General features: G+C 50.0%; 11 protein-coding genes across 11 annotated transcripts; 7 read left to right on the top strand and 4 right to left on the bottom strand.

Annotated features, from left to right (window-relative positions):
- Positions 1–5,958: 5,958 nt before the first annotated feature.
- LOC121359103 (feather beta keratin-like) lies at positions 5,959–6,273 on the bottom strand. Its single transcript, XM_041477815.1, has one exon. It carries the CDS (start codon positions 6,271–6,273, stop codon positions 5,959–5,961), a length of 315 nt encoding a protein of 104 aa, XP_041333749.1.
- A 5,090-nt stretch (positions 6,274–11,363) lies between these two features.
- Positions 11,364–11,678, bottom strand: LOC121359097 (feather beta keratin-like). Its single transcript, XM_041477809.1, has one exon. It carries the CDS (start codon positions 11,676–11,678, stop codon positions 11,364–11,366), a length of 315 nt encoding a protein of 104 aa, XP_041333743.1.
- Positions 11,679–14,183: 2,505 nt separating this feature from the next.
- Positions 14,184–14,498, top strand: LOC121359098 (feather beta keratin-like). Its single transcript, XM_041477810.1, has one exon. The coding sequence runs from the start codon at positions 14,184–14,186 to the stop codon at positions 14,496–14,498; it is 315 nt and encodes a 104-aa protein (XP_041333744.1).
- A 2,128-nt stretch (positions 14,499–16,626) lies between these two features.
- On the bottom strand, positions 16,627–16,986 carry LOC121359099 (feather beta keratin-like). Its single transcript, XM_041477811.1, has one exon. It carries the CDS (start codon positions 16,984–16,986, stop codon positions 16,627–16,629), a length of 360 nt encoding a protein of 119 aa, XP_041333745.1.
- A 4,111-nt stretch (positions 16,987–21,097) lies between these two features.
- On the top strand, positions 21,098–21,460 carry LOC121359102 (feather beta keratin-like). The gene has a single exon (XM_041477814.1). The coding sequence runs from the start codon at positions 21,098–21,100 to the stop codon at positions 21,458–21,460; it is 363 nt and encodes a 120-aa protein (XP_041333748.1).
- Positions 21,461–26,797: 5,337 nt separating this feature from the next.
- LOC121359105 (feather beta keratin-like) lies at positions 26,798–27,145 on the top strand. Its single transcript, XM_041477817.1, has one exon. It carries the CDS (start codon positions 26,798–26,800, stop codon positions 27,143–27,145), a length of 348 nt encoding a protein of 115 aa, XP_041333751.1.
- A 4,448-nt stretch (positions 27,146–31,593) lies between these two features.
- On the top strand, positions 31,594–31,941 carry LOC121359104 (feather beta keratin-like). Its single transcript, XM_041477816.1, has one exon. It carries the CDS (start codon positions 31,594–31,596, stop codon positions 31,939–31,941), a length of 348 nt encoding a protein of 115 aa, XP_041333750.1.
- Positions 31,942–35,161: 3,220 nt separating this feature from the next.
- LOC121359096 (feather beta keratin-like) lies at positions 35,162–35,491 on the bottom strand. The gene has a single exon (XM_041477808.1). It carries the CDS (start codon positions 35,489–35,491, stop codon positions 35,162–35,164), a length of 330 nt encoding a protein of 109 aa, XP_041333742.1.
- Positions 35,492–39,309: 3,818 nt separating this feature from the next.
- On the top strand, positions 39,310–39,648 carry LOC121359095 (feather beta keratin-like). Its single transcript, XM_041477807.1, has one exon. It carries the CDS (start codon positions 39,310–39,312, stop codon positions 39,646–39,648), a length of 339 nt encoding a protein of 112 aa, XP_041333741.1.
- A 12,859-nt stretch (positions 39,649–52,507) lies between these two features.
- Positions 52,508–52,825, top strand: LOC121359101 (feather beta keratin-like). The gene has a single exon (XM_041477813.1). It carries the CDS (start codon positions 52,508–52,510, stop codon positions 52,823–52,825), a length of 318 nt encoding a protein of 105 aa, XP_041333747.1.
- A 2,733-nt stretch (positions 52,826–55,558) lies between these two features.
- Positions 55,559–55,870, top strand: LOC121359100 (feather beta keratin-like). The gene has a single exon (XM_041477812.1). The coding sequence runs from the start codon at positions 55,559–55,561 to the stop codon at positions 55,868–55,870; it is 312 nt and encodes a 103-aa protein (XP_041333746.1).
- Positions 55,871–60,208: the final 4,338 nt, after the last annotated feature.

Genomic DNA, 60,208 nt, shown 5'->3' with positions numbered 1-60,208 from the left:
ACTGGATCAAGTTCAGCCTGAACAGACTCTCGTTTACCAGATCCTCTCTCTTGATCCCATTCAAAACACAAGGGCATGAGATCTCTTTCCTCCAAGCACTGAGACTTATAAAAGTTATTGCAGAGTGACCTCCCCAGGACACTCCCTTGTTGTCATCCCCCATGATCAGTGATTTGCAAACACAGATGACACACCTCTGTCCATCCTCATCCCCTGGGAATCTGGCTCTCTCCATTTCTCATCTTGGGATCATCTTTCAGGCCCATTTGTATCTGGGTGGCCCTAGGCTCATGTCCCTGGGGAGCCCAGAGCTGCCCACAGCACCTCACACGGGACCTCAACGGTGCTGAGTAAACACCAGCAGCCACCTCTCACTGCCTCATCCCAACACTTTTCCACATCATTTCTGGAATCTTCGGGTCCTTTTTCCCACAAGGACACAGGGATACTTCCAACTCCTCTTCTTCTCGCCCTCAACTACAAAGGCTATTTGGAAAACACTTGATCCAACTGATACCCACTTATTCCTTCCTGCCAGGGATGACATCCTCGTTCTTGCCAAGAAACAGCCCTTGGCAGATGTCCTTGCTGAGCTCCAGCGGATGTCCAGGACCACTCAGGTTTTCAATGTTGGCCAAAAGGATCCAAGTCCTGGACCACAGCACTGAGAACTTGCTGCCATCACTTTTTGGGACAGCCCTCTGTGTCCAGTTCTTCAGAATCATTCTCTGGGCAAGGACACAACCCAGACTTTCCTGGTGTTGAGAATCAGGCAATGCCCCCCTCCAACAACCCTGAGCAACCTCCAAATCTTCTTTCTGACAATCACAAGTGGCCTCACCCCTTTGCACTCATCCCCAGCAAAGACCCCAAAGGCCCTGGATACCAAAACCTTAAAGGCAAGAGGGGTACCAAGACACCAACAGAGCACAGTCAACAGCAGAGGTCAGGTTTAGAGTCAGGCTTGGACAGACGGGAAATGGAATGTGAGGGAAGGGGCAACACCTCCAGCAGAGCTGCAAATCCCTGAGCAGCCTGAGAGGGCTGGGAGGGAATGGGGCTCCTTCACCCATAAACCACAGCACGCCCGTGCCACAGGGTGACCTTGCCAATAACAACCGCACCTCCCCAAAGTTTTGGTTGTTTATTCAGCCCTCCCTGAGACTCACCTGGAGCTTCACAAGGCACCCACAAACCACAGCAGCCAAGGGCCACAAAGTGACATCACTGATGACATTGCAAATCTCCAGGGCTCTGGTTGTTTATTCATTCCTCCCTGACACACATCTGACAGTGAAATCCTGCCAAACACCAACCCATGAAGACTGCCGCTAAGATCAGATGGATACCGACTGAAGAGTAGGACATGGAATTGCAGAACATCACAGAAGAAAACACTGCCCACCTCATGACCTCATGCAGGATGTGGTGAGGCAAGTACTGCTGCCTCCAAAATGCCCCAAGGCCATGGCACAAGGCTGTCCCACCCATCCAGGACCAGCATAAAAGCCAGCCCAGAGCCTCTCTCCATCACACACTTCTCCTGAAGCCTTCTCCTGCTCCTACTGACTACCAGGTGAGTCTCAATCCCCTGACCCTCCTGCTCCTGCAACCCTGGCCTCTCTCTTCCAGCATACTCAGTCCCAGCCTCAGCAGCCCTCACGCCTCCCCACAGCCCCACAACAGCCTCCTCACTCCCTAATCCTAACCCTTGCTCTCCGGAATAACTGCCTCTCACATCCCCACATTCTGCTAAGGGCCCTCAGCACCACTCCTCCACCCACACCAACCACCCACTCCCTGGAACACATCTCAGGCATTGAGGACACCTTTCTGTGCCAAGGCTCTCAAATGGGATCAGCGATTCCTGTTCCTGTGATGCCTTAAGGCATCATCTGCTGTTGGGGCACCAAGCAAGACAGCAGCCAAGGGACCAGCCTGGGCTGCCTGCAAACATGGCCCATCTGCCTCCTGCTCTTCTCCCACTCCCTTCTCTGCATGGCCCCTTCAGCTCTATCCAGTGCCCTCTGCTGCAAACCCCTTCTCCCAAGCCAGAGACCATTGGGCGCCTCCAGTGTGCTTCTCCCAGTGAAGGGCAGGAATGCCTTGATGCTCTGGCCAAATCTCCAAACAAATCTGCACTGCTGATGGTCAGCCTGGTCACAACCCAGACCAGCTCCCCTCTACTGGCTGTTGCTGAATTTTCACTCTTTGTGCTCAATAAAGTTTTCCTTTGCATCACAATCTCACATGGCTCTTTCTCTTTTCTCCCAGAACTCTTCCAGTCTCACTCAGTGCTAAGGCAAGTTTGTGAAGGCAGTTGGTTTGGAGGAAAAAGTGCACCAAGGCCTGTCTTAGGAAATATTGCTCCAGTTCCCCTACCCTCGGCACACTTTGGTCTTCAATCGCACCACACAAACCTCTCACTTGCTTGAGATCAGGGGAGGATACTCTATTGTAGGTCTTTGCATGCCTTTAACACAAAGCCCTCGTGGTGTCTGTGTTCACTTTTGGTTTGAGGGCCTCATCATCTCTGAGGCTCATCTACAGGTCTGCTTGAGCAGGTCCTTGTCTTCCTTCTCATGGATGGTCCCACCTGGTGTGTCATGAGCTGGGCATTCCTTGTCTTTCCCCACATCCACAGTACCTTGTCCTTCTCTTGGGGTTGTGTCCATCTCACCTTGGCGGCAGATTTTAAGTGCAAGTTTTAGAAAACGTATTCTGGTATTTATGGCTTGTGTCATGGTGGGCTTGAGACGTGACCAAGGCTTTGGAGAGGTGGGGTGTAATCACTGAGGTCACCCCATGGTACTTGTGTGCTGTGGCTTGTGGCTGTGTGGGGAAGAGTTGCCCCCACTCTCTGGCAGCCCTGTCAGGCTGGTGTGCATTTTGCAGCTGTGGCAAGTAGGAGGTGTTGTACCTTCAATCACATACCCTCCCTCCATGCTTTTCTCCCAGCTGGCAATGGCTGACATTGGGCCATCTTTTTTCCTGCTGGTTGTGCTTTGTGTGTGTCTTGATGCCCCTCTTGCTTTTACAGTTTTGATATCCAGCGTCTTTTGGGTCATATTTTGGGCTAAGGACTGAGGTCAGTCACTCCTCTGGGCAATGTCTGGTTGTCAGAAAGTGGATTGGGCAGTTGCCCTGGGTTATTGGAGGAGAGCATTACATAATCCTTGACAATACCCCAGGCATGTCCAGGTTGTGTCAGTGGTGGCTGGAGAAGGCTCTGAAGGGCTGGGTCCAGAGGCTTGTGGTCAGTGTTCCAAAGTCCAGATGGCAGCAAATCCACAGTGCTGTAACCCAGGAGTTGGATCCTTTTGGCCAACACAGAAAACCTGAGTAGTCCTGAACATCTGCTGGAGCTCAGCAAGGGCATCTGCCACGGGCTGTTTTTGGTGGGAGTCATCCCAGGTAGGAAGTAAAGTCTCAGAGTAGCTTGGAACAATGGTTTTCTTCTCTGAAAAAACTTTTGTGGTTGTGGTTGAGAAGAAATTGACCAGGAGGTGTCCCTGGGTGGGAAAAGGGACCCCAAGGTTTGAGGGAAGAAGTGGGAAAAGTGTTGTGATGAGACAGGGGGAGGTGACTCTTGCTGTCTCCTGAAAGCTGGTGACATCGCAGGTGAGGTGCTATGACCAGTCCTCCTGGGCATGAGAATGCAATCCAGTTAATGAATCTTGACCATTCCAGGCCAGCAATGATCTGAAGTGTGAAAATGAAATCCATGTAATGAATCCAGACCATTCCAGGAGCGGCAATGTTCTAAAGGGGCTGGAGGAACTTTTCTAGAGAAGAGGATGGCAGAGCTGAGGCGCCCAGGGGACAAGGATGGACAGGGTTGTGCCATCAGTGTTTGCAAATCCCTGATGGTGGGGGAATGGGCCAACACAAGCCCGGCTGTTCTCAGCAGTGCACACCTGTGGGGCAAGACAGCAAGGGCACAAGTGAAAAGAGATGGAATTCCATGGGCAAAGAAGCCAAGAATCTTTCTTCGTGAGGGTTGCCACAGAGTGGAAGAGGTTGTAGAGTGGAAGAGGTGGTGGAATCTCAATCCTTGGGCTGAATAAACAACCAAAACTTTGGGGAGGTGCGGTTGTCATCGGCAAGGTCACCCTGTGGGATGGTGTGCTGTGGTTTGTGGGTGTGTTGTGAAGAGGAGCCCCATTCCCTCCCAGCCCTCTCAGGCTGCTCAGGGATTTGCAGCTCTGCTGGAGGTGTTGCCCCTTCCCTCATATTCCATGATTTCCCACCTGGAGACCACCTGTCCAAGCCTGACTCTAAACCTGACCTTTCCTGTTGACTGTGCTCTGTGGGTGTCTTGGTGCCCCTCTTGCCTTTAAGGTTTTGGTATCCAGGGCCTTTGGGGTCTTTGCTGGGGATGACTGCAAAGGGGTGAGGCCACTTGTGATTGTCAGAAAGAAGATTTGGAGGTTGCTCAGGGTTGTTGGAGGGGGGCATTGCCTGATTCTCAACACCAGGAAAGTCTGGGTTGTGTCCTTGCCCAGAGAATGATTCTGAAGAACTGGACACAGAGGGCTGTCCCAAAAAGTGATGGCAGCAAGTTCTCAGTGCTGAGGCCCAGGAGTTGGATCCTTTTGGCCAACACAGAAAACCTGAGTAGTCCTGAACATCTGCTGGAGCTCAGCAAGGGCATCTGCCACGGGCTGTTTTTGGTGGGAGTCATCCCAGGTAGGAAGTAAAGTCTCAGAGTAGCTTGGAACAATGGTTTTCTTCTCTGAAAAAACTTTTGTGGTTGTGGTTGAGAAGAAATTGACCAGGAGGTGTCCCTGGGTGGGAAAAGGGACCCCAAGGTTTGAGGGAAGAAGTGGGAAAAGTGTTGTGATGAGACAGGGGGAGGTGACTCTTGCTGTCTCCTGAAAGCTGGTGACATCGCAGGTGAGGTGCTATGACCAGTCCTCCTGGGCATGAGAATGCAATCCAGTTAATGAATCTTGACCATTCCAGGCCAGCAATGATCTGAAGTGTGAAAATGAAATCCATGTAATGAATCCAGACCATTCCAGGAGCGGCAATGTTCTAAAGGGGCTGGAGGAACTTTTCTAGAGAAGAGGATGGCAGAGCTGAGGCGCCCAGGGGACAAGGATGGACAGGGTTGTGCCATCAGTGTTTGCAAATCCCTGATGGTGGGGGAATGAAGACAAGGGAGCCCGGCTGTTCTCAGCAGTGCACACCTGTGGGGCAAGAGAGCAAGGGCACAAGTGAAAAGAGATGGAATTCCATGGGCAAAGAAGCCAAGAATCTTTCTTCGTGAGAGTTGCCACAGAGTGGAAGAGGTTGTAGAGTGGAAGAGGTGGTGGAATCTCAATCCTTGGAGATCCAAATCTGACCTGTCCATGGTGCTGGAAATGTTCTCTCTTTGGTCTTGCTTGAGCAGGGCAGTTGAAGCACCTGCGCTCCACAGCTCCAGTCCAAGAGGTGGATGTTGTTTCTCTCTTTGCTGGAGGGTTTCAAGAGTGCTGGCCAGGAAGAGACTTTGCCAAGTGTGCATGGTCATGGAGTGACTTTTCCATTTTTGTGCCAAGGTGAGAATTGATGTGTCAAAGACTTTGGTGGAGCAGTTTGCAAGGTCTGTGACATGTTCTGCAAGATGTTCCTTACTGTGTTTCCTATGCCATAATTTGCTATTAGTTGTTTTGACATATATGTAAGGAAAAGTGTTGTTGCCCTCTTCCACATGCTCCCAGTGGCTTGTTCAGTCCTAGAATGAGGTGGCTGCAGAGGTGAGATCATTTTAACACTAAAAAATAAGGAGGCATTCCAGGTTTAAAGCAGGAAAACTTTATTGATATGAAAGAATGCAGAGGCAGGAATAAGAAGTGGAAATAATCTGTTATGAGGTGAGACCATCGTGACCAACAGCTGATTTGATGTGCTTTGATTGCAGGAGCTGTTGCCAGAGGCCAGAGCTGGTGGTGTCAAGGGTGGTGCTGAGGGCCCTTAGCAGATGGAGCCATAGCCCCTTCTGCCAGAGCAGCCCAGGCCTGCCAGGCCGTAGCCAAAACCGCCAAAGCCAAATCCACCAGAGATGGGCTGTCCCTGGGCACTGAGCTCAGTGCCCAGAGCAGCGGAGGAGGTGGATCCGACGGCGGTGCTCTGGGGGAAGGAGGTCATGATGGGTCCTGGCAGGGTGACCAGCACAGGGGCAGGGTCGATGATGACGCGGGAATCCTGGCATTGCAGGGCACAGGGCTTGTTGCAGCTGTTGGCCAGCGGGGTGGGTCCGCAGGGTCGGCAGATGTTGTTGCAGGCCATGGCTGTGGTGTGGAGGGTACTGGAAGAGAGAGAGTTGAGGAAGGGTGGGGGGTGTTGAGGGGTGATGATGCAGGAGAGTGAGGGAGTGTGGAGGTTGTTGTGGAGCTGTGAGGAGGAGTGAGGGCTGCTGAGGCTGGGGCTCAGTGTGCTGAAAGAGAGGGGCCAGAGGTGGAGGAGGAGAAGGGTCAGGGGCTTGAGGCTCACCTGGTAGTCTGCAGGAGGAGAAGGCTTCAGGAGAGGTGTGTGAGGGAGAGAGGCTCTAGTCTGGCTTTTATGCTGGTCCTGGATGGGTGGGACTGCTTTGTCCCATGGCCTTGGTGCGTTCTGAGGCAGCAGCTCTTGCCTTGCTCAGCCTGGTGAGTCATGAGCTGGGGAGTGTTTTTCTTCATACAATCTTGCAATTTCACGTCCTGCTCTTCAGTCTGTGTCCATCTGACCTTGGCAGCAGCTTTAGGGTGAGACTTGGTATTTGCGTGGTTTTGATTGTTTCATGCAAGCTGAGGAGGGAAGAATAAACAACCACAACTCTGGAGATTTACAATGTCATCATTGAGGTCATTTTGTGGTTTTCATGTGCTGTGGTTTGTGGGTGCCTTGTGATGTCTGGGGCTCTGTTCTGTGTCACTGGATTTGCTTCAGTCATTGTGTTGCACCCAGGAATGCTGAGGGAGCTGGTGATGTCCTGGGAAGTTTACTGTGCAATAACTTGGCTGGATTCTGGTGCCTTGGACTGCTTCCTAATGAATGAAGGAGAGCTCCTGGCCTTGTGTCTTGAATGGGATCAAGGGAGAGGATCTGGCAAAGCAGAGGCTGTTCTGGCTGAACTTGTTCCATTTGTCAGGTCCATTTGGATTTCTGCAACGTACGCAACAGCATACATTGTCATTTAAAGCATATTCCTTGACCTCATTCATGAATCTTATAAACAAACAACGAGCCCATGTTTGCCCAGGCTGGTCTGTGATGTCAGTTCTCTTATTCCGCATTCAAGCCTCAAGGTTTCATAATTTAAAACCTCCAAGTCTTAATTTTTTTTTCCTGTTAGCAAAAGCTAATTGTTACTAATGGATGATGAGTGAGCTCCTCCTCCCCCCTATGTCAGGGTGCTGGCATTCCTATGTGGAATTCTGTGATTCCAAGCCATTTTCCAGAGGTCTTGTCCATCGGATTTGATGGCAATATTTAAATGCAGGTATTAGAGGTCAAATGCTGGTGTTGATGGCCTTGTCGGGGCAAGGTGAAGACGTGACTAAAGCCAGCTCATCAGTGATGTGGCCCCAGGGCACTCATGTTCTGTGGTTTGTTGGTAGATTGTGAAGATGGGCCCCAGACCATCAGGGCTCTGTCAGGCTGGTCTGGGCTTTGCAGGAGCACTGCTTGTGAGGGTCTGCTCCTCTCATACCATTGTTTCCATCCCCACCATGTTGCCATCTCTCCAGGTGTTTTTGTATCCCAGACCTTTCCCATTACTGATGGGAAACCAATCCTGTTGTTTAGGGAGGACTGCATGCTGCCCTAAGTCTTCTATTGGTCCATCCATAGTGCTTTTCTCTTCAAGGTCACACTGTGGGGTCAGAGTTCTGGGCTCTGCCTGACACATGGAAAGGAAAAGTGGTGAAGGATGAGGAGAACAAGACATGTGAGGAGAACAATTCCTCAACCATTGATTAATCCACCCTTTGGCCAAGTACCCTTTGCTGCAAAAAACTCCAGCAGTTCCCAAGACAGGATTAGGAAAAGAAGCAAAAGCACATTGAGGGCAGTGCCCATCCTTTCAGCCACCACTGGTTGGACTCCACAGTGAATACAGACATGGACATGGTTGACCAAGAGCAACTCAGGGAGATCAAGGCAATGATGGAACTGGAGCACCCTTAAAATGAGATTAAACAAGGGACCTGGAATTTCAGGCAGGAGACAAAATGCAAATGAGAGATGTCAATATGCCATGGCATGACCTAGAGTTAAATCCCCAGTTCTCCAAAGCTTCTGTTGAATCCTCTGCATGTCCTGACACTTGCTATCAACAACAAGATATTGGCCATTACTTCTCTCATCTAACTTATGCCAAGGTCAGATGGACACAGCCTCAAGTGAAAGAACGCGGAATTGCAGAGTTGCAGGAAAGAAAACACTCCCCTACTCATGACTCACCAGGCTGAGCCAGCTTGGAGCTGCTGCCTCCAAAATGCTCCAAGGCCATGGGACAAGGCTGTCCTGCCCATCCAGGACCAGTATAAAAGCCAGCCCAGAGCCTCTCTCCCTCACACACTTCTCCTGACTCCTTCTCCTCCTGCAGACTACCAGGTGAGTCTCAAGCCCCTGACCCTCCTGCTTCTGCACCCCGGCCCCTCTCTTCCAGCACGATCAGCCCCAGCCCCAGCAACCCTCAACAACTGCTAAGGACCCTCAACACCGCTCCTGACACCAACCACCCACTCCCTGGAACACACCCCAGGCGCTGAGGATGCATCTCTGGCCCAAGGAACCCTCCTCTCAAATGGGCTCAGCGCTTCCAGCTCCTGCTCTCAGGGCACCAACCAAGGCAGTGGCCAAGGGGCCAAGCCAGGCTGCCCGCAAACACGGCCCATCTGCATCCTGCTCTTCTCATCTTCCTCCTCCCTGCTCTCTACTTTGGCTCTGTCCAATCCCCTCTGCTGCAAACCCCTTCTTCCAGGTCAGAAACCATTGGGCAGCTCTGCCTGGCTGCTCCCACTCTGGGGCAGGAAGTCCTTGATGCTCTGGCCAAATGTACTGCAAGCAAAGGACCTCAGCTGTTGGTCACCCTGATTGCACCTCAGCCTTCCACTGGCTGCTCCTGCTTTTTCACTGTTTTATCTCAATAAAATTTTTCTTGCATCACAATTTCAGATGTCTGTTTTCTGAATGGATTCATAATAAACTGGATGTGAAACCTGTTTCCCTTGTGCTGCACCACAGGAGAGCAGGAATCTGGAGTCCATGTGTCTTCAGGAGAAGTTTAGTTTGGCTATTAAGGAATCTTCCTTCATGGAGAGTGTTGTCGTTGGTGTCACAGACAGTGTATCTGTGGAGTCATCATCCCTGCAGGGATTTAATATCCCTGGAGATGTCTCTTGGGGACAGACGTTAATGGAGGCCTTGGTAGTGCAGAGGGAATGGTTATACTTTGTACTTAAAATCTAGATCTTCTACAACAAAATTTAGATCTTCTGCAATGTTTTTAAGATGTGATCATTTAGTGTCCAACTTTGTAGCCCTGCGTTAACAATTTTACTCAATGTCAAGAGGCTTTTCCATCAGAACTGACTCCATGTGTGCTGGGGGCAGCAGCTGTGCAAGGAAGCAGAGGCTAAAGGGGAGCAGCAGCACGGGAGGGGTGGGCCAGGCCTTTGGGGCCTTGAGTTGTGGAAAGTGCTGAGGGGTGAGGACAGTTCTGTTGGAGGATTTCCCTTGAGGAAATGATGCTTGGTCGAGCTGTGTGTCTGCCCTGTGCCAGTGACTCAGCCTGGGCATGAGGAGAGAGCAGTGGCTGCTGTTGGACACAACCCTTTTGTGAAGCCTTTGAGGCTCCTTCCCCTTCCATGCTCCCAGAGCATCCAATCAAATCCAGGTTGCCTGAGAGTGCAGTGAGTGTCCTGAGAGTGGCTGTGGGGAGTGTCCTCAGAGGCTGGGGATTAGTGGCCCAAAATTCAAAATGAGGCAAGTCTCAAGGGAAGTAGATCAAGAGTTGTATCCAAGGGGCCAATCCTGTTCAACATCCTTAAAAATAGGATGGGCAGTGGGACTGTTGTCCCCTCAGCAAGCTGGCAGCTGATGGAGTGGCTGAGGCACCATTTGGTTGTGCCACCAGTCAGAGGAACCTGGTGAGGGGTTGAAGGCATCTCCTGAAGTTCAGGAGAGGAAAATGTGAAGTTGTGCATGTGGGCAGGAATGGCAATGGGCCCCAGGTCATGCTGGGGTCTGAGAGGCTGGGTAGGAGCTTTTCAGAGCAGAACCCTGTGGTGCTGGTGGAGAACAAAGGGACTGGAAAATATCAATGCTTTCCTTCATGGAAAAGGCATCACCAGAATCCGAGATAGATTTCTGGCAATTCTTGCCATCAAGTTGGGAGAAGTGGCCTTTCCTCTCTTTAGAGCACTGGTGGGGTCCTGTGTGGGGTGGTGTGGGCAGATCAAGGCCGTCCAGGGAAAGAAGCACAAGCGCTTAGTGAAACAAGACCAGATCAGGGCAACAAAGATACTGACTGAAAGCGCAGGAGAATCATTCCTAGAGGGCAGGAAGAGCAGGGACTTCAAGCGGAAAAGGTAGTCCCTGACAGTAGGAAATGAAGTTGAGGGAGACTGGCTGTTTTCAATAGTGCACACAGGAGAAGGAAAGGGGGGAAGGGAAGAAGGGAAAACAGATGGAATTCCTTGGGGAAAGAAGGCAAGAATTTTTGAATGTGAGAGTGGTCTCAGAGTGGAAAAGCTGGTGGAGTCTCTGCTGTGAGAACCAAAACTGAGCTGGCCATGATCCATGGAAATGTTACCATTGCTGACTTTCCTTGAGGAGAGGCAAACGAAGCACTTGTATTCCAGAGTTCATGCCCAAATGGATGATGTTCCTCCTGTTTGCTAGGTGGATTCAAGAGTCCTGATGGGGAAGAGAGTATTTCAAGTGTGTGCTGGCACAGTGAGTCTCTACCAGAGCCATGAGCAGGAGAGCATGGATGTGTCAAAACCTTTGGGGCAGTGGGCCTTAAGTCTGTGTCATGTTCTGGAAGGTGTGTCCTTGTCCTCTCCTTCCAGTGCCTGTCTTAGTTATTTCTGCTGGTGATATCTTACCTAACAGAGGTGTTCTGCTTCTTTTCCATCCACACCAATGGCCTATCTGGCATTTTACTAGGTGAGGAGGTGAAGCCGTTGGAATTCAAAAAGATGTGGAGGCATCTCAGACTTTGATGCGGGTAAACTTTATTGAGGGGAAAAAAATAAAGACAGGAGCAAGAACTAGAAGGAATCCAGTGTGAGAAGCAAGTAGGGCGACAATCAGCTGAAGCAATTTGCTTGCAGGAGCTGATGCCAGAGCTGAAAGCACATTATTAATGACAGGGGTGGTGCTGAGGGTCCTCAGCAGTTGTAGCCATAGCCCCTTCTGCCATAGCAGCCCAGGCCTGCCAGGCCGTAGCCAAAACCGCCAAAGCCAAATCCACCAGAGATGGGCTGTCCCTGAGCACTGAGCTCAGTGCCCAGAGCAGCCGAGGAGGTGGATCCGACGGCGGTGCTCTGGGGGAAGGAGGTCATGATGGGTCCTGGCAGGGTGACCAGCACAGGGGAAGGGTTGATGATGACACGGGAATCCTGGCATTGCAGGGCACAGGGCTCGTTGCAGCTGTTGGCCAGCGGGGTGGGTCCGCAGGGTCGGCAGATGTTGTTGCAGGCCATGGGTGTGGTGTGGAGGGTGCCTGGAAGAGAGAGGGGTGAGGCAGGGCAGGGGAATGGGGCAGCAAGGGGCAGTGAAGGAGTGTGGAGGCTGTTGTGGGGCTGTGTGGAGGCGTGAGGTCTGCTGGGGCTGGGGCTGATCATGCTGGAAGAGAGGGGCCGGGGTGCAGAAGCAGGAGGGTCAGGGGCTTGAGTCTCACCTGGTAGTCTGCAGGAGGAGAAGGCTTCAGAAGAAGTGTGTGAGGGAGAGAGGCTCTGGGCTGGCTTTTATACTGGTCCTGGATGGGCAGGACAGCCTTGTCCCATGGCCTTGGAGCATTTTGGAGGCAGCAGCTCCAAGCTGGCTCAGCCTGGTGAGTCATGAGTAGGGGAGTGTTTTCTTTCCTGCAACTCTGCAATTCCGCGTTCTTTCACTTGAGGCTGTGTCCATCTGACCTTGGCATAAGTTAGATGAGAGAAGTAATGGCCAATATCTTGTTGTTGATAGCAAGTGTCAGGACATGCAGAGGATTCAACAGAAGCTTTGGAGAACTGGGGATTTAACTCTAGGTCATGCCATGGCATATTGACATCTCTCATTTGCATTTTGTCTCCTGCCTGAAATTCCAGGTCCCTTGTTTAATCTCATTTTAAGGGTGCTCCAGTTCCATCATTGCCTTGATCTCCCTGAGTTGCTCTTGGTCAACCATGTCCATGTCTGTATTCACTGTGGAGTCCAACCAGTGGTGGCTGAAAGGATGGGCACTGCCCTCAATGTGCTTTTGCTTCTTTTCCTAATCCTGTCTTGGGAACTGCTGGAGTTTTTTGCAGCAAAGGGTACTTGGCCAAAGGGTGGATTAATCAATGGTTGAGGAATTGTTCTCCTCACATGTCTTGTTCTCCTCATCCTTCACCACTTTTCCTTTCCATGTGTCAGGCAGAGCCCAGAACTCTGACCCCACAGTGTGACCTTGAAGAGAAAAGCACTATGGATGGACCAATAGAAGACTTAGGGCAGCATGCAGTCCTCCCTAAACAACAGGATTGGTTTCCCATCAGTAATGGGAAAGGTCTGGGATACAAAAACACCTGGAGAGATGGCAACATGGTGGGGATGGAAACAATGGTATGAGAGGAGCAGACCCTCACAAGCAGTGCTCCTGCAAAGCCCAGACCAGCGTGACAGAGCCCTGATGGTCTGGGGCCCATCTTCACAATCTACCAACAAACCACAGAACATGAGTGCCCTGGGGCCACATCACTGATGAGCTGGCTTTAGTCACGTCTTCACCTTGCCCCGACAAGGCCATCAACACCAGCATTTGACCTCTAATACCTGCATTTAAATATTGCCATCAAATCCGATGGACAAGACCTCTGGAAAATGGCTTGGAATCACAGAATTCCACATAGGAATGCCAGCACCCTGACATAGGGGGGAGGAGGAGCTCACTCATCATCCATTAGTAACAATTAGCTTTTGCTAACAGGAAAAAAAAAATTAAGACTTGGAGGTTTTAAATTATGAAACCTTGAGGCTTGAATGCGGAATAAGAGAACTGACATCACAGACCAGCCTGGGCAAACATGGGCTCGTTGTTTGTTTATAAGATTCATGAATGAGGTCAAGGAATATGCTTTAAATGACAATGTATGCTGTTGCGTACGTTGCAGAAATCCAAATGGACCTGACAAATGGAACAAGTTCAGCCAGAACAGCCTCTGCTTTGCCAGATCCTCTCCCTTGATCCCATTCAAGACACAAGGCCAGGAGCTCTCCTTCATTCATTAGGAAGCAGTCCAAGGCACCAGAATCCAGCCAAGTTATTGCACAGTAAACTTCCCAGGACATCACCAGCTCCCTCAGCATTCCTGGGTGCAACACAATGACTGATGGAAATCCAGTGACACAGAACAGAGCCCCAGACATCACAAGGCACCCACAAACCACAGCACATGAAAACCACAAAATGACCTCAATGATGACATTGTAAATCTCCAGAGTTGTGGTTGTTTATTCCTCCCTCCTCAGCTTGCATGAAACAATCAAAACCACGCAAATACCAAGTCTCACCCTAAAGCTGCTGCCAAGGTCAGATGGACACAGACTGAAGAGCAGGACGTGAAATTGCAAGATTGTATGAAGAAAAACACTCCCCAGCTCATGACTCACCAGGCTGAGCAAGGCAAGAGCTGCTGCCTCAGAACGCACCAAGGCCATGGGACAAAGCAGTCCCACCCATCCAGGACCAGCATAAAAGCCAGACTAGAGCCTCTCTCCCTCACACACCTCTCCTGAAGCCTTCTCCTCCTGCAGACTACCAGGTGAGCCTCAAGCCCCTGACCCTTCTCCTCCTCCACCTCTGGCCCCTCTCTTTCAGCACACTGAGCCCCAGCCTCAGCAGCCCTCACTCCTCCTCACAGCTCCACAACAACCTCCACACTCCCTCACTCTCCTGCATCATCACCCCTCAACACCCCCCACCCTTCCTCAACTCTCTCTCTTCCAGTACCCTCCACACCACAGCCATGGCCTGCAACAACATCTGCCGACCCTGCGGACCCACCCCGCTGGCCAACAGCTGCAACGAGCCCTGTGCCCTGCAATGCCAGGATTCCCGCGTCATCATCAACCCTGCCCCTGTGCTGGTCACCCTGCCAGGACCCATCATGACCTCCTTCCCCCAGAGCACCGCCGTCGGATCCACCTCCTCCGCTGCTCTGGGCACTGAGCTCAGTGCCCAGGGACAGCCCATCTCTGGTGGATTTGGCTTTGGCGGTTTTGGCTACGGCCTGGCAGGCCTGGGCTGCTCTGGCAGAAGGGGCTATGGCTCCATCTGCTAAGGGCCCTCAGCACCACCCTTGACACCACCAGCTCTGGCCTCTGGCAACAGCTCCTGCAATCAAAGCACATCAAATCAGCTGTTGGTCACGATGGTCTCACCTCATAACAGATTATTTCCACTTCTTATTCCTGCCTCTGCATTCTTTCATATCAATAAAGTTTTCCTGCTTTAAACCTGGAATGCCTCCTTATTTTTTAGTGTTAAAATGATCTCCCCTCTGCAGCCACCTCATTCTAGGACTGAACAAGCCACTGGGAGCATGTGGAAGAGGGCAACAACATTCTGCTACAGCTTGGCAAGATCCCAAAGCCTGGGATCTGTTCCTGATGGATGAAAGAGAGCTCTTGGCCTTGTGTCTGGAATGGGATCGAGAGAGCACATTTAAAATATGAGGAAATTCAGGCTGAACCTAATCTAGTATTACGGTGCATTTGGATTTCTCAAATTTCCAGGACAATGTACTCTGCCATTTAAACTGTATTCCTTGATATTGTTAAGCAATGCAGTAAAGGAACAACAAAGTGGGCTTGATCCCTTTTTTCCCAGGCTGTCTCTGACATCAATTAGCTTATTCCACATTGAAGCCACAAGTGTCATAACTCATAACCTGTAATTGTTAACATTGTGTTCCTGTAAGCAAATACTTACTAATGGAGCATCAGTGAGCTCTTCTGTTCTTCCCGGACAAGGTCAGATTTTGTCACTGTGGAATTGTGGAATTCCATATCCTGCTCCTGAGGCCCTGTCCACCTGTGGTGGAAACATTTAGTTGCAAATACTAAGAGGTCAAATTTTTCTGATGAAGTTTGTGTCAGAGAGGGCTGAAGATGTGACCCAAGATTTGGAGAGGTGGAGCATCATCACTGTGGTCACTTTATGGCCCTCGTGTGCTGTGGTTTGTGGGTGCCTCCTGAAAAATTACCCCCAATTTCTCAGAGTTCTGATAGGCTGGCCTGGGATTGGCAGCTGTCACCAAGGAGGAGGTGTTGCACATTCCATAGCCTTCCATCCCTCCACGCATTTATCCCAGTTGGCAAAGTCTGATCTCAGACCTCACATTCAATATGGACATTCTCAATGCATGTTGAGGGAGATGATGTGATGCGGAGACTCTTGGTGTCTTCTGAGAACTGGTGAGGTACCATGTGAGGTGTTGTGTATAATTCTAGACTCCCCAATGTGAAAAAGAAGTAATTTTAGTGAATTAGTGAATAATGATGAGTTCAGAACCACCAAGATTACGTAAAGGCTGGGTAATCATTCCTGGATGAGAAACTGTGAGAGTTGGGACTCCCAGGGGCCAAGGGTGGACAAGGGGGTATCATCAATGTGCGCAAATCCCTGCTGGCAGGGAATGAAGGTGAACGAGCCTGGCTGTTCTCAGCAGTGCACATGTGCAGGACAAGAGGTTAAGGGCAAAGGGAAAACAGACGGCATTCCATGTGCAAAGAATTCAAGTATTCCTCATTTTGAGCATGGTCACTGAGTGGAAAAGGTGTTGGACTGTTGGCCCTGGGAGAGCCAATACTGAACTGTCCCTTGTGCTGGGAATCCTGCTCATGTTGGTCTTGCTGCAGCAGGGAGCTGAAGCACTTGCGCTCCAGATTTCCTGCCCTAGTGGAGGATTTTGTGATTCTTATTGCTGGAGGGGTTCAAGAGTCCTGGTGGGGAAGAGTTTGTCAAGTGTGTTCTGACATGGAGTGACTTGACCAGAGCGGTACCCAGGGGAGCATGGCTGTGTCCAAGGCTTTGGTCTATCAGGTGATGGGTTTGTGTCATGCTCTGGAAGGAGTCCTCTCCTTGGTTTCCTATGCCAGATGTTTTTATTAGTTGTTTTGGCATATTTGTGAGGGAAGGTGTTGTTGCACATAGCCCAAGGGCCGGTAGAGGTGTGGAATGTGCTTGGTAAGGATGAGAAACCACTGGAATGACAGAAGAACAGGAGGCGTATCAGGCTTTGATGCAGGACAACTTTATTGAGGCACAAGAATGAAGAGACAGGAGAAAAGAGAAGATGGGATCTGGTGTGAGGTGCAAGTAGGGCAACCACCAGCAAATGTGCTTTTCTTGCAGTAGCTGTTGCCAGATTCCTGAGCTGGTGGTGTCAGGAGTGGTGCTGAGATCCCTCAGCAGTTGTAGCCATAGCCCCTTCTGCCATAGCAGCCCAGGCCGTAGCCATAGCCCTGCCCATAGCCAAAATCACAGCCATAGCCGAATCCACGGCCATAGCCAAGGCCAAAGCCGCCAAATCCACCAGAGATGGGCTGTCCCTGGGCACTGAGCTCAGTGCCCAGAGCAGCCGAGGAGGTGGATCCGACGGCGGTGCTCTGGGGGAAGGAGGTCATGATGGGTCCTGGCAGGGTGACCAGCACAGGGGAAGGGTTGATGATGACGCGGGAATCCTGGCATTGCAGGGCACAGGGCTCGTTGCAGCTGTTGGCCAGCGGGGTGGGTCCGCAGGGTCGGCAGATGTTGTAGCAGGCCATGGGTATGGAGTAGATGGTCCTGGAAGAGAGAGGGGTGAGGCAGGGAATGGGTATGGGGATGTGAGTGGTTGTGATTCAGGAGGGTAAGGGAGTGTGTAGGCTGTTTGAAGGCTGTGGGGAGGCATGAGGGCTGCTGGGGCTGGGGCTGAGCATGCTGGAAGAGAGTGTCCAGGGTTGCAGAGGCAGGAGGGTCAGGGGCATAAGGCTCACCTGGTAGTCTGCAGGAGGAGTAGATGTCAGGAGAAGTGTATGAGGGAGAAGAGCTCTGGGTCGGCTTTTATGCTGGTTGTGGATGAGTGGGACAGCCTTGTCCCATGGCCTTGGGGCATTTTTGAGGCAGCATCTCTTGGCTGGCCCAGATTGGTGAGTCATGAATTGGGGAGTATTTTACATTATGCATTTCTGCAATTCTGTGTTCTTCCCTTGAGGCTGTGTCCATCTGACCTTGGCAGCACATCTTAATTGCTAGAACTGATGACTATTATGTCATTGTATATGGTGTGTTAGGACATGTGAAATACTCAGCCGAATCTTAGGGTAATTGGGGTGTTTTCTTTAAGGTCATACCATCGGATATTGATGACATCTCCTATTTGATTCTTGTTTCTTGCTTGAAAGAACTCCCAGTTTTCTTTCCTTGTCCTCATTTTGAGGTTACCCCAGTCCAGTCAATGTCATGGTGCCTCTGTAGTGCTCTTGGTCAACCATTTCCATGTCCTTGTTCTCCAGGGATCCCTACCAGTGGTGGGGACCAGGACGGTCCACTCCCTCAACATTTCTAATGCTCAGGCACGTGGGTTTCAAGGGTGTATTAATCAAACAATGGGGAACTGTGCTCCTCATGTGTCTTGTTCTCCTTATCCTTCAGCATTTTTCCTTTCTGTGGGTCAGTCACAGTCTAGCAGTGGAACCCCGCAGTGTTACCTTGCTGGTCACAGCTGAGACCAGCGCTACGGATGAACCAACTCAAGACTTTGGTGAGCATGGGAGGCCATCCTAAATCACAGGGTTTGATTTCCCATCTCCAGCAGGAAAGGCTGGGAATATAGACAGGCTCTGAATGTTGGCAACGTGGTGGGGATGGAGAGAATGCGATGGAAAGGGCACTTCCTCAGAAGCAGTTCTCCTGCAAAGCCAGACAATCCTGACAGAGCTGTGATGGTCCGGGGCCCCACTTCACAATGCACCCAAAACCAGGACACAGCGGTGCTGTGGGGTGACCTCACTGATGACACCTCAGCTCTCCAAGGCTTTGGATATGTCTTCAGCCCACCATGACACATGGCATCAACACCTGCCCTCAACCCCTAAGACACTTAAAACCTGCTGCCAAGGTCAGATGTCCTTCAAAAGAAGGACATGGAGCTGCAGAATTCCTCAAAGGAATGCCCATACCATGACACAGGAGGGAAAACAACTGTGCTAACCAACCATTAGTAATTACTGGGTTTTTCTAGCAGGAAGAGATTATTAAGGCTAAAAGGATATGAGATATGAAAATTTATGGGATGAATGTGGATTAAAGGCAAGGACATCACAAGCCAGTCTGGGAAAAAAAAATCAAGCTGGGTTGTTTAATGGATTCCTTAATGAGGTCAAGGAATATGCTTTAAATGACAGAGTACAATGTCAAGATGAGAACTCCAAATTGACCATGACAGCAGAACAAGTTCAACCAGAACAGCCTCTACTTTTCCAGATGTTCACTCTTGATTCAGTTCAAGACACAAGCCATGAGATCTCTTTAATCAGTAGGAACAGTCCTACACACAATAAAATTTCCATGTTATTGCAGTGTGACCTCCCCAGGACATCAGCAGTTCCCTCTCTGCATTCCTGGGAGAAGCACAGTGACTGATGGACATCCAGCGACAGAGAAGAGAATCCCAGTCTTCACAAAGCACCCAAAAACCACAGGACGTGTTCCACAAGATGACCTCACTGATGATATCGCAAGTCTGCTGGGCTCTGGTTGTTTATTCAGCCCTCTTGACACGCATCAAACAATCAAAACTTCCCATATACCAACTCTCACTCTAAAGCTGCCGCCAAGGTCAGATGGACACAGACTCAGGAACCAATCATGACACTGCAGAATTGCATAAAGGAAAATACTCCCCACCTCATGACTCAGTAGGCTGGGCCAGCCAAGAGATGCTGTCTGCAAAATGCCCCAAGGCCATGGGACAAGGCTGTCCCACCCATCCACAACCAGTATAAAAGCCGGCCCAGAGCCTCTCTCCCTCACACACCTCCTCACGCCTTCTCCTGCTGACTACCAGGTGAGCTCCAAAAACCTGACCCTCCTGCTCCTGCACCTCTCACCCCTCTCTTCCAGCACTCTCAGGATCCCTACCAGTGGTGGGGACCAGGACGGTCCACTCCCTCAACATTTCTAATGCTCAGGCACGTGGGTTTCAAGGGTGTATTAATCAAACAATGGGGAACTGTGCTCCTCATGTGTCTTGTTCTCCTTATCCTTCAGCATTTTTCCTTTCTGTGGGTCAGTCACAGTCTAGCAGTGGAACCCCGCAGTGTTACCTTGCTGGTCACAGCTGAGACCAGCGCTACGGATGAACCAACTCAAGACTTTGGTGAGCATGGGAGGCCATCCTAAATCACAGGGTTTGATTTCCCATCTCCAGCAGGAAAGGCTGGGAATATAGACAGGCTCTGAATGTTGGCAACGTGGTGGGGATGGAGAGAATGCGATGGAAAGGGCACTTCCTCAGAAGCAGTTCTCCTGCAAAGCCAGACAATCCTGACAGAGCTGTGATGGTCCGGGGCCCCACTTCACAATGCACCCAAAACCAGGACACAGCGGTGCTGTGGGGTGACCTCACTGATGACACCTCAGCTCTCCAAGGCTTTGGATATGTCTTCAGCCCACCATGACACATGGCATCAACACCTGCCCTCAACCCCTAAGACACTTAAAACCTGCTGCCAAGGTCAGATGTCCTTCAAAAGAAGGACATGGAGCTGCAGAATTCCTCAAAGGAATGCCCATACCATGACACAGGAGGGAAAACAACTGTGCTAACCAACCATTAGTAATTACTGGGTTTTTCTAGCAGGAAGAGATTATTAAGGCTAAAAGGATATGAGATATGAAAATTTATGGGATGAATGTGGATTAAAGGCAAGGACATCACAAGCCAGTCTGGGAAAAAAAAATCAAGCTGGGTTGTTTAATGGATTCCTTAATGAGGTCAAGGAATATGCTTTAAATGACAGAGTACAATGTCAAGATGAGAACTCCAAATTGACCATGACAGCAGAACAAGTTCAACCAGAACAGCCTCTACTTTTCCAGATGTTCACTCTTGATTCAGTTCAAGACACAAGCCATGAGATCTCTTTAATCAGTAGGAACAGTCCTACACACAATAAAATTTCCATGTTATTGCAGTGTGACCTCCCCAGGACATCAGCAGTTCCCTCTCTGCATTCCTGGGAGAAGCACAGTGACTGATGGACATCCAGCGACAGAGAAGAGAATCCCAGTCTTCACAAAGCACCCAAAAACCACAGGACGTGTTCCACAAGATGACCTCACTGATGATATCGCAAGTCTGCTGGGCTCTGGTTGTTTATTCAGCCCTCTTGACACGCATCAAACAATCAAAACTTCCCATATACCAACTCTCACTCTAAAGCTGCCGCCAAGGTCAGATGGACACAGACTCAGGAACCAATCATGACACTGCAGAATTGCATAAAGGAAAATACTCCCCACCTCATGACTCAGTAGGCTGGGCCAGCCAAGAGATGCTGTCTGCAAAATGCCCCAAGGCCATGGGACAAGGCTGTCCCACCCATCCACAACCAGTATAAAAGCCGGCCCAGAGCCTCTCTCCCTCACACACCTCCTCACGCCTTCTCCTGCTGACTACCAGGTGAGCTCCAAAAACCTGACCCTCCTGCTCCTGCACCTCTCACCCCTCTCTTCCAGCACTCTCAGCCCCAGCCTCAGCAGCCCTCACGCCTCCACACAGCCCCACAACAGCCTCCACACTCCCTCACCCAGCTGACACTTCGCTCCTTGCATCCCCATGCCCATTTCCTGACTCACCCTTTTTCTCTTCTAGGCACCCTCCACACCACACCCATGGCCTGCAACAACATCTGCCGACCCTGCGGACCCACCCCGCTGGCCAACAGCTGCAACGAGCCCTGTGCCCTGCAATGCCAGGATTCCCGCGTCATCATTGACCCTGCCTCTGTGCTGGTCACCCTGCCAGGACCCATCATGACCTCCTTCCCCCAGAGCACCGCTGTCGGATCCACCTCCTCAGCTGCCGTGGGCACTGAGCTCAGTGCCCAGGGACAGCCAATCTCTGGTGGATTTGGTGGCTTTGGCCTTGGCTATGGCCATGGATTTGGCTATGGGCTGGGCTATGGTTGTGGATTTGGCTATGGGCTGGGAGGCCTGGGCTGCTATGGCAGAAGGGGCTATGGCTACAACTGCTGAGGGCCTTCAGTACCTCTCCTGACACCAACCACCCACTCTCTGGAACACACCCCAGGTGTTGCAGATGCCTCTCTGGGTCAAAGCTGTCAACGGGCTCAGCACTTCCAACTCCTGCTCTCAGAGCACCAAGCAGGGCAGTAGCCAAGGGGCCAGGCCGGGCTACCTGCAAACATGGCCCATCTGCCTCCTGCTCTTCTCCTACACCCTTTCAGCTCTATCCAGTCTCCTCTGCTGCAAATCCCTTGTCCCAAGCCAGAGACCATTGGGAATCTTCACCATCAGGTTGCTTCTACTGCGAAGCAGGATGGCCTTGATGCTCTGACTGAACCACCGGCAAGCAAAGGAGCTCGGCTGATGGTCACCCTACTTCCACCTCAGACCAGCTCCCTTTTCTCTTGCCACTGATGACCTCTTACTCTTCTTTTGCCTCAATAAAATTCTCTTGCATTGTAGCATTGTTATGTCTCCTATTCCTTCACGGGCACACACTGGCACAGTTTGCTCTTCAGGTGCATACCACAAACCCTTCACCTGTGTGATCCTACGCCTGGATAAACTCGATAAACTAAGGTAGATCTATCCCTGCCTCTGACACAACCCCCTCCTGGGCCATGTTTTTCCATTGGCTACAGAGCAGTTGTTTCAGTCTCTCACTATCTCTTTAGCCCTTCTACAAATCCACGTGAGCAGGTTCTTACCCTTGAGGCCCCAGAGCTGAGCACAGAACTCCAGTCTCACCAGAGCAGAGCAGAGGCCCAGAATTCCCTCCTCACCCGCTGCCCACACTGTGGCAATGAGCCCATGGTATGGGCAGTTTCTGTTTGGCGTGTTCACATGGCCAGGGCATGTCCAATTCTTCATCCATCAACACCCCAAGTCCTTCTCCTTGAGGATGCTCTTAATTGACTCATTAGCCATCCAATATCCATTACTGAGATTGTTCCAATTCAGATTTAGGAAGTTGCACTTTGTCCTGTTGACCTTCATGACAATCACACCACCCCAGCCTGTCAAGAGCTCTCTGGATGCCATCCCTTCCCTCCAGACAATCAACCACACTGCTCACCTTGATGTCATTCCCATTCTTGCTAAGGGGACACTCAATCCACTATCCTTGTACCTGACAAAATGGGAAACAATAATGGCCCCGATATGAGCCTCTGTAGGTCACCACGCATCCCTGTTCCCCTCACAGACATGGAGCCACTGACCACAACTCTGAGTGAGACCATCCTGTCCATTTTCCACCCCACAACTGATGTTCCAGCTATCAACTCCGCATCTCTCCAGGTCAGAGATAAGGATGTTTTCTGCCACAGGAAGAAATGCTTTGCACAAGTTTATGTACACAATATCAATTGCTCTTCTGTCGTTCACCAGTGTTGGAACCCCATCAAACTTTTCAGGAAGAATTTGCTCTTCATGAAAATGGGAGTGGCAACAGGAGAGGGGTGAGACAGGCCTTTGGGGCCTTGAGATGTGGCAAGTGGCCAGAGCTGAGGCCACTTATCTTGGAAGATTTCCCTTGAGGAAATGGTGCTTGGCTGAGCTGTGTGTCTGCCCTGTGCAAGTGACTCAGCCTGGGCATGAAGAGAGAGCTGGTGCTGCTGTTGGACACACCCCTTTTGTGAAGCCTTCAAGAATCCTTCCCATTCTACACTATCGGAGCAGCTAAGCAGGTCCAGGTTGCCTGAGAATGGAGTGAGTGGCTGAGAGTCTGAAGGGCTGAGGCCAGAGGCTGAGGATCAGTGGCCCAAAGTGCAAATGGAGGTGAATCCCCAGTACTGCAGCCCAGGAGTCAGATCCCTGGGCCCAACTCTGTTCAACATCCTAAATAATGAGCCGGGCAGTGTTGTCCCCTCAGACACATAACAATCTCAGTAATGGATAACAGATTGGTAATGAGTTGATTGAGAGCATGCCCAAGGAGAACTTGAGGTGCTGATGGATGAAGAATTGGACATCCCCTGCCCATGAAAACTCACAGAACAAAACCCCTCGGTGTCCTGGGCTCATCACCACAGCATAGGCAGCAGGTGAGCGGGCAATTCTGGCTCTCTGCTCAGCTTTTCAGAGTCTGGAGATGTGTGTTCAACTCTGGGCACCTGAGGATATGGAAGATATGGACCTGCTGAAGCAGAGCTGTAGATGACCCTGGAAGATGATGAGGGTCTGGAGCAACTGGTGTCCAGCCAAATTGAAAAGAAGACTCATACATGGCTTCTATTAGAGGCAGGGATAGACCTGCATTCCTGTATCCAGGCCTGGGATCCAGCAAGGGATCCAGTGGAGGGTGCCTGGAAGAGAGAGGGGTGAGGCAGGGTGGGGGTGGGGGGGTGTGAGGGACAGAGATGCAGGAGGGTGAGTGTGGAGGTTGTTGTGGGGCTGTGGGGAGGCGTGAGGGCTGCTGAGGCTGGGGCTGAGCGTGCTGGAAGAAAGGGGCCAGGGGCTTGAGTCTCACCTGGTTGTCAGCAGGAGCAGGTGGAGAAGGCTTCAGGAGAAGTGTGGGATTGAGAGAGGCTCTGGGCTGGCTTTTATGCTGATCCTGGAGGGGTGGGACAGCCTTGTCCCATGGCCTTGGGGCATTTATTACACAGCATCTCTTGGCTGGCCCAGCCTGGTGAGTCATGAGGTGGGGAGTGTTTTCTTTCCTGCGACTCTTCAACTCCATGTCCTCCACTTGAGGCTGTTTCCATTTGACCTTGGAGGCAGCTTTAGAGTGAGAATTGATCTTGGTTGTTAGATACATAAACGTGAAGGTTGAATAAACAAGCAGAGACCAGCAGAGGTGCAATGTCATCAGTGTGTCTTGTGTGATGTGGTTTGTGGGTGCCTTGTGAAGACTGGGACTCTGTTTTGTGCTGCTGGATGTCCATCAGTCATTGTGTTTCTCACAGGAATGCTGAAGGAGCTGCTGATGTCCTGGCAATGTCACTCTGCAACAGCTTGGCAAGGTCCCAGTGCCTAGGAGTGTTTCCTGATGGATGAAACTGGGCTCTTGCTCTTGTTTCTTGAATGGGATTGAGAGAGGATCTTGGATAGCAGAGGCTGTTCAGACTGCACTTGTTCCAATGTTATAGCCTGTTTAGATTTCTAATATTTACCCAACAAGCCACTCTATCATTGAAAGCGTATTTCTTGATCTCATTTAGAAATCCAATAGTCAACAACAAATCCGGGCCCATCCTTTTTTTCCCAGCTTGGTTTGCCACGTCAATTTATTTATTCTGCATCAAGCCAAAGAGTTTCATAACTTTTATCCCGGAAATGTAACATTGTGTTCCTATTAGCAAAAATGAGTAATTACTAATGGACAGTTAGTGAGTTGTTCCTTCCTTCTCTGTCATGGTGCTGGCGTTCCTTTGTGCGATTCTGCAATTCCACATCCTTCTCTTGAGGCTGTGTCTGTCCGACCTTGGTGGTAGATTTTACATGTGATTGTTAGAGGTTAAATGTTGATGGTTTATGTCAGGATAGGTTGAAGATGTTACCAAAGTTTTGTGGAGATGGTGCGTCATCAGTGAGGTCACCCCACGTCACTGGTGTGCTGTGCTTTGTGTGTGTGTGGTGAAGAGGGACCCCATTTCCTCAGAGAGCTTTTCACAGAATTCACAGAATTCACAGAATCCACGGGTTGGAAGAGACCTTCAAGATCATCAAGTCCAAACCATACCCTAACACCTCAACTAAACCCTGGCACTGAGTGCCACATCCAGTCTTGTTTTAAACACATCCAGGGATGGTGACTCCACCACCTCCCCAGGCAGACCATTCCAGTACTTTATCACTCTTTCAGTGAAAAACCTTCTCCTAATATCCAACCTATATTTTCCTTGATGCAGCTTGAGACTGTGTCCTCTCATTCTGTCAGAACCTGGGGAAAGAGACCAACCCCCACCTGACTACAACAACCTTTCAGGAAGTTGTAAAGTGATAAGGTCACCTCTGAGTCTCCTTTTCTCCAGGCTAAACAACCTCAGCTCCCTTTTTTAGGCTGCTCTAAGCTTTGCAGCTGTTCTGGGGTGAACATCTGCACCTTTGATCACATTCTCTTCCTTCCTACCTTGGCTGCATCTCTCCAGGCTTGTCTATATTCTTGGCCTTTGCCATTGGAGATGGGAAAGCAATCCATATGACTTAGGGAGGTGTCCTGTGCTCCTCACAGTCTTGTATGGGTCCATCCCTGGTGCTCTGGGCCAAGAAAGGTCACAATGTGGGGTCCCATTGTTGGGCTGTGACTGACACATGGAAAGGAAACCTTGTGGAGGATAAGGAGAAGAAACAGCATGAGGGGAACAATTACTCATCCATTGGTTAGTCAACCCTTCAAACCCAAGTGTCTGCAGTTTAAACATAAGGATGTCCTTATCTTTAAACTGGTTTAAGGCCCTGATAGAATTCCAGGAACATGACTCTGGTTGCCATTCCCTTGTCAAAAAAAGCATTCCACCTTGTGATCCTGATGGAGCATAAATGGATCATGAGATGGCCATGGACCCTCTGATGTAAAAAGTTCCAGCAATCACCAGGAGGGAGTTAGGAAATACATAATAACAAAAGTAATAGGAGGAAGATGAGGAAGTCGACTGTCTTGTCTTGCACCACTGGTGGGGCTGCAGAGTGCAACAAGGACATCGACATGGTTGACAAAGAGCAGTTCCAGGAGACTGATGGGACTGGATACCCTTAACACAAAGAGAAGTTGACAGAGATAAGGACTCTTTCAAGCAGAAGGAAATAAGGCAAATGGGACATGATGTCAGTATTCCATGGCGTGTCCTCATTGATGACACATCAGTTGTCCTCAGGGTTGTCTGAATCTTCTACATGTCCTGAAAGGCACCAGCAACAAGAAAATGGTCAATAATTCTTGCAATTAAAAGCTGCCGCCAAGGTCAGATGGACACAGCCTCAGGGTCAGGACAGGGAATTGCAGAATTGCATAAAGGAAAACACTCCCCGCCTCATGACTCACCAGGCTGGGCCAGCCGAGAGCTGCTGCCTCCAAAATGCCCCAAGGCCATGGGACAAGACTGTCCCACCCATCCAGAACCAGCATAAAAGCCAGACCAGAGCCTTTCTCCCCGACACACTTCTCCTGACACCTTCTGCTCCTGCCCAAACCAGGTGAGCCTCAAGACCCTGACAATCCTGCTCCTGCACCCCTGGCCCCTCTCCTCCAGCATGCTCAGCCCCAGCCTCAGCAGCACTCATGCCTCCCCAAAGCCCCACAACAGCCTCCACACTCCCTCACCCTCCTGCATCTCTGTCCCTCACACCCCTACAGCCCTGCCCTGCCTCACGCCTCTCTCTTCCAGGACCCTCCACACCACACCCATGGCCTGCAACAACATCTGCCTACCCTGCGGACCCACCCCGCTGGCCAACAGCTGCAACGAGCCCTGTGCCCTGCAATGCCAAGATTCCCGCGTCATCATTGACCCTGCCCCTGTGCTGGTCACCCTGCCAGGACCCATCATGACCTCCTTCCCCCAGAGCACCGCTGTCGGATCCACCTCCTCGGCTGCTCTGGGCACTGAGCTTCGTGCCCAGGGACAGCCCATCTCTGGTGGATTTGGTGGCTTTGGCTACGGCTTTGGCTATGGCTGTGGTTTCGGCTACGGGCAGGGCTATGGCAATGGGCTGGGCTGCTATGGCAGAAGGGGCTATGGCTACAACTGCTAAGGACCCTCAGCACCACTCCTGACACCAACCACCCACTCCCTGGAACTCATCTCAGGCACTGAGGACTCCTCTCAAATGTGCTCAGCACTTCCAGCTCCTGCTCTCAGAGCACAAAGGAAGGAGCCAGCCTTGGCTGCCTGCAAACATGGCCCATCTGCCTCCTGCTCTTCTCCTGCTCCCTGCTCTGCATTTCCCCTTTGACTCTGTCCAGTCCCCGCTGGACAAACCCGTTCTCCCAAGCCAGAGAGCGTCGGGCACCTCCTCCATTGGGCTGCTCCCACTGTGGGGCAGGAAATCCTTGATGCTCTGGCCAAACCGCCTGCAAGCCAAGGGCCTTGGTTGGTGGTTGCTCTCCTTGTGCCTCAGCCGGGTCTCTTCCACTTACTGCTCATGACTCTCACTGTTCTTTATGCCTCAATAAAATTCTTTTGCATTGTACATTGTGAAGTGTCCTCTTCCTTCATGGGCACACAGTGGCACACTTTGCTCTTCCCTTGGATCCCACAAACCCTTCACTTGCTTGATCCCAGGCCTGGATACAGGAATGCAGATCTATCCCTGGCTCTGATAGACTCTGTGTATGGGTCTTGTTTTCACTTTGACTGGACAACAGTTGCTCCAGACCCTCATCATCTACACCTCTGCTCGAGCATGTCCATGTCTTCCGAGTACACATCTCCAGTCTCAGAAGAGCAGAGCAGAGGGACAGAATTCCCCTCTCTGCTGCACATGCAGTAGGGATGAGCCCAGGATATGGGAACTTTGTGGTCTGTGAGTGTTCATGGCCAGGGCATGTTCAATTCTTCATCCACCAACATCCCAGGTCCTTCTCCTCTGGGCTGCTCTCAACCCCTGCATTGTCCAGTCTACAGCCATGTTTGGCATTGCTCTAAACCAAGTGAAGGAGCTTGCATTTGGCCACGTTCAGCTTCATGAAAATGACAACATCCCACTGCCCCAACCTGTTCCAGCCCCTTTGAATACCATCCTTTCCCTCCAGATAACTAACTACACTACTCAGCTTATTCTGGTCTGTGATTTTGCTGAACATCCCGCTCAATCCCACCATCCATGTCCCTGACAAAGATGGGAAATAATACTGGTCCCAATAGGAGTTTCTGCCTGTCCCCAGTTATCCTTTTTCTCCACATACATGGAGCCACAACAGCTTGACTTAAACTGTCCTCTTTGAATTAGACCATCCCATCCATTCCTTATCCACCACATGGTCCAACCACAGCTCCACATTTTTCCAGAGTGAATACGCAGATGCTTTCTGGTACAGGAACAAATGCTATGTACAAGTCCAGGTACATGATTTTGTTCCCTATTCCCTCATCCAACAAGGCTGGAACCAATACCAGGCTCATTAAAAGATGCCACCTTTTAATGGACTGCCAATGGAGAGCTTTTAATCTGCCTGCCAAGGTCAGACAGACACAACCCCAATAGCTGGACATGACACAGGAAAGCTGAGGGAAACAAAACACTCCCCACTTTATGATTTGACAGAGAAGCTGTCTGGAAAAATGCCCAATGTCATGGCCAATGGCTGTCCCAAGCCTTCAGCCCCAGATCATCCTCAAGGTCATGCTCTGCCTGTTATCCAGCAGAGTCTTGTCTTCCTGACTCCCAGTAAACCAGAGATAAACACAGTTCACTAATGTGAGGAGAGAAGAGCAGAGGGGCAGAATCTCCCTTACCTGGAATGGAGCTGATGCCTCAGGTTTTAGCTTTTATATTTTTTAGATTCTGTACTGCTTTAGTGTGTACTTTGGAGCTTCATACTGAGGGATAGTAAGCTCTCTTCACAGAGTAGGGAGACAAAACAATTCCTTCTCTCACTGGGGACCAAGGACAACCAATCCAAATCTCAGGTCCAAGAGCATAAACAACAGTGGACTGAAGAGAGAAAAACAAGAAGGATGGGACTTCATAAGCTAAAGCTGTAATTGGACAATTAACTCCAATATGCAAATGGACCAGAACTTATAAAAGTGCAAGACGCTGTGACCGGTCATGCATTTTGTGACCATTTTGGGTTCATCTTGGATGTAGCCCTGGCCGGGCTTTTGTGCTGCCCAAGGTGTATCCATTAAAGCCTTCTAATAAATCCCTACTTTATTCTTTAACTCTGTTTAGTCCCTGATCTAGGTCAGCCTTCACAAGGCATCAATCCCAAACATGCATGATAGAGGAAGGGTGATGAGGGGATTGAGAGCAGCCCCAAGGAGGAGGATTTCAGGTGTTGGATGAAGAATTGGATGTGCCCCAGCCATGTGCACTCATCGACCAGAAATTCCTCCTGTGTTCTTGGCTCATTCCCACAGTGTGGGCAGCACAAGAAAGTGGGGCGATCTCACCCTCTGCTCTCCTGTACTAAACTCAGAGTTCTGTGTTGAACTCTGAGCTCACAAAGACAATGAAGATGTGGACCTGCTTAGAGATGAAATTTTGGTGTTGTGGGTGCAGGATGAAGACGTGACCAGAGCTTTGGAGAACTGAGGTGTCACTACTGAGGCACCATGCAGCACTGGCTTGCTGGTCTTTGGGTGTGTTTTGAAGGTTACCCTCGGCCTCTTTCAGCCCTGACAAGCTGGTCTGGGCTTTGCAGCTCTTCCAAGTACCTGCTGTTGCCCCTTCCAGCCCATTCCCTCTCTCCACGCAATTTCCCCAGCTGTCAAAGCCTGACTGGAGACACCACCTTTACCATCAGTCATACTCTGAGGGTGTCTTGCTGTCCCCCTTGTCTGGAACTTTTACAGTGATGGAAGGATTTGATATTCAAGGTTTTTGTGATCTTTACTCGGGCTGAGCGTGAGGAGTGAGATCACTTCTCTGGGCAATTTATGATTGTCAGAAAGAGGGTTTGGATGTTGTCCAGGGTTTTTGCAGGCGAGTGTTGCACAATCCTCTACAACCCAGGCAAGCCCAGGTGTCCAGCGTGGTGGCCTGAGTAGGACCCAGAAGTTTTTGTCTCAACTGTCCTTAAAACAGGCAGAAGCTGAGAGAGCTGGGAGTTCTTTCAGGCAGGAGGCAAGAATGCAAATGGGGCATGTTGTCAATGTGCCATGGAATGACTTCAGTGATGCCACTCCAAATCTTCTAAGCTGTGGTTGAATCTTCTATGTGTTGTGACACTCACAATCAACAACAACACCTTGGTCTCTAATTCTTGCAACTTAAACCTACCACCAAGGTCAGATGGAGATGGCCTCAGGAGCAGAACACAAAATTGCACAATTCCACACAGGAACAACTGCTCAATGACACAAAAGGAAAGAGGAGCTTACTGGCTGTCCGTTAGTAATTATTGGGTTTTGCTCATAGGAACAACACATTAAGACTTACTAATTATAAGTTATGAAAACTTGTGGCTTGAATGCGGAAAAAAGGAATTGATGTCACAGACCAGCCTGGGAAAAAAGGGATTGGGCCCCGTTTGTTGTTTATTGGATTCCTGAATGAGGTCAAAGAATACACTTTAAATGACAGAGTATATTGTTGTGTAAATTGTGTAAATTTCAAAATACAAGTAGACTGGAACAAGTTCAGCCCTGAACTGCCTCTTGTTTCCCAGATCTTCTTTCATGATATCATTAAAAAAACAAAAGGGAGATGCTCTCTTTCCTCCATCATGAAGGGCTCTCAGGCACTGTGACCTTTCAAAGATATTGCAGAGTGACCTACTCAGGACATCAGCAGCTTCCTCAACATTCCTGGATGCAACACAATGACTGATGGACATCCAGTGCCACAGAAGAGAGTCCCAGTCTTCACAAGGCACCTGCAAACCACAGAACAAGAGGGCCACAAAATGACCACACTGATGACATTGCACCTTTCCTGGGTGCTGGCTGTTAATCCACCCCTCCCCGACACACACAGAACAGTCAAATACTCCCAAATACCAACTCCCAGATAGAAGCTGCCTCCAAGGTCAGATGGACGCAGCCTCAAGAGCCGGATATGGAATTGCAGAAATGGATGAAGGAGAATAATCTACAACTCATGACTCACCAGGCTGGGCCAGACAAGAGCTGCAGGCTAAAAAATGCCCCAAGGCCATGGGATGAGGTTGTCCCGCCCCTCCAGGATGAGCATAAAAGGTGGTCCAGCACCTCTCTCCCTCACACACTTCTCCTCACGCCTTCTCCTGCTGCTCCAGCTGACAACCAGGTGAGCCTCAAGCCCATGACCCTCCTGATCCTGCACCCCTGGCAGGTGCTCCTGCACCTCTCCTCCAGCACACTCAGCCCCAGCCTCAGCAGCCCTCACGCCTCCCCACAGCCCCACAACAGCCTCCACGCTCCCTCACCATCCTACATCACTGCCTCTCACACTCTCACACCCCCACCCTGCCTCACACCTCTCTTCCAGGGAACCTCCACCCCACACCCCTGCCCTGCATCACCCCCTCTCTTCCAGGGACCATCCACTCCCCACCCATGGCCTGCAACAACCTCTGCCGACCCTGCGGACCCACCCCGCTGGCCAACAGCTGCAACGAGCCCTGTGCCCTGCAATGCCAAGATTCCCGCGTCATCATTGACCCTGCCCCTGTGCTGGTCACCCTGCCAGGACCCATCATGACCTCCTTCCCCCAGAGCACCGCCGTCGGATCCACCTCCTTGGCTGCTCTGGGCACTGAGCTCAGTGCCCAGGGACAGCCCATCTCTGGTGGATTTGGTGGCTTTGGCTACGGCTTTGGCTATGGCTGTGGTTTCGGCTACGGGCAGGGCTATGGCAATGGGCTGGGCTGCTATGGCAGACGGGGCTATGGCTACAACTGCTAAGGACCCTCAGCACCACTCCTGACACCAACCACCCACTCCCTGGAACTCATCTCAGGCACTGAGGACTCCTCTCAAATGTGCTCAGCACTTCCAGCTCCTGCTCTCAGAGCACAAAGGAAGGAGCCAGCCTTGGCTGCCTGCAAACATGGCCCATCTGCCTCCTGCTCTTCTCCTGCTCCCTGCTCTGCATTTCCCCTTTGACTCTGTCCAGTCCCCGCTGGACAAACCCGTTCTCCCAAGCCAGAGAGCGTCGGGCACCTCCACCATTGGGCTGCTCCCACTGTGGGGCAGGAAATCCTTGATGCTCTGGCCAAACCGCCTGCAAGCCAAGGGCCTTGGTTGGTGGTTGCTCTCCTTGTGCCTCAGCCGGGTCTCTTCCACTTACTGCTCATGACTCTCACTGTTCTTTATGCCTCAATAAAATTCTTTTGCATTGTACATTGTGAAGTGTCCTCTTCCTTCATGGGCACACAGTGGCACACTTTGCTCTTCCCTTGGATCCCACAAACCCTTCACTTGCTTGATCCCAGGCCTGGATACAGGAATGCAGATCTATCCCTGGCTCTGATAGACTCTGTGTATGGGTCTTGTTTTCACTTTGACTGGACAACAGTTGCTCCAGACCCTCATCATCTACACCTCTGCTCGAGCATGTCCATGTCTTCCGAGTACACATCTCCAGTCTCAGAAGAGCAGAGCAGAGGGACAGAATTCCCCTCTCTGCTGCACATGCAGTAGGGATGAGCCCAGGATATGGGAACTTTGTGGTCTGTGAGTGTTCATGGCCAGGGCATGTTCAATTCTTCATCCACCAACATCCCAGGTCCTTCTCCTCTGGGCTGCTCTCAACCCCTGCATTGTCCAGTCTACAGCCATGTTTGGCATTGCTCTAAACCAAGTGAAGGAGCTTGCATTTGGCCACGTTCAGCTTCATGAAAATGACAACATCCCACTGCCCCAACCTGTTCCAGCCCCTTTGAATACCATCCTTTCCCTCCAGATAACTAACTACACTACTCAGCTTATTCTGGTCTGTGATTTTGCTGAACATCCCGCTCAATCCCACCATCCATGTCCCTGACAAAGATGGGAAATAATACTGGTCCCAATAGGAGTTTCTGCCTGTCCCCAGTTATCCTTTTTCTCCACATACATGGAGCCACAACAGCTTGACTTAAACTGTCCTCTTTGAATTAGACCATCCCATCCATTCCTTATCCACCACATGGTCCAACCACAGCTCCACATTTTTCCAGAGTGAATACGCAGATGCTTTCTGGTACAGGAACAAATGCTATGTACAAGTCCAGGTACATGATTTTGTTCCCTATTCCCTCATCCAACAAGGCTGGAACCAATACCAGGCTCATTAAAAGATGCCACCTTTTAATGGACTGCCAATGGAGAGCTTTTAATCTGCCTGCCAAGGTCAGACAGACACAACCCCAATAGCTGGACGTGACACAGGAAAGCTGAGGGAAACAAAACACTCCCCACTTTATGATTTGACAGAGAAGCTGTCTGGAAAAATGCCCAATGTCATGGCCAATGGCTGTCCCAAGCCTTCAGCCCCAGATCATCCTCAAGGTCATGCTCTGCCTGTTATCCAGCAGAGTCTTGTCTTCCTGACTCCCAGTAAACCAGAGATAAACACAGTTCACTAATGTGAGGAGAGAAGAGCAGAGGGGCAGAATCTCCCTTACCTGGAATGGAGCTGATGCCTCAGGTTTTAGCTTTTATATTTTTTAGATTCTGTACTGCTTTAGTGTGTACTTTGGAGCTTCATACTGAGGGATAGTAAGCTCTCTTCACAGAGTAGGGAGACAAAACAATTCCTTCTCTCATTGGGGACCAAGGACAACCAATCCAAATCTCAGGTCCAAGAGCATAAACAACAGTGGACTGAAGAGAGAAAAACAAGAAGGATGGGACTTCATAAGCTAAAGCTGTAATTGGACAATTAACTCCAATATGCAAATGGACCAGAACTTATAAAAGTGCAAGACGCTGTGACCGGTCATGCATTTTGTGACCATTTTGGGTTCATCTTGGATGTAGCCCTGGCCGGGCTTTTGTGCTGCCCAAGGTGTATCCATTAAAGCCTTCTAATAAATCCCTACTTTATTCTTTAACTCTGTTTAGTCCCTGATCTAGGTCAGCCTTCACAAGGCATCAATCCCAAACATGCATGATAGAGGAAGGGTGATGAGGGGATTGAGAGCAGCCCCAAGGAGGAGGACTTCAGATGTTGGATGAAGAATTGGATGTGCCCCAGCCATGTGCACTCATTGACCAGAAATTCTTCCTGTGTCCTTGGCTCATTCCCACAGAGTGGGCAGCACAAGAGAGTGGGGCGATCTCACCCTCTGCTCTCCTGTACTAAACTCAGAGCTCTGTGTTGAACTCTGAGCTCACAAAGACAATGAAGATGTGGACCTGCTTGAGCGGATGGAGGCCTGAAAGATGATGAGGGTCAGTCAGGTTGGTGTACAGACAAATGGAACACACATCCTGGAGGGTGATGAGGGGCTTGTGTCAGAGGCAGGGATAGATCTCCATTAGTGTATCCAAGCCTGTGATTCACTAGCTGAAGGTTTGATGGAATCCACTGGAAGTGCAAGTCCACCAGCGGGTCGTGGAACTGGGGAAGTAACATGTGAAAGAGGTCTTGGAGCACTTTTTCAACCACCCTGTGGTCTCTACAACCCTGGTACAGTACTGAGAAGGGATTGGAAGTGTCTTGGGAGAAGAAAGAAGAAGGACTCCTCTGAAGCTATGATGCAGGAAAATTTTATTGAGGTAGAACAGTGAAAACTCGGGAGCAGCCAGTGGAAGGGAGATGGTCCAAGGTGCAAGCAGGACGACCATCAGCCAATCTGCTTTGCTTGCCGGAGGTTGTGCCAGAATTTCTGCCTTGCAGAGGGAGCAGCCCAGTGGTGGTGTCTCATGGTTTCTGGCTTGGGAGAAGGGGTGTGCAGCAGAAGACAGTGCACTTAGACAAAGGGGTGATGCAGAGCAAGGAATGGAGGAAGAGGAAGAGAGAGACAGGTGATGTTTGCAGGCAGCCCAGGCTGGCCCCTTGGCTACTGCCCTGCTTGGTGCTCTGAGAGCAGGAGCTGGGAGAGCTGAGCCCCTTTGAGAGCCTTGACCAGAGAGGCGTCTTCAATGCCTGAGATGTGTTCCTGAAAGGAGTGGCCATCAGGAGTGGTGCTGAGGGCCCTCAGCAGTTGTAGCCATAGCCCCTTCTGCCATAGCAGCTCAGGCCTCCCAGCCCATAGCCAAATCCATGGCCATAGCCAAAGCCGTAGCCAAATCCACCAGAGATGGGCTGTCCCTGGGCACTGAGCTCAGTGCCCAGAGCAGCCGAGGAGGTGGATCCGACGGCGGTGCTCTGGGGGAAGGAGGTCATGATGGGTCCTGGCAGGGTGACCAGCACAGGGGAAGGGTCGATGATGACGCGGGAATCCTGGCATTGCAGGGCACAGGGCTCGTTGCAGCTGTTGGCCAGCGGGGTGGGTCCGCAGGGTCGGCAGATGTTGTTGCAGGCCATGGGTGTGGTGTGGAGGGTCCCTGGAAGAGAGGGAGATGAGGAAGGGTAGAGGTGTAGGGCTGTGAGGGGCTGGGAGGCGAGGGAGTGTGGAGGGGGCCAGGGGTGCAGGAGCAGGAGGGTTGGGGGCTTGAGTCTCACCTGGTTGTCAGCAGGAACAGGAGGAGAAGGAGTCAGGAGGAGATTGTGAGTATGAGAGGTTCTGGGCCGCCTTTTATGCTGGTCCTGGAGGGGTGGGACAGCCTTGTCCCATGGCCTTGGGGCATTCACTAGCCAACAGGTCTTTTCTGGCCTGGTGAGTCATGAGGTGGGAAGTTTTTTCCTTCCCAGAACTCTGCAGTGTCATATCCAGCTCTTGAGGCCATGTCCATCTGACCTTGGCGGCAGCTTTCAGAGATGGTATTTGGGCGGATTTGATTGTGAGATGTGTGTCAGGGAAGGCTGAATAAACAACCAGAACCCAGCAGAAATGCAATGTCATCAGCTTGGTCATTTTGTGGGCCTCGTGTTCTGTGGTTTGTGGGTGCCCTGTGAAGACTGGTTTCCTCTTCTGTGCCACTGGATGTCCATCAGTCATTGTGTTGCATCCAGAAGTGTTGAGGAAGCTTCTGATGTCCTGGGGAGGTCACTGAGACATATCTTGGAAAGGTTCCAAAGCAGGTGGGAGCTGCTCCTGATTTCTGAAATAGAGTTTATTCTCTTGTGTCTTCTATGTGAGAAAGAGGAAGAATCTGGAAAATGAGAGGCTATTTAGGCTGAACATGTTCCATTTCTGAAATTTACACAACCATGTACTTTGTCAATTAAAGTATATTCCTTGGCTTCATTCAGAAATCCTATAAATAACAATAAACCAGGCTTGATCCCTGTTTTCCCAAACTGATCTGTGACATCAATTCACTTATTCCGCATTCAAGCCACAAGGTGTCATAACTTATAATCATAAGTCTTATTGTTTTGTTCCTGTAAGCAAAACCCAATAATTAGTAAGGGACATCTAGCAAGCTCCTCTTTCCTTCTTTGCATGGTTTGGTTGTTCCTTTGTGGAATTGTGCAATTTCATGTTCTGCTCCTGAGGCCATCTCCACCCAACCTTGGTGATACTTTTTAGCTGCGAGAATTAGAGACCAAGTTGTTGCTGTTGATGGTGCTTGCCAGGACATGTAGAAGATACAAGCAAAGCTTACAAGCATTGGGGTGTCATCAGTGAGGTCATTCCATGGCATATTGACAATGTGTCCCATTTGCATTCTTGCCTCCTGCCTGGAGGAACTCCCAGCTTCTCAGCTTCTTCTCATCTTAGGGATCCTCCACTCCCATCAGTGTCATGGTGGCCCTGCACTACTCTTGGTCAACCATGTTCATGTCCATGTAGCCTCACCTGTGGTGGGGAACAAGAGGGTCAACTCCCTCAACCTGCTTTATTTCTGTTCCTAATCCTGTCCTGATAACTGCTGGAGTTTTTTTTTAAATGGATCTTGATGACCTCGAGATCCATTTATGCTCCACCAGGAACAGAAGGTCCTTCCCTCTTAGAATGATTTGGCAGCCGAGGGAAGGGCAACTGCTGTCATCCTGATCTTCTGTCAGGCCTTTTACACAGTCACACATAACATCTTTATCTCTGAACTGCAGACACGTGGGCTTCAAAGAGGTCTAATGAATGGATGAGGAACAGAGAGTGATGGTCAATGGCTCTCTGTACAGGTAGAGGCCAGTGACGAGGCCTCCAGGCCTCTGCCTTGGACTGCTGCTCTTGAATACCTTTATCAAGGAGATGAGCAGTGAGACTGAGACTACCCTCAGCATGTTTGCAGTTGCCACAAAAATGAGGCAGCTGACACAAGAACATGGAGGGTTCCCATCAGGAGGGACACTGGGAATGTTGAGAACATAAGAACCTCTTGTGGTTCAACAAGTCCAAATTCAAGGTTCTGCACATGGGTTGGGACAATCCCAGACACGAGCACAGCTTTGGAGAGGGAATCCTTAAGAGCACTTCCACCAGAGAATGACCTGAGGGTTCTGGTGGACCAAAATCTTAAAAGGAAACAGCAACGTGAATTTTCAGTCCAGGCCACCAGCCATTTCCTGGGCTGCATAGAAAGAAGTGTGGCCAGCAGGACTAGCTGGTGGTTAATTTGAGATGTGAGAATGTCATTATTGTCACAAATAGGTGACAAAATAGGGACCAAAATAGGGACACCTATAGAGACCAAAAGGTTCAAGAGACGGCCATGAATCCTTGCAGCAAAAGAATTCTGGAAAAGGGTTTCTAGTTTCTAGCACATTGATACTTTCTGTCTCCTCAGAGATAGGTATATCTGATTTAGGGTGATGTCCTGGGCTTCACAGTGGAAAACAGACATGGACTTAGTGAATAAGAACAGTGCAGGAGCAGCAAGAGGTTGAGGGGACCAAAGGATCCTTGTGATTAGAAACGGGAGACGTGCAAGGTTTATTTTCACGAGAAGGGAAGAATGGACAAAGGAGAAGTTGTGAGTGTTCCATGGCATGACCTCACTCATAACACCCCAATTCTTGTAGGCTTTGTTGTCGTCTTCTACGCGCCTGACACAAACCAATAATACCATATACCAATACCAATACTTTGGCCTCTACTCCTCAAATTAAAAACTGCTGCCAAGGTCAGATGGACACAGCCTGTAGAGAAGGACACAAAATCACAGAATTCCACAAAGACATGCCAGCACCATGACCGAGGAGGAAACAGGATCACAATTACCATCCAGTAGCAATTAGTGGTTTTTTCTTCCTAACTGGAACAAAATATTACAACTGACAGGATATAAGTTATGAACCCATAGGGCTTGGATGCAGAATAAGTAAAGTCACACCACAGATCAGCCTGGGAAAAACCTGATCAATATCATTGGTTACCTGTTTATTTGATTTCTTAAAGAGGTAAAGAAATACACTTTAAATGACAGAGTACGTTTCCATGTAAAGTTGAGAAATCCAAATGGACCACAGCATTGGAATAAGTTCAACCTATCAAGGCTTTAATTTCCAGATCCTCTCTCTTGATCTTACACAAGAAACAACTGCATGGGGTCCCTTTCATCCATCAGGAAGAGCTCCCAGGCACCAGAACCTTTCCAAGTTCTTGCAGAGTAACCTCCCCAGGACATCAGCATCTCCCTCAGCATTGCTGGGTGCAACACAATGACTGAAGGACATCCAGTGGAACAGAAGAGTCCCAGTCTTCGGAAGGCACTCAAAAACCAGAGGACGTGTGCCACAAAATGACCTCATTGATGACATCGCATTTCTGATGGGCTCTGGTTGTTTATTCAGCCCTCCCTGACTCACATGTAACAATCAAATCTGCCCAAATACAAATGCAATGAAGTTACTGCCAAGGTCAGATGGAAATGGCTTCAAGAGCAGGACATGGAATTGCAGAATGGCATGAAGGAAAACACACCCCACCTCATGACTCTCCAAACTGGTCCAGGTGAGAGATGCTGCAGGCTAAAAAATGCCCCAAGGCCATGGCACAAGGCTGTCCCACCCATACAGAACCAGCATAAAAGCCAGACCAAAGCCTCTCTCCATCACACACTTCTCCTCACGCCTTCTCCTCCTGCTCCTGCTGACAACCAGGTGAGCCTCAAGCCCCTGACCCTCCCGATCCTGCACCCCTGGCCCCTCTCTGCTAGCATGCTCAGCCCCAGCCTCAGCAGCCCTCACCACTCCCCACAGCCCCACAACAGCCTCCTCATTCCCTTGCTTCCCAGCTCCCACACCCCTGCCCTGCCTTACCCCCTCTCTCTTCCAGGACCCTCCACTCCACACCCATGGCCTGCAACAACATCTGCCGACCCTGCGGACCCACCCCGCTGGCCAACAGCTGCAACGAGCCCTGTGCCCTGCAATGCCAGGATTCCCGCGTCATCATCAACCCTTCCCCTGTGCTGGTCACCCTGCCAGGACCCATCATGACCTCCTTCCCCCAGAGCACCGCCGTCGGATCCACCTCCTCGGCTGCTCTGGGCACTGAGCTCAGTGCTCAGGGACAGCCCATCTCTGGTGGATTTGGTGGCTTTGCCTATGGCCTTGGCTATGGCCGTGGATTTGGCTATGGGCTGGGAGGCCTGGGCTGCTATGGCAGACGGGGCTATGGCTACAACTGCTAAGGGGCCAGCCCTGGGCTGCCTGCAAACATGGCCCATCTGCCTCCTGCTCTCCCTCTCCCTGCTCTGCAGGCCCCTTTGGCTCTGTTCAGTCTCTGCTGCAAATGCCATCTCACTGGCCAGAAATCACTGGGGACGTCCACCATCAGGCTGCTCCCACCGTGACGTAGGAAGACCTTGATGCTCTGGAAAAACTGCCTGCAATCCAAGAACCTTGGCTGATGGTCACCCTACTTTCAGCTCAGCCTGCTCCTTTCGACTGGATGCTCATGGCCTTTTATTCTTCATCCTCAATAAAGTTTTCCTGCATCATAACCTCATATGACTCATTCTTTCTTTTCCCATCTCACTCAGCACTAAGCCAGTGTTGTAGAGATCACTGGGATTAAAAATGTACCAAGACCTCTTTGGGGATTTATTTCCCCAGTTCCAGCAGCCACTGGCAGGCTTTGGTCTTCCAGTTCATCCCACAAACCTTTCTGTTTCTAGAACACAGTCCTGGATACACTAATGCAGGTCTATCCCTGCTGCTGGCACAAGCCCCTCTGCGTGGTGTGTTCACCTTGGGTGGACGCCAGTTCCTCCAGCCCCTCATTATCTCCTCAGCCCACTAAGAGATCTGCTTAAGCAGGTCCATGTCTTTCTTATCATAGGGGTCCTACAGTTGAACACACAATTCCAGTCTCTGTTTTTCAATTCCAGCGCCAGAGATGAGTGAAGGTTGTGAATCCTCTGCTCACCTCCCAACTACACTGTGAGCATGAGCACAGGACACAGGAGGTTTCTGGTCTGCGAGTGCACATGGTCAGGGCACATCCAATTTTTCATTCACTCACACCTCAAACCCTTCATTTTGGGACTGCTCTCAATCCCCTCATGACCCAGCCTTTATCCTACATGTTTGAGATTGTTCCAATTCAGGTGCAGCAGATTCTGCCCCTCTGCTCCTATTGGAGAACACTTCATCTATAGGTTACTGGAAATAAGGAAGACAAGACTCAGGTTTAGAAGATCCAGGGCACAGACTTGAGGATGATCTATGGCTGGAGGTTTGGGACAGCCCTGGCCAGTTATCCCAGGGTATTTTTTCCTTCCCACAGTTCTGCATTGTCATGTTCTGCTCTTGAGGCTGTGTCCCATCTGACCTTGGCAGCAGATTTGATGAGTTGGTATTGGTCCCAGCATTGCCGGATGAGGGAAGAGGGACCAATAACATGTACCTGGACCTGTGCACAGTATTACTTCCTTTGCCAGGGAAGATCCTTTTCTCTAAGCTGGAGAGATGTGGGTGTTGGTTGGACCATTTGGTTAAGAAGAAAATGGGTGGGATGGTCACAGTGAAAGAGTTTTGAAAGAGTCAATGGTTCCACGTGTGTGGGGAGAGCAGGGATGAGTCCTGACCCTCACAGGCTCGTGTTCAACCATTATCACTACACATTGTTGTGAGGGACATGGAGAGTGCAATTGTGTGTCCTATCAGCAAAAATGTGAATAACAGAGAAGTGAGTTGTGTAAGTGGGATTGTCTGGAAGGAGGGGATGGCCATGGAAGAGGACAAGGGAGTGTGGAGTTTGTTGTGGGGCTGTGGGGAGGCATGAGGGCTATTGATGCTGGGGCTGAGTGTGCTGGAGGAGAGGGGCCGGAGTGCAGGAGCAGGATTGTCAGGGGCTTGAGGTTCACCTGGTTGTTGGCAGGAGCAGAAGGCTTGAGGAGAAGTGTGTGAGGGAGAGAGGCTCTGGGCTGGCTTTTATGCTGGTTCTGGAGGGGCGGGACAGCCTTGTCCCTAGCCTTGGGGCATTTTTTAGGCAGCAGCTCTTGATCTGCTCAGCCTGGTCATTTATAAGGTGGGTCATGTTTTCCTTCCTGATATTCTGTCATTCCATGCCCTCCCCTTGAGGCTGTGTCCATCTGACCTTGGCAGCAGCTTTTAATTGGGAGCAATACAGGTCAAGGTTTTGGTCTTGTTTTTTTCTCAGGAGTGTAAAAGATGCAAACAAAGCCAACAAGAATTTGGCTGTTTTCTCCTGTCTTCAACTGACTCCCAGCCATTCCTGCTGGCCACACCTGTTTCTATTCAGCCCAGGATATGGTTGTTTTTCTGGGCTAGAAATTCACATTGCTGTGTCATTTTGGTCCACCACAACCTTCAGTTCTTCTCTGTGTAAGTGATCTCAAGGAGTTTTCTCCAAAGCTGTGCTCATGTCTGGTACTGTCCCAACCCAGGTGCAGGACCTTGAACTTGGACTTGTTGAACCACAAGAGGTTCTTATGTTCTCAACATTCCCAGTGTACCTCCTGATGGGATCCCTCATTGTCTTGTGTCAGCTGCAACACTCAGCTTCCTGGCACTGCAAACATGCTGGGTGGTCTTGATCTCACTGCTCATCTCCTTGATAAAGGCATTCAGAATCACTCGGCAGAGGTTGTTGCAGGCCATGGGTGTGGAGTGGATGGTCCCTGGAAGAGAGGGGGTGATGCAGGGCAGGGGTGTGGGGTGGAGGTTCCCTGGAAGAAAGGTGTGAGGCAGGGTGGGGGTGTGAGGGTGTGAGAGGCAGTGATGTAGGATGGTGAGGGAGCGTGGAGGCTGTTGTGGGGCTGTGGGGAGGCGTGAGGGCTGCTGAGGCTAGGGCTGAGTGTGCTGGAGGAGAGGTGCAGGAGCACCTGCCAGGGGTGCAGGAGCAGGAGGGTCATGGGCTTGAGGCTCACCTGGTTGTCAGCTGGAGCAGCAGGAGAAGGCGTGAGGAGAAGTGTGTGAGGGAGAGAGGTGCTGGACCACCTTTTATGCTCATCCTGGAGGGGCGGGACAACCTCATCCCATGGCCTTGGGGCATTTTTTAGCCTGCAGCTCTTGTCTGGCCCAGCCTGGTGAGTCATGAGTTGTAGATTATTCTCCTTCATCCATTTCTGCAATTCCATATCCTGCTCTTGAGGCTGCGTCCATCTGACCTTGGAGGCAGCTTCTATCTGGGAGTTGGTATTTGGGAGTATTTGACTGTTCTGTGTGTGTCGGGGAGGGGTGGATTAACAGCCAGCACCCAGGAAAGGTGCAATGTCATCAGTGTGGTCATTTTGTGGCCCTCTTGTTCTGTGGTTTGCAGGTGCCTTGTGAAGACTGGGACTCTCTTCTGTGGCACTGGATGTCCATCAGTCATTGTGTTGCATCCAGGAATGTTGAGGAAGCTGCTGATGTCCTGAGTAGGTCACTCTGCAATATCTTTGAAAGGTCACAGTGCCTGAGAGCCCTTCATGATGGAGGAAAGAGAGCATCTCCCTTTTGTTTTTTTAATGATATCATGAAAGAAGATCTGGGAAACAAGAGGCAGTTCAGGGCTGAACTTGTTCCAGTCTACTTGTATTTTGAAATTTACACAATTTACACAACAATATACTCTGTCATTTAAAGTGTATTCTTTGACCTCATTCAGGAATCCAATAAACAACAAACGGGGCCCAATCCCTTTTTTCCCAGGCTGGTCTGTGACATCAATTCCTTTTTTCCGCATTCAAGCCACAAGTTTTCATAACTTATAATTAGTAAGTCTTAATGTGTTGTTCCTATGAGCAAAACCCAATAATTACTAACGGACAGCCAGTAAGCTCCTCTTTCCTTTTGTGTCATTGAGCAGTTGTTCCTGTGTGGAATTGTGCAATTTTGTGTTCTGCTCCTGAGGCCATCTCCATCTGACCTTGGTGGTAGGTTTAAGTTGCAAGAATTAGAGACCAAGGTGTTGTTGTTGATTGTGAGTGTCACAACACATAGAAGATTCAACCACAGCTTAGAAGATTTGGAGTGGCATCACTGAAGTCATTCCATGGCACATTGACAACATGCCCCATTTGCATTCTTGCCTCCTGCCTGCAAGAAATTCCAGCTCTCTCAGCTTCTCATCTTAAAGGGGCGGGACAACCTCATCCCATGGCCTTGGGGCATTTTTTAGCCTGCAGCTCTTGTCTGGCCCAGCCTGGTGAGTCATGAGTTGTAGATTATTCTCCTTCATCCATTTCTGCAATTCCATATCCTGCTCTTGAGGCTGCGTCCATCTGACCTTGGAGGCAGCTTCTATCTGGGAGTTGGTATTTGGGAGTATTTGACTGTTCTGTGTGTGTCGGGGAGGGGTGGATTAACAGCCAGCACCCAGGAAAGGTGCAATGTCATCAGTGTGGTCATTTTGTGGCCCTCTTGTTCTGTGGTTTGCAGGTGCCTTGTGAAGACTGGGACTCTCTTCTGTGGCACTGGATGTCCATCAGTCATTGTGTTGCATCCAGGAATGTTGAGGAAGCTGCTGATGTCCTGAGTAGGTCACTCTGCAATATCTTTGAAAGGTCACAGTGCCTGAGAGCCCTTCATGATGGAGGAAAGAGAGCATCTCCCTTTTGTTTTTTCAATGATATCATGACAGAAGATCTGGGAAACAAGAGGCAGTTCAGGGCTGAACTTGTTCCAGTCTACTTGTATTTTGAAATTTACACAATTTACACAACAATATACTCTGTCATTTAAAGTGTATTCTTTGACCTCATTCAGGAATCCAATAAACAACAAACGGGGCCCAATCCCTTTTTTCCCAGGCTGGTCTGTGACATCAATTCCTTTTTTCCGCATTCAAGCCACAAGTTTTCATAACTTATAATTAGTAAGTCTTAATGTGTTGTTCCTATGAGCAAAACCCAATAATTACTAACGGACAGCCAGTAAGCTCCTCTTTCCTTTTGTGTCATTGAGCAGTTGTTCCTGTGTGGAATTGTGCAATTTTGTGTTCTGCTCCTGAGGCCATCTCCATCTGACCTTGGTGGTAGGTTTAAGTTGCAAGAATTAGAGACCAAGGTGTTGTTGTTGATTGTGAGTGTCACAACACATAGAAGATTCAACCACAGCTTAGAAGATTTGGAGTGGCATCACTGAAGTCATTCCATGGCACACTGACAACATGCCCCATTTGCATTCTTGCCTCCTGCCTGCAAGAAATTCCAGCTCTCTCAGCTTCTCATCTTAAGGATCCTCCACTCCCATCAGTGTCATGGTCTTTTGGCCAACCATGTCTGTTGGGGAAGATGAAACAGGAAAGCCTTACAAATATGATTGCCTGGCAAAAGATTTTGAGAATACAGAAACTATAAGCAAGATTGAAATGAAAGCAAGATTTGAAGTACCTTAATTACTGAACAACTGGAAAACAATGGTATGGCTGGCTGAAGGTAATCCCCTTTTGATGAAACAATACCCTCTGCTTGCAGACAGGTCCAAGGGTCAGAGCAGACCCTACTAGCTTGGCACAGGGGGTCCAAAGAGTAGTTTTTTAGAGTTTAAAATGTAACACAGTATGGTAATGTAATGATTCTTATAGGCTATGTATGTAAATATTATAGGATTTGCATCTTGTAATAGATTGGTTAGTAAGAATTAGAATATTCAACACAGAAGAAGATTTATTGCATTGTAATGGGAACCATTGGTTCATTCTCTCTTTACCAAACTCTTGCATTCATTCTCTTTACTCTTCCTCGCACTGTCATTCTCTCTCTCTACCACTCTCTTTACCTCTCTTTCTTTTGGGCCTGCTCCAAGCTGCAGCAAGCAGCTCCAAGCAGGGCCCCTGCACCCACGCCCTTTGCAATAAACTGCAAGTTCCAAGACCTGGCTTCAGAGATCTCCCATCTCCATCTGTCCTGACCGTCCTGCCTCCTGCCGCTCCTACACATGTCCATGGCCTTGTTCCACTGAGGAGCCCCAACACTGGTATGGAACAGGATGTTCAATTCCCTTAAACTGTTTGTATTTCTTTTCCTAATCGTATCCAAGTAACTGCTGGAGCTTTTCACAGGCAAGGGTGCATGGCCACCTCATGATCCATTTATGAAATTCCAGTCCAGAGTAGCAACCATATTTCAGGCTGCAGAGAAGTAGGTTTGGACAGAAGGAATGGCTGGGGGTTAGCTGAAGACATGAAACAACACCCAAATTCCTGTAGGCTTTGTTTGCCTCTTCAACATCCAAAACAAAACAAGTACCAATCCATTGGCCTCTATTTCCCCCAACTGAAATATGCAGTCAAGGTCAAATGGACACTGACTCAAGGGAAGAAGAAAGAATTGCAGAAAATCAGAAAGGAAAACACTCCCCACCTCATGACTCAGTAGGCTGGGCCAGCCAAGAGATGCTGCCTAATAAATGCCCCAAGGCCATGGGACAAGGCTGTCCCGCCCCTCCAGAACCAGCATAAAAGCCAGCCCAGAGCTTCTCTCCCTCACACACTTCTCCTGAAGTCTTCTCCTCCTGCTCCTGCAGACAGCAAGGTGAGCCTCAAGCCCCTCACCCTCCTGGTCCTGGTTCTCCCTGCACCCCAGCCCCTCTCTTCCAGCACGCTCAGCCTGAGCCTCAGCAGTGCTCATACCTCCCCACAGCCCCACAGCAGCCTCCACACTCCCTCACCATCCTGCATCACCTCCTCTCTCACCCCCACACCCCTGCCCTGACTTGCCCTTCTCTCTTCCAGGGACCCTTCACACCACACCCATGGCCTGCTACAACCGCTGCCAGCCCTGCGGACCCACCCCGCTGGCCAACAGCTGCAACGAGCCCTGTGCCCTGCAATGCCAGGATTCCCGCGTCATCATCGACCCTGCCCCTGTGCTGCAACATCCAAAACAAAACAAGTACCAATCCATTGGCCTCTATTTCCCCCAACTGAAATATGCAGTCAAGGTCAAATGGACACTGACTCAAGGGAAGAAGAAAGAATTGCAGAAAATCAGAAAGGAAAACACTCCCCACCTCATGACTCAGTAGGCTGGGCCAGCCAAGAGATGCTGCCTAATAAATGCCCCAAGGCCATGGGACAAGGCTGTCCCGCCCCTCCAGAACCAGCATAAAAGCCAGCCCAGAGCTTCTCTCCCTCACACACTTCTCCTGAAGTCTTCTCCTCCTGCTCCTGCAGACAGCAAGGTGAGCCTCAAGCCCCTCACCCTCCTGGTCCTGGTTCTCCCTGCACCCCAGCCCCTCTCTTCCAGCACGCTCAGCCTGAGCCTCAGCAGTGCTCATACCTCCCCACAGCCCCACAGCAGCCTCCACACTCCCTCACCATCCTGCATCACCTCCTCTCTCACCCCCACACCCCTGCGGATCCACCTCCTCGGCTGCTCTGGGCACTGAGCTCAGTGTGCAGGGACAGCCCATCTCTGGTGGATTTGGTGGCTTTGGCTATGGCCATGGATTTGGCTATGGGCTGGGAGGCCTGGGCTGCTATGGCAGAAGGGGTGGCTTCAACTGCTAAAGGGCCTCAGCACCACTCCTGACACCACCAGCTCGGGACTCTGCAAAAACTCCTGCAAGCCAATCTCCTTGGCTGATGGTCTCTGTACTTGCACCTTATACTGGAACCCTTTCCCTTTTTTCTCCTGCCTCTTCATTCCTTTACCTCAATAAACTTTTTCTGCATCAAAACCCGAGATGCCTCCTCATATTTTTAAATTCTGATGGTCTCACATCCTCACTGAGTACATTCCACAGCTCAACAGGACATTGGGGTACACGGAATAGACCAAAAATTCCTTCCTTCACAAATATATCAAAATAAGCAATAACAGAGTCTGGCATGGGAAGCAGAGGTGAGAACACCTTCCAGAATCTGTCACACATGCCTCAGATGATACGCTAAAACTTGGACATGTCAATGCTCTGCTGGGTAGACCTCTGGTAAAGTCTTGCCATGCCAGTGAACACTTGACAAACTCTCTTACCTGCAGGTCTCTTGAACCTTCCAGCAAACTGGGGAAGTACATCAACCACTCTGGCAGGAAATCTGGAGTGCAAGTGTTTCACATCCCCTGCTCAAGCAGAGTCAGCAAGAGCAGGATTCCCAGCACCAGGGACAGTTCAGTGTTTGCCCTCTCAGGACAGATGCTACAACACCTCTGCCTCTCTGTGGCCACCCTCATAAGGAAAGATTCTTGTATTCTTTTCTGTGGGAATTCCATTTTTTTTTTCCACTTGTGCCCTTGCCCTCTTGCCCTGCACGTGAGCACTGCTGTGAACAGCTGGGCTCCTTCACTTCATTCCTGCCATCAGGGATTTGCACACACTGATGACATCCCCCATCCATCCTTGTCCACTGTGAGTCACAGCTGTCTCAGACTATCCTCTAGGAATGATTCTCCAACCCCCTTGGAGTCTTTTCATCCTCAAATGATCTGGATTCACTAAATTACTTCATTTTCACACTTGGGAGCCCAGGACTGCCCACAACACCTCACGTGGGACCTCACCAGTGCTGAGCAGACAGATCACTTCTCCCTGCTTGGTCATACACTTTTCCCAATCCTATCCTAGACACTTGGGTTCCCTTTTTCCACACAGGGACACCTGCTGCTCCATTTCTTTGCAACCACAACCACAAAACAAAGGCTTTTTCATAGAAGAAGACAGTCCATCTGACACCCAGGCATTCCTTCTTACCTGGGATGACTCCTCCCAACAAACAGCCCTTGCCAGAACCCCATTCTGCTCTGACAGAACCCCAGCAGATGTCCAGCACCTGTCAGGTTTTCTCTGTTGGCCCAATGGATCCAGTTCCTGGGCTACAGCACTGGGGGCTTGCTGCCATCTGGATTTTTGGACACTGACCACAAGATTCCAGGTCCAGCCCTTCAGACCTTTCTCAGACGTCCACACTGAGCACTGACACAACCTGGGCTTGCCTGGGTTGTTTTTAAGGATCATGCAATGCTTGCCTTCAACAATCCTCGGTGGCCTCCAAATCCTTCTTCTGACAATCACAAATGGCCTCAAGTTTTGGCACACAGCCCATGTAAAAATCCAAAAGGCCCCAGATATCAAAATCTTAATAACAAGAGGAGCACCAAGACACCCACAGAGCACAGTCAACAGGAAAGGTCAGGTCTAGTGTCAGGCTTAGCCAGGTGGGATCAATGTGGGGAAGGATGAAATGTGAGGGAAGGGGCAACACCTCCAGCAGAGCTGCAAATCCCAGAGCAGCCTGAGAGAGCTGGGAGGGAATGGGGCCCCTCTTCAAAACACATCTACAAACTATAGCACATGAATGTCACATAGTGACCTCACTGATGGCACTCCACTGCTCCAATGCTTTGGTCGTTTACTCTGTCCTCCCTGCCATGAACATTCCACGCACATCCTCCCAAATACCCACTCACACTTAAAAGCAGCTGCCAAGGTGAGAAGGAAAAGGAGGCAAGAGCAGGACATGGAATCATAGAATTCCATAAAGAAATACCCAAATCATGACCGAAAAGGAAAAATTAGTTTGCTCAGAATCAGTTAGCAATTATTGTTTTTTTCTTACAGGAATGCAATATAAAGACTTACAAGTTATACCTCATGCCTTGAATGTGGAATAAGTCAAGTCATGTCACAAAACAATCTAGGGGAAAAGTGATCAGGCCAGGTTTACTGATTGGATTTTTTTATTTCTGAACGAGGTCAAGAAATAGACTTTAATTGTCTGAGTACGTTGTCATGTAAATTTGAGAATTACAAATGGACCTGAAAAATGGAACAAGTTCAGCCTGAACAGCCTCATGTTTTCCAGATGCTGTCACTTCATCCCACTGAAGACATGAGGGGCTGAGCTCCCTTTCATCCATCAGAAACTGCTCCTAGGTAAGACAACCTTGCCAAGCTCTTGCAGAGTGACCTTCCCAGGACATCAGCAGCTCCCTCAGCATTCCTGGGTGCGACATCATGACTGATGGATATCCAGTGGTACAGAATAGGGGCCCAGTCATCAGAAGGAACCCACAAACCACTGCACATCAGAGCCTCAAAATTACCTTACCTGATGACATTGCAGTTCTCTGGGGTTCTGGTTGTTTATTCATTTTTCTCTGACACACACTGAACAATCAAATCCTCCCAAATACCAACTCTCCCTTTAAGCTACCACCAAGGTCAGATGAACACAGCCTCAAGGGAAGGACACAGAATTGCAGAATTGCATAAAGGAAAACACTCCCCACTTCAGGACTCAACAGGAAAGAGCTGCTGCCTGCAAAATGCCCCAAGGCCGTGGGACAAGGCTGTCCCACCCACCCAAGACCAGCATAAAAGACAGTCCAGATCCTCTCTCCTTCACACACATCTCAAGCCTTCTCCTGCTGCTCCTGCTGACAACCAGGTGAGTCTCAAGCCCCTGACCCTCCTGCTCCTACACTCGTGGATTTGGCTACGGCTTTGGCTATGGCCGTGGATTTGGCTACGGGCTGGGAGGCCTGGGCTGCTATGGCAGAAGAGGCTATGGCTACAACTGTTGAGGACTGGTGCACCATCTTGGGGCTCTGGCAACAGTTCCTGCCAGCAAAGCACCTTGGCTGATGGTCGCCCTACTTGCAACTTGCACCAGATGCCTCCCATCTTTTTCTCCTTTGTCTTGAGTCTTTTCCCTCAATAAACTTTTCCTGCATTAAATCCTCAGATGTCTCCTCTTCTTTTTGTTTCAAATTGTCTCACATCCTCACCCAGCACAGTGCGAGGTCTTAAGAGGCCTTTGGCACAAGGGAAAAGGGCTGGAACACCTTTCTTAGGATATATGTCCCCACCAGTAATCACAAGAATTCCATAGGAAGCAGGGTTGAAATGTGACCTTCCAGAATGTGTCACAAGCCCATCACCTGCCACACCAAAGGCTTTGACACATTCATGCTCTCCTGCTCGTGGCTCTGAAGAATCTACTACATGCCAGTAGATACTTGGCAAGCTCTCTTCCCCAGCTGGATCCTCAAACCCTTCCTGTAAACAGTCATAAAATCATACATTTTGGGAGGAACACTGGAGAGCAAGAGCTTCATTCCCTTCTGCTCAAGTCAGACCAACAACAGCAGGCATTCCAGGACCATGGGCAGTTCCAGCTCTGGATCTCCCAGGACAGACTCCACCACCTTTTCCATTCTGTGACCACCCTCACACTGAAACATGCTTCTCTTCCTTGTCCATGGAATTACATCTGTTTTCACTTGTGTCATTGCCCTATTATCCTTCACATATGCACTGCTGAGTGTTGCCCTGATTTTTTAAGATTTTCTAAGCCTTCTGATGTTTACATTCTTGTAGCAAACTTTCTCACACACTTTCTGTAAATAACTTATTCTTTCACATTCTTTTATGGAAGAAGAAAGATTTTACTGACTGTTGGTTTGTCCAGTATCATTGGAGAGGTGGCATTTTCACCTTCCAATCCACTGTCACCTTTGAAAATCTATAAATGTTAGAATCAGAAAATAAACCTACCTCTTTTTACCTTGAAAACAGCAGCGTGTTCATGTCATGTTTTTCGTATCCAATAGTGACAGCTGAGGACAGCTGTGATCCTTCATCTTCATTCCCTACCATCAGGGATTTGCACTCACTGATGACATGCCTCTCTCCATCCTTGTCTCTTAGGAGTCACAGCTCTCTGAGTTTCATCTGTGAAAGATCTCCCAGCACCTTTAGAATCTTGTTGGCCACAAACTGGTTTTGTTTCTAAGTCCATAGGCGTCTTCCACTGGGGAGCCCAGAACTGTCCAAACCACACCACATGGGACCCACTTAGAGCTCCAAAGAGAGAATGGTCAATGTCTCCCAACTTCATGGCAAGAATTGTCTGAAATCTGTCTTGGACATTGATGATGCCTTTTCATCTAAAGTTTCATTGTGATCTTGTGCTCTCTTCATGCCCCACGGGCACTACAGGGTCCTGCTCAGCAAAGCTGCTTTCCAGACTCTCAGCCCACAGCATGACACAGGGCTAAGTGCCATTCCTGTCCAGACACAGAACTTCTCATTTCCTGCTCTTGAAATGCAGGAGATTCCCTTTACCCTCAGTCGCCAGATCCCTCTGACTGGTGGCACAACCGAGCGGTGCCTCAGACACTCCATCATCTGCCAGCTCGCTGAGGGGGCAACTTTCCTACTGCCCACATGGAACAGAAGAGTCCAGGCACTCACACCTGGCACAGATGCAAATCCCAGACCTGCTTGACTGACCTGGGATACTGTGGGGCCCCTCTTCGCAAGACAACCACAAACACAAAACCATGAGTTCCATGGGATGACCCCACTGATGGCACCCCACCTCTACAAAATATTGCTCACATCTTCAGTCCCCTTTGACACACACCATCAACACCAGACTTTGGTCTCAAATGCACACATTTTAGAAGAGGAATGACCATGATGGAAGGGGCAGTTCCTCATGCATAGTTCATCTGCAAAGGCCACACCAGCCTGACATGGCTGCGGTGGAATGGGGCCCCTCTTCACAACACACCCACAAGCTAAACCACACAAGTGCCACAAAATTACCTCACTGATGACACCCATAGTTTTCCTAGACTTTTTTTGACATATTCTGGTTTCTCTGACACACATTTTCCATGCCAATACTCCCAAATATCAACTCTCACTTTAAAGATGCCACCAAGGTCAGATGGACATGGTCTCCTTAGAGCAAGACATGACATGGCAGAGTTGTGGGAAGGAAAACACTCCCTACCTCATGACTTGCCAGGCTGGGCCTGGAAGAACCTGCTACCTGCAAAATGCCCCAAGGCCATGGGACAAGGCAGTCCCGCCCCTCCACAACCAGCATAAAAGCCGGCCTAGAGCCTCCCTCCCTCACACACTTCTGAGACCTTCTGCTCTGGTGCTGACAACCAGGTGAGCCTCAAGCCCCTGACCCTCCTGATCCTGCACCCCTGGCCCCTCTCTTCCAGCATGCTCAGCACCAGCCTCAGCAACCCTCACACCTCCCCACAGCCCCACAACAGCCTCCACACTTCATCATCCCACTTACTCCCACACCCCTGCCCTGCCTCACCCTTTTCTTTTCCAGGCACCCTCCACACCACACCCATGGCCTGCAACAACATCTGCCGACCCTGCGGACCCACCCCACTGGCCAACAGCTGCAACGAGCCCTGTGCCCTGCAATGCCAGGATTCCCGCGTCATCATCGACCCTGCCCCTGTGCTGGTCACCCTGCCAGGACCCATCATGACCTCCTTCCCCCAGAGCACCGCCGTCGGATCCACCTCCTCCGCTGCTCTGGGCACTGAGCTCAGTGCCCAGGGACAGCCCATCTCTGGTGGATTTGGCTTTGGCCTTGGCTACGGCCATGGATTTGGATACGGGCTGGGCTGCCATGGCAGAAGCGGCTGCTACACCTGCTAAAGGCACCACTTTGGGGTTCTGGCACCAGCTCCTGCCAGCAAAGCCCCTCAGCTGATGGTCTTCCTACTTGCAATTCACACTGGATCACTTCTGCTTCTTTCTCCCGCCTTTTAATTCTTTTGCCTCAATAAAGTTTTCCTGCATCAGAGCCTGACATGTCTCCTCATCTTTGTAAATTTCAGTTGTCTCAGATCCTCACCTCACACAGTGTCAGACAAAGCATTGGGGTGAACGGAAAAGGGGCCTAACACATTTCTTATTAAATATGTCACCACCATTAACAACCAAGACTGGCACAGGAAGCAAGGGATTGCAAGGACCTTCCAGAACCTGGCACAAGCTCATCACCTGCTACACCAGTCTTCTGACACATTGATGGTCTCCTGAGTACAGCTCTGGTAGAGTGTCTCCATGCCAGCACACACTTGACAAACTCTCTTCCCAGCAGAACTCTTGAACCCTCTCAGCAGAGTCACAAAATCATCCACTTGGGCAGGAACTCTGGGCTGCAAGTGCTTCATTCCCCTCTGCTCAAGAAAGACTAACAAGTGTGGGATTTCCAGGACTATGGACAGTTCAGGTTTTGCTCTCCCAGGACAGGGACTCCACCATGTCTTCCATTCTCTGTCCACCCTCACATTGAAAACTTCTTCCCTTTTTTGCCCATGGAATTCCATCTGTTTTCACTTCTGTCCGTGCCTTCTTTTCCTACATAGTTGCACTACTGTGGATAAATGGACTCCCTCGACTTCATACCCTGCCATCTGGCATATTCTTACATTGATGACACCCCACTGTCCATCCTCATCTCCTGGGAGTCCAAGGTCTCCCAGCCTCTCCTCCACAACAGATTCTCCAGCCCTTTCAGTGTGTTGGTTGTCCTGTGTTTTCGTGAATTAAATTTCCCTTATAGGAAAGTAAACCTCCACTAGGGAAACTAAAGTTCATTCCCTCTACTCCACAGTTTGATGAAAGGGAGACAAGACAGGTGTTAAAAAATTTCCATTCTGACAATTTCAGAGAGCAATAAGGTCAATCCTCTTCTTCTGAAAATTGAACATCCCCAGTTCCTTCAACTTCTCCTCACCTGTCTTGTTCTCCTTATACTTCAGCTGTTTTCCTTTCCATGTGTCAGTCAGAACCTGGCACTGTGACCATGCTGGACCCAGCTGAGACAACTGCTACAGATCAACCAGCACTGGATTTGTGGAGCTTGGATGACCTTCATAAATCTCAGGAATTGCTTTCCCATCTCCATTGAGAAAGCCTGGCATACAGACTGGGCAGGAGAGATGGACCCAAGGCAGGCAGGAATGCACTGGAAGGAGCAGACCCTCAGCCCCAGAAGATCTGCAAAGCCCAGACCAGCCTGACATGGCTGGCTGGGAATGGGGCCCCTCTTCACAACACACACAAAAACCACAGCACACCAGTATCACAGGGTGACATCAGAGATGACACCCCACCCCTCCCAAGCTTTGGTTACATTTTCACCCCACCCTGACATGCACCATCAACACCAGTCTTTAACCTCTAATAGTCACATTTAAAAGCTGCCCCAAGGCCAGATGGACATGGACTCAAGCGAAGTACATGGACTAACAGAATTCCAAAAACAAACACCTGCACCATGACAGGGAAAGAAAGATGGTGCTGCTGACCAGAGCTAGTAATTATTGGGTTTTGCTCACAGGAACACAATGTTAAGCCTGAAAGGATACAAGTTATGAAACCATATGACCTTAATGTGGAATAAGACAACTGATGTCACAGACCTGCCTGGGAACCCGTTTCTTGTTTGTTTAATGAGTTTCTTAATGAGGTCAAGGAATACAATTTAAATGACAGAGTACGTTATCAGGTAGAGTTGAGAATTCCAAAAGGCTCATAACATTGGAACAAGTTCAGCCTGAACAGCCTCTCCTTTTCCAGATGCTCTCCCTTCATTGCATTCAAGACAGAATGCCACAAGCTCTCTTTAATCTATCAGGCATTCCCAAGCACTGTGACCTTTCCAAGCTACAACACAGTGACATTCCCAGGACATCAGCAGCACTCTCAACATTCCTGGATGCAACACAATGACTGATGGACATCTGGTGGCACAGAAGAGAGTCCCAGCCTTCACAAGGCACCGACAAAGCACAGCACACAAAGGCCACAAAATGACCTCACTGATGACATTGCTGTTTTCCAGGGCTATGGTTCCTTATTCAGTCCTCCCTTAACAAACATTTAATAAAGAAATACTCCCAAATACCAACTGCTGACTGAATGCTGCTGCCAAGGTCAGATGGACACTGACTCAAGAGCTGGACATGGAATTGCAGAGTTGTGGGAAGAAAAACACTTCACTCCTCATGACTCAGTAGGCTGGGCCAGGTAAGAGCTGCTGACTCCAAAATGCCCCAAGGCCTTGGGACAAGGCTGTCCCACCCCTCCAGAACCAGCATAAAAGCCAGCCCAGAGCCTCTCTCCCTCACACACTTCTTCTGAAGCCTTCTCCTCCTGCTGACAACCAGGTGAGCCTCAAGCCCCTGACCCTCCTGCTCCTGCACCCCTGGCCCCTCTCTTCCAGCACGCTCAGCCACAGCCTCAGCAGCCCTCACACCTCCCCACAGCCCCACAACAACCTCCACACTCCCTCACCCTGCTGATACTTTGTCCCTTCCACCCCCACACCTCTACCTTGCCTCAATCCTCTCTCTTCCAGGCACCCTCCACACCACACCCATGGCCTGCAACAACATCTGCCGACCCTGTGGACCCACCCCGCTGGCCAACAGCTGCAACGAGCCCTGTGCCCTGCAATGCCAGGATTCCCGCGTCATCATCAACCCTTCCCCTGTGCTGGTCACCCTGCCAGGACCCATCATGACCTCCTTCCCCCAGAGCACCGCTGTCGGATCCACCTCCTCCGCTGCTCTGGGCACTGAGCTCAATGCCCAGGGACAGCCCATCTCTGGTGGATTTGGCTTTGGCCTTGGCTACGGGCTGGCAGGCCTGGGCTGCTATGGCAGAAGGGGCTATGGCTCCATCTGCTAAGGGCCCTCAGCACCACCCCTGACACCAACCACCTTGGTGCTGTGGCAGCAGCTCCTGCAAGGAAAGCACCTTGGCTGATGGTTGCCCTACTTCTACCTCAGACTATATCCTTTCAAATACTTTCTCCTGTCTCTTGTTTTTTTGGGTTTTTTTTTTCTTAGTAAAGATTACCTGCATCAAAGCCTGATGTGTCTCCTCATCTTTCTGAATTCCAGTGGTCTCACCTCCTTACCCAACACAGTGCCAGGAATAAACAGACTATTGAATGGTAAAAGGTCTCAAACCTTTCTTATAAAATACATCACCACTAGTAAATATCAAGACTGGTATGGGACCAGGGATTGAGGCGAGGCACAAACCCATCACCTACTACAACAAAAGCTTGCATACAACAAATCTCTCTTGCTCATGGCTCTCTTCAGGTATCTCTGGGCTGGTACATACTTGACAATCTCTCTTCCAAGCAGGACTCCCTAACCCTCTCCCCAAAAATAGGAGCAACATCATCCAATTAGGCAGGAACTTTGGAGTGCAATTGCCTCATTCTCTTCTGCTCGATCATAGTCAGCTAAAGCCAGATTTCCAGGACCTTGGACAGTTCAGAGTTGGCTCCCCAGAACAGATATTCCACCACTTCTTTTACTCTGGGAAAAACCTCGTACTGAAAAAGGCTTGTCTGCCTTTCCCACGGAATTTCATCTTTTTTCACTTGTGCCCTTGCCTTCTTGTCCTGCATGTGTGCACTGCTGAGAACAGCTGGCCTCCCTCGACTTCATTCTCTGCAGTCAGGAATTTGTGAGCATTGATGACACCCCCTGTCCAGCTTTGTCCCCTGTGAGTCCCAGCTCTCACAGCCTCTGCTCTGAAAAAGATCCTCCAGGCCCTTTAGAATATTTTCAGCCCTGAACTGGTGTCAATTCACTAAATCTACTTCATTTACATGTGGGAAGCCCAGAACTGCTCAGAACTCCTCACATGGGACCTCAGCAGTGCTTAGGAGACACCAAGAGTCACTTCCCCTCCATTGGAACCCTTTTCCCAATCCTGACCTGTTGAGAACTTTGTAACAAGCTGGCTCCTGGATAAGGGTCACAGCCAGATTAATCTGCCCGAGATACAAACAGGGGAAATGTAGAGGATTTTGTAGACAGTTAGCTAGCTAACAAAGATCATGCTGGAATAATACCGTTAGTTAAGCAAGAAGGAGACGAGGATAGGAGTCAGAAATCAGTGTCTAAAAGTGGCAAGGTCACTGTGCCTTTGCCGAAACTTGAGGTTGTGGAAGAGGTTCGTTAGCTAGCAAGAATGAAGGAACGATAGGAGAAACCATAACAAGGTGAACACAAGAATGTAAACGTAGATGTAGTTGACTGATAAATGACTAACCAATGATGAGCTCAATTTTTGCAATATGCATTAGCCTTATTAACACTGCTATAAATGTGTGTGCCTATTCAATAAACTTCTGAGACTTGTTGTTCATCATCTGGTGTGCAAGTCTTCCTTCTCCATCACTGACCTGAAGACTTGGGGTCCCTTTTCCCAAAATGATACAGGGACACCTCCTGCTCCACTTTTTCTCACCCAGAAACACAAGGGCGATTTCTCAGAAGAAAACTATTCTTACATTTGATACTCATACATTCCTTCCTACCTGGTATGACTCCTACCAACAAACAGGATGCCCTTGCTGAGCTTCAGCACCAGATTTTCAGAGTTACCCCAATGGATCCAGCTCCTGGGGCTACAGCACTGGGAACTTGCTGCCATCTCGACTTCAGGACACTGACCACAACCCTCCAGGTCCAGCCCTTAAGACCTTTCTCAGGCCACCATGCTGGGCCCTGACACAACCCAGACTTGTCTGGTTGTCAAAGATCATAAAATGCTCACCTGCAGCAACCCTGGGTGTGCTCTCAATCCTCTTTCTGACTACCACAAGTGGTCTGAGCCTTTTGCTCTCAGCCCAAATTGGGAGGTAAATCACCCTGCATAACAAAACCTTAAAAGCAAGAAGGGCACCAAGACATCCACAGAGTAGAGTGAACAGGAAAAGTCAGGTCTAGTGTCAGGCTTAGCCAGGTGGGATCAAGGTGGGGAGCAATGGAATTTGAGGGAAGAGGCAACACCTTCAGCACATCTGTAAATCCTAAAACAGCCTGACAGGGCTGGGACAGAATGGGGCTCCTCATCACAGCACAGCCACAAACCACAGCACAAGAGCATCATGGAGTCATTCACAATTCTCCTAAATTTTGGCTGTTTATTGAGCCCAGTCTAACACCCATCTTCCATGCAAACCTCAAATAACAACTTGCGCTGAAAAGCTGCTGTCTAGGTTAGATGGATAAGTCCTCAAGAGAATGACATGGAATGGTAGAATTTAATGAAGAAATGCCCATATCACAACAAAGAAGGAAAGAGGAGCATGCTCACTATCAGGCAGTAATTATTGTTTTTTTGCTAACAGAAACACAGTTTTAAGACTTAAGGAATAGAAGATATGAAACCATACAGCTTGAATGCAGAATAACAGAATTGAAGTAACAGATCAGCTATGATAAAAAAAAGGATCAGACACTGTTGATTGGTGGATATTTTTGTTTTCTTAGTGATGTTCAGATATAAACTTAAAATGAAAGAGTTTGTTGTCATGTAATTGTCTGAAATCCAAATGGACCATATAAATAAAGCAAATCCATCCTGACCAGGACCTGGTTTTCCGGTTTCTCTCTTTTGATCTCATTCAAGACACAAAGGGATGAGTCCAGTCTTCACAAGGCACTTGCAAACCACAGCACATGAGTGCCACAAAATGACTGCACTGATGACATCACACCGCTCCTGGGCTCTGGTTGTTTATTCAGCTCTCCCTGACAAACACAGAACAATCACATCCTCCCAAACGCTAACTCTCACTCTAAAGCTGCCGCCAAGGTCAGATGGATGCAGCATCAACAGCTGGACATGGAATTGCAGAACTGCATAAAGGAACACACTCCCCAACTCATGACTCACCAGGCTGGGCCAGCCAAGAGCTGCTGCCTCAAAAATGCCCCAAGGCCATGGGACAAGGCTGTCCCACCCATCCACAACCAGCATAAAAGCCAGACCAGAGCCTCTCGCTCACACACTTCTCCTGACACCTTCTCCACCTGCTCCTGCAGACTACCAGGTGAGCCTCAAGCCCCTCACACTCCTGCTCCTGCAACCTTGGCCCATCTCTTCCAGCACACTCAGCCTCAGCCTCAGCAGCCCTCACGCCTCGCAACAGTCCCACAACAGCCTCCATACTCCTTCACCCTCCTGCATCACTGCCCCTCACACCCCCACATCCCTGCTCTGCCTCACAGACCCCAGCATGACCTGGGGCCCATTGCCATTCCTGCCCACATGCACAACTTCACATTTTCCCCTCCTGAGCTTCTGGAGATGCCTTTAACCCTCCATCTCCAGCTCCCTCTGACTGCTGGCACAATCAAGTGCTGCCTCAGCCTCTCCATTCAGTGGCCAACTTGCTGAGGGGACAACTGTCTTACTGCCCACATCTTTCTTGAGGAGATTAGATAGGGCTGGCCTCAGGGGTACAACTCTTGACCTACTTCCCTTGAGACTTAACTCCATCTGGACTTTGGGCCACTGATTAAGAACCTCTGAGTCCAGCCTCTGAGCCACTCTCAGGCCACTCACTGCTTCCTCAGCAAACAGAGACACACTGGGAACAAGGAATTGGAAGGAGCCTCCGAGGCTCCACAAAAGGCTGGAGTTCAACAGCAGCCACAGCTCTCTCCTCATGCCCAGCCTGAGTCACTGCAACAGAGCAGACACACAGCTCAAACACCATCTCCTCAAGGGAAATCCTCCAGCCTGAAGTGGCTTCACCCCTTGGCACTTGACACAACTCAGATCCCAAAGCCCAGGCTCTCTTCTACCATGCTGCCACTCCACTTTGGCCCCTGCTGCCTTGCACAGAAGTCACCGCATTCCATTCAGCTGGAAAACACCTTGGACATACAGTCCAGATGTTAACCAAGCAATGTCAAGGCCACCAACCTTTAAAAATTTCATCTGTTATACACCCATATGGGAAATATCAAGTCCAACACTTCCCCACAGCATTGCCAAGGGCCCCACTAGGCCAGTTCCCAAATGACACAGTTCAATGACATCTAAATCCATCCTGGCATGCTGACTGCACACTGTCCTGGGCACTCATTGCCAGAGATTGAAAACACTGTCCTGCAGGAATTTTCCCTAATTCCAAACTCAACCTCCCCTGGGGCAACTAGACACCAGTCCTCCTTCTCCTGTAGCTGGGCAAAAGGGACACAAGACTGA

This window comes from Pyrgilauda ruficollis, unplaced genomic scaffold, assembly GCF_017590135.1.
Source record: "Pyrgilauda ruficollis isolate IOZ18807 unplaced genomic scaffold, ASM1759013v1 scaffold410, whole genome shotgun sequence".
Lineage (NCBI taxonomy): Eukaryota > Metazoa > Chordata > Aves > Passeriformes > Passeridae > Pyrgilauda > Pyrgilauda ruficollis.
The sequence above is the reverse complement of the archived record's forward strand: the minus strand, read 5'-3'. Positions and strand labels throughout refer to the sequence as shown.

What these genes read in the sequence shown, in the direction of transcription:
- LOC121359101 (XM_041477813.1), top strand. Translation starts at nt 52,508, where the DNA reads ATGGCCTGCAACAACATCTGCCGACCCTGCGGACCCACCCCACTGGCC.
- LOC121359105 (XM_041477817.1), top strand. Translation starts at nt 26,798, where the DNA reads ATGGCCTGCAACAACATCTGCCTACCCTGCGGACCCACCCCGCTGGCC.
- LOC121359104 (XM_041477816.1), top strand. Translation starts at nt 31,594, where the DNA reads ATGGCCTGCAACAACCTCTGCCGACCCTGCGGACCCACCCCGCTGGCC.
- LOC121359099 (XM_041477811.1), bottom strand. Translation starts at nt 16,986, where the DNA reads ATGGCCTGCTACAACATCTGCCGACCCTGCGGACCCACCCCGCTGGCC.
- LOC121359098 (XM_041477810.1), top strand. Translation starts at nt 14,184, where the DNA reads ATGGCCTGCAACAACATCTGCCGACCCTGCGGACCCACCCCGCTGGCC.
- LOC121359100 (XM_041477812.1), top strand. Translation starts at nt 55,559, where the DNA reads ATGGCCTGCAACAACATCTGCCGACCCTGTGGACCCACCCCGCTGGCC.
- LOC121359103 (XM_041477815.1), bottom strand. Translation starts at nt 6,273, where the DNA reads ATGGCCTGCAACAACATCTGCCGACCCTGCGGACCCACCCCGCTGGCC.
- LOC121359097 (XM_041477809.1), bottom strand. Translation starts at nt 11,678, where the DNA reads ATGGCCTGCAACAACATCTGCCGACCCTGCGGACCCACCCCGCTGGCC.
- LOC121359102 (XM_041477814.1), top strand. Translation starts at nt 21,098, where the DNA reads ATGGCCTGCAACAACATCTGCCGACCCTGCGGACCCACCCCGCTGGCC.
- LOC121359095 (XM_041477807.1), top strand. Translation starts at nt 39,310, where the DNA reads ATGGCCTGCAACAACATCTGCCGACCCTGCGGACCCACCCCGCTGGCC.
- LOC121359096 (XM_041477808.1), bottom strand. Translation starts at nt 35,491, where the DNA reads ATGGCCTGCAACAACATCTGCCGACCCTGCGGACCCACCCCGCTGGCC.